This window comes from Borostomias antarcticus (genome assembly GCF_949987555.1).
Source record: "Borostomias antarcticus genome assembly, chromosome: 23".
NCBI classification, from domain to species: domain Eukaryota; kingdom Metazoa; phylum Chordata; class Actinopteri; order Stomiiformes; family Stomiidae; genus Borostomias; species Borostomias antarcticus.
The window spans coordinates 12540674-12612762 of NC_140256.1; the positions used below are offsets into that span (position 1 = coordinate 12540674).

The window sequence follows — 72089 nt, forward strand, 5'->3', positions numbered from 1 at the left end:
GCTACCTCGGGGCGACTGGTTGCCCCGTCACGGTCATGGCTCTTCTCTGTCCTGGCTCCACAGTGGTGCCACAGTGGTGGAATGAACTGCCCACAAGAGGTCATCTCTGACTTCCTGTTTCACTGGGGTATCAATATGATATATCCCTTAGTCTTACATCAACAAGGGGAAGATCAGAAAATTCACAAATTACATGAGACAAAAGTTTGTTGACCTTTATAAATCAGGCAATGGCTATAAAAATACATACATGCCTGAAAATACCCTCTCACTATTAGGGCAATGATGCTTATGAAGTTTAAAACAACTGGAGCTGTACTGAACCTGCCTGGGAGAGGACGCAAGTGTATTTTTACACCACACACAGTGAGGAGGATGGTTTCTCCAAGGATCAAAGTTGGAGAATTGCAGAAATTGCTTGCATCTTGGGGTCACCAAGTCTCCAAAACTACCACCTTCATGCCAACAGCATTTGGAATGCTTACCAGAAGGAAGCCTCAGTTATGCTGTTATCTTGGCAAAGGGAGGGTACTAAATTCAGGGGTGCCAATAATTGTGACATTATTTTCAAAATAAAGATTATTATATTTTTCTTTGCAAAGGTATGACAATAAAACTATAGTTTTCTCATATTTTTCAGCACAGAAAACAAGTTAATTTTATCCAGCATTTTTGTCATCTTTACCAAGGGTGCCAATAATTATGGATATGTCTGCAAATTATATTTGAACTTTGACATTCTAACAAAATGCATCTGATAATGGTATTATAAGTCTAGCCACAATTCTCTAAGATTTCAGAATGTTTATGTATTATCATTATCAAGTCTCACCAATGAGCGTAGCATACCTGTAGCATGTACTCCACTGTGATGTTGACACAGTTCAGAATGGTCACCGACTGGTTAGTAGGAATCGTAAATTCCACGTCGACTACAGCCCGTTGGGTCTGGCTGGGAATAGTATTTCCAACCCAATAGCAGACTGCATCACTTAGAACCTTAGTGGAGTCCTCATCTCTGAACTCCACCTTCTGTATCAGGCTGAATTTGGGCTTAAGATCTTTGGAGGAGGAGTTGTTGATTTTGGCAGAAATACTCACTGTCTCACCTGTAGCAGAATAATCTGTTGGTTATGTTCAGAATTGGGGACAGTGGGAGTAATAACAGTCCCTACTCATAGACAGTATTTTTGGTATCACATGTCCAGGCATACTTTACTTGCATAGGCCACTTTTATTGATCTACAGTACAGATTCTCAATTAACTCTGTTGTTATGTAACATATTACCTGGTGCATATCCCATCCTCTCAACAAGAACGTCCATGTTGATTTCTCCAAACTCGTAGATGAAGTCTTTGTCTATGGCACCGACCTGAGGAGACTGCAGGAGCATGTATGGAAGGAGCTGAGCTTGACACATTGTTAGGACAAAAATAAACTCATAAAAGGGTAGCAGTTTTGGTATGGACACTTGTTATAAGAGCACAAGCCAAAAAACATGTTTTGTTTTGAGCTACAGTACTGTTTTGAGCTATAGATCAGCTTATCTTGATGACTGTTTCTTTACCTGCTGAACTGATGGTGCATTTGGCCTACATGTGCACTTGCTGTATACAAACTGATAGCAAATTGGGTCCACAAAAGCTAAATTGCCTAATAAGGGTAATAGTAATAGTTTTTGCATAATAGTATGCAAAAATGATGGTACCACAGTTTTGAAGTCAGTTCATTTTCGGTACACTAAGGGGGGGAAATGCAAATATAGGCTATATTAAAATAAAATTGCTTCTAATTTATTATATAATATACAATTTTTAAAACATCAGTCGCTTCTCTTGTGCCTCTCCCCCTCTATGTCCCTCTTGTGTTACAAGCTGTCTACTCACTGTTCAGTAGACATATTTCTGACAACACATCAAATTTGATAACTCATTTTAAATGGCACCAAATGTGAATATCACTGCTGCAAGGGGGGAAAAAACATATGGAACAGTTTGCCCCCGAGACTGTCTCAGAGATTGACAGTGTTGTGTTCAGAACATATCCTACTAGCTTATCAGAGTTAACTAACTCAGTTTTGGACAAGTTTGTGTAGAAGTGTTCATGTACTCTGGATTGATTCTGCTGTCTTGGACAATCATTCATGTTTCTAGTACATGGAGGGCAGTTCACAGACAGGGCCGTGTGTGTGTGCGTGTGTGTGTGTGTGAACATTTCAAGAGGGAGGAAGAGAAGGAGAGAGAACCTAGCGAATCTGTGTAGCTAATTAAATATGATTTTACGCTAAAGTAAAATAGTGCGAGGCAGAGACTAAAAAAATGTGCGGCCTGGGCTAGTGTGACATCTCTCATTAGCTGCTACGACCTGTCACTCTTTCAATTTTGAACCGTCGATCCACCCTCAGAATACCAGCTTGGGCGGCGAAGTGGCACAGATTAGAGGTCTTCTCGGGTCCAAAAAGACGGACCCGAACCCGAATGGATCCGATAAATTCGTTCCGAGATCCGACTGGATCCGATCATTTGAAAAAAATATATATACCGACCCGAATTTGTCCCGAGACATTACAGACCCGATCCGATAAATGTCCGAGAGCAGGAGTAGGACAGAGACCCGAGTTCGGGTCGGGTCGGCGGATCCGACAGACTATTTAAAGTTGCTACTAAAATGCCACACTGCTAAAAACGTTTATCAGGTCGTAGTCTCCCTACAACATATGGTAGCCTCATACAATCAATCAAATAATCGATCAAAACAGAAAGACCTAACGTGAAGAACTAGTCTAGGCTATATGAAATCAATCGCTATTTATAACAGCGCCTACTTTCTTCTCCTCTTTGTTGACAATATGCATGAAGTTGGCCCAGACAGAAGAGGTGCCGGTGGGTTTGACCTCTTTATATTCATTATTCTGTAACTTTAGTTTAACATCAGACAAGCTGCTAACGGTGTCCATCTTTCTTTGTTTGCTATTTTCCCCGCTCTGTCTCAACTCGCAATGCGTTTCTCTCGTGAGATTCAGCGCTGCGCGCCAAAAGAAAATAATGATTGAAAAAAAGAAACGATTCAGCGCTGCGCTGATCACGGATCTTCTCAGATCCACTCGGGTATTACACATAATGATAAACAGACCCGGGACCGACAGTAATAGAATGGGATCCGACCCGGACCCGACTGACCATAATAAAACGAGGAAACGTGGACCCGAACCCGTACGGGTCTCGGGTCGGGTCTCGGGTCCCTCGGGTATACCCGACCCGTGAAGACCTCTAGCACAGATTCTATTATGTAGTATGCGGAGTGCAGCGATTCAATGTAATATTTGAGTCTGAAGAGAGACTAATAAGGGAGTCACTTTACATGAGCTTGAGTCAAGGGAGAGAGGAAGGAGTCAGGTTGTTGATTGGATAGCTTGTTGATTTTGATGAGGCTGTCAACAAGACCTTCTTTCATAGGTCAGGTTTTGTAGGAGCCTCCTGTTTCATGATGTTGTGAATTATAATATTACAACTACAGTTTTCATGCTGCAATTATTTTGGTGGGGACAATTTGTGTTTGCGTGGCTTTGGTTTGGACATGTCCCTAGCGTCCATATATAAATCTACCCCAATGAAAAAACTCATACTCAAACTCATGTTGTCAAAACTGTATATATGTGATGTATTAAGGTTATAAGAACTAAGGTTAAAAGTAGGTCTTGGCCTACAGCTTGCATACCATGAGTGGGCCAATGTAATTATCCTTAGACTTGGAGACAAAGTAAAATTTCTTTTCCGCTAAGAAATCCATTGTCCATCGTCCAAACCTGCACAGTTTGGCTCCTAGCATGTAGACTATCTTCCCATGTTCACCTTTGAAGGATGATGGCATGTTTCTGTAATATAGGAAAAAGAAATGATGACAGGCCACTGTAGCTTCTGATGTTTTATGTTAATAAGCTGGGGATGGATGGCAGACCAGATTTAAAATAAGTTACTGGGAATTGTAACTCCAGTTCTATGAGTGGACTCCTATTTACTCCTATTGGTTTATCCTGCTCTCGGGACAGGCACAGCCTGAGACAGGGAATTCACAGGGATGAGCACAGCTGCAGTGCACTAAGCCTCGCCCTGGTTGAACCTCCTTAGTGATCAAGATGTCTCCCCTGCCTGTGAGTAAGTTGTCACAGTTGTCTTACTGTGCCTCCTGCCTGAGAGAGAGCATCTGGGCGATGCTTGGAATCAGCCAGGGTGCCGACTGCCGAGACTAGCATCTATATAGCCCCCGAAAACCACTGTACTCTCGGGAAAATGGTAGCAATCAGAATTATTGATAGCACCTTTGACTGCACATACATATATTTCAAGAGTGGGGAATGCAAGACATTGGTGGGAAGGCATATGGCTAGCAAGGAGTCCACAAAAGCGTCCAAATCCATGGAGGTCCATCCTGCTCTCGAAGTGAAAACCAAAGGTGGGAAAGCACATCGGCTCACGGCCACCCCTCCCCCAAAAAAAAGCCTCAGGACATGAGGCCATGGGCCATGATGGAGGTACGGCCATGATGGAACGGATTTGTTACAATGTCTCTGCCAAGTAGTGGAGTGCAGGAGAACTAACTCTGCTGTGGTGACTGATGTAAGCCACTGCCGCCTGGTTGTCTGAACAAACCAACACATCTGGGAGAGAAGTAATTAGAGGACCCAAGGGGTCTTTAATCAACCACATGGTGGAACTTTTCCTCTGCATTTTCCCATCCAAGCTGTCTGGGGCAGCCACATCACCCTGCCCCTGAATCCTTCTGTCTCCTACCCTCTGATACGACTACTCATCTCTCTACTGTTTCCTCTTCTCTGGACAATCTCTGTCCCCTTACATCCAGGCCAACACGCCCAACTCCACCTGCCCCATGGCTGTCGGACTCAATGCGTACTGATAGACGGAGCCTGAGAATAGCTGAGTGTAAATGGAGAAAAGGCAGACTCCCAGAGGACCTTCTTAATGTCCAATCTCTTCTTTCCGCATTCTCCTTTTCCTTATCTGCTGCTAAAGCTGATTTCTTCTGCTCTAAAATTCTAACCTCTGCTTCCAATCCTAAAAAACTCTTTGAAAATGTATCTTCACTACTCCAGCCCCCACCTCCTACTCCTAACTCCTCCCTTCTCTGACGATTTCACCAACTTCTTTGACAAGAAAATTAACAATATCAGATCCTCTTTCCCCCACACCCCAGTCAACGCTCCGTGCACCAACCTCACCCCCCACCCTCTCTGCTACCCCCCTCCTCTCCACATCCCACCTTTATCCCACCTTTCTCCCCTCTCCCCCAATGAGGTTCTCAACCTTGTAACATGTAACCGCCCCACCACGTGCTCCCTAGACCCTGTTCCCTCGACTCTCCTTCAGTCTTTTGCACCTGAACTCCTTCCCTTCCAAACCCACCTCATCAACGCATCTCTTGTATCAGGATGCTTTCCCTCTGCCTTCAAGACTGCCAGAGTCACCCCTCTACAGAAGATCCATCTCTAGACCCCTCTGATGTCAAAAACTACAGACTGGTTTCCCTACTATCCTTTCTATTGAAAACACTTGAGCATGCTATCTTTAGCCAACTATTTTCATATCTTCACCAGAACAATCTCCCGGACCCCCACCAGTCCAGGTTCAAAGCTTGCAACTCAACAGAGACCTCCCTCCTTGCAGTGAAGGAGTGGGGATAACATGCGAACACAGGGAGAACATGCAAAACCCTGGGACATCGTCCCAAACAGGAATTGAACACAAGGACACGATCGGGAGCTGGGATCAAACCAGGGACCTTCCGTTTCCCAGCCGGCCGCCCTACCTCCCGAGCTACGTGCTGCCCTAGTAGGCTATCAGAGCCTAAGTAGGCTAATTGGAAAACAATAACACAGTTTACAGCACATTGATGTGGCAAGTTTTTGACTGATTGACATATGCTCCATCCAGCCTTCAGGGAAGTATCTGTAAGACCTGGAATGTGCAATGGCACCTTGCCCATCAGGGTTTCTCCAATGATCCAGGCTCACTTTGAAAAAGTGGGGGTTAACCAGCAGCCGGCAATGCACTGGATCTAGTCATAACTGGATGAACCATCGTTGTAACCTGTATAACAGTCAGCGGGACCACAGCATGTATAACAGTTGAAACACAGGTTGAGGGAGTCGGCCATCTTCAACATTACATTATAGTCATTTAGCAGACACTTTTATCCAAAATGACTTACAATAATTGCATTTAACGTCAGTAGTCAGTGTACTACTACTCGCCAGAACTCACAAGTGCATCTTCTTTCTATACATGTGACTAAGACAATAATTTAGTGCTGAAGCCAAAGTGTAAGAGTAGCAAAATATAAATACAGTAGGTGCTTTATGATGCTTTAGTACCTCTAGTTCTTCAAATAGCGTGCATTCAAGTGATTAAGCTCTGGTTACCTAGGCAGCAGGGTAAATCAATAGGAGTAAAACCCCCTATGGGAAAGAGCTCTAGGATGTAGAATTACTTCAGATGGCTGCGATGAGGTTTGGTGCATGTGATAAGAAAGGACACTATTTGAACGTGAAGCGAATAGTGACAAACAAATGCACTTCCTTCCTCTTTCCGGTACTCACTCCAGAGGTAGACGGAGGCTGAATGGGAAGACATGAGTTCCAGGCGGAAGCACGTTCTCTGTGAAGCAAATGGCTGTGGTTATTATGGAAATAGTTGGCAGTCTGATATTGAATGCATTTCTATTCCTTCAGGAACACTTTATTGCCACAAATGGAATACAGTTAAGTTTGGCGCTGATGGCTCCTTTACATTTAGAAATGTTTCCCTGGATTAGCCAAGCAGCATGCCAGAACAAGGAGCGAGCTACAGTACAACCCCCCCCCCCCCCCCCCCTCACACACACACACACACACACACACACACACACACACACACACACACCCACGCAGACACAGAGTGGGCCAAAGTAAGACACAGAAGAGTACAGTACAACACGGTATAGACAAGGTAGATAGATGAAAGCGACAGACAAGGGCATACAACAAAAGCAGGCAAAAGGACAACAAGGCACGGAAATCCTAACAAGACGAAGGCGAAACATGGAAAACAATCCTGCCGGATAAACCAGGAGTCTGATTCTGACTGACTCTGAACCAGAAGGGGGAGGCAGGGAGGCCTCGGAGGCGGAGGCAAGCAGCATTGATGTAGCAGAGAGCAGTGTACTAGGAAGTCATTTAAATAGACTGCCTAGTCTGCTAGGACCCCAGGCGGTAGGATGAGGATGAGGGAAGAGCTGAACATTTTGATATTTGAATGGTTGCTGTAGCTCAAAGTATGAAGAAGTTGAAGAGGTCCAAAAAACAAGACGATGTATAAAATAAAGAGCTGGAGACGTAATGTGAATGCTGAAAAAATAAAAGGGTTTATTAAATAACACAACAAAAACAGACACGAGACAAAACACTCTTGCATAGCCTATACACACACAAAGGGGAATAAATGGACACTGAGGGACAGAGAGACAGAACAGGACCACGCCCCGACTAGGGCCACTTCCCCCTGCAGCCAAGCAACCAAAACTGCAGAGTCACTACAGTAGTAGGCTATTGGCATAATATTTATACCCTCTTCTGCTGTATACTGAGACCTAACAGTATGCCTGTTCTGTTGAGAAAAGCCTGTGTTCATTTAGCAATTATGAACGTTTACCATTTATCTTGGCATTCACACAGAAGCATAATAGGCTAATAGTGAAGTGCTATTCAACCACTGTTTGCTTCTTCCCTTGTGTATTAGTGGAGATGGATCAGTGGTGTAGTGGAGGGTACAGGCCTACAGAGGTAGTCTATACAGAGTATACCCACTTCTTTATCGATGGACCAACAGTAGACCTACTTCTTTGAACACCACTAATGTAAAAACTAACATTTCTGCTATAGTATACCCAATTCTTTATTAGTCAAAGTATACCCACTTAGTCACCACTACACCCCTGAAATTGATTGAATTAAAATGTAGGCTCAGAGTGCACAGTCTATATAGAAGTGGGTATACTCTGTATAGCCTACCTAAAATGTATGAATAATAATAAAGTACTTTATTTTCTGCTAGAAACTTATTTTGTGGAGTGGAAGAGATAATACTGTACAACACAACACAGAACAGACACAGAATACATATCTATTACACAATAAGCATTAAAGGGGTAGTGTGCTATTTTGGACATTTAGCCCTATAGCCGTATGTCTAACATCAATCTCAAACGTAGAGACCATCATTCACTGATCGCTCAAGTATTGAGCTAGATCGAGATTTCCATCTGAATCAAATTTCTTTACGATGGAAGTGGCTGGGGCAAGTTAATACGCGTTGAAAAACTCAAAAAGAACTAGCAGGAAGCTCAGTGTGCCCCACACTCACACACCGCACAAGATACCAAGCCCCATCTGTGCATCGATGAGCAGAAGCGTCCAACGGCGTTCTGGAGGCGGTTAAGCCTCACCCACGCCGTTCTGGAGGCGGTTAAGCCTCACCCACGCCGTTCTGGAGGCGGTTAAGCCTCACCCACGCCGGTCTGGGTAAGTCCATCACGGGAGGGCACGGACCGGCGGCCGGGATGAAATCGTGGAGTCTGGAGGTGTTCGCCTCCCACTCCACACGCCAGGTGTTGTCTGCCCATCCTGCCTCGCTGATGTTAAGATCTCTGCACTGCTGCAGGAGATCCAGTGCGGCAGGCACAAAAAGGTGTCTCGCAGTTAGGCTCCACGGCCCAGCAATCAAGATGTGCTGTGGTTACTGTGCGGCGGAAGCCAGCAGGCATCCTGTCACAATGCGCAAGGATTCGTTGATAGGCGGGTCGATGAGGCGTGTGTGAGCGCTGCTCTTTTTAGCTTAAAAGCAAGATCCACCGGCTCCTTTCCCCGCCTGTGGCAGCCGAACACCAGCCCGGGTGGTGGCTCTCAGTTGGTAGACTTTGCTTCGCTTACGGTGTTTAATCGCAGCTACTGACGTTATCCTGCTAACAGACAAACACACCCACACACGCACGCACAAACACACCCACACACGCACGCACAAACACACACACAAACGCACGCACGCCACCGAAAACATTACCTCTCACCCTTCGCTGTCACTGGGGCGGAGGTAACAAACAAACATGGAATAAAACTTGTAAACAATACACCCTGCCATTAGCTACTGGATCAAATCACTAGTTCCAAATCACCTAATAAAATCGCTAATAAAATCGTTTTCTTCAAAATGCTCTCCACAAACCCGCAAGCCTGACGTACTGTACGGAATACTCGGGTTGGAGTGTTTGTCGATCCCCAGAACAAGGCAAAGTTTCAATCAGTCTGGGTCTGACAATGGAAGCCTATGAACAGAAATGTGTATTGATGTTGCATTAATTTTATTCCCACAACTGGGGACTGTACATTTGTGCACCATTGCTGTTATAAATTATCCACTTACAAATGGTTCTGCTGTAGGCTGCTTGTAAACTCCTTTGTCTTGTTCTCTGTACTACAGGCTAACTCTTGTCTCCTTACTTTCTCCGGCTCATCCATCTCTATGTTACAAGGCGTAAATTTACAGTGCAACACGTAGTGATGTAGTGCGGTTGGCGAAATAATTCTGGTTCAAATGTAGCTGTTGTTTCAACATTCGGTTAGCAAGTAGCCTACATTTATCAGGTCAGCATACTGAGACCAATTATCAGACTTTCTCAAAAGTGCTAGTTTTGTCAACGTTTTGATCTGAACCATTGTATATAATCATAAGTAACCTTAAAACAGGGTAAAACATGCATTTTCCCTTTACTACTCCTTTAAATCATGAACTTCCCGGCCACTTCCATTGTAAAGACATTTGAGTCAGACAAAAATCTCCATCTTTCTCAACCTACTCCCAGCTGCTCCTTCTTACATAGTCCCCAACACGCAATTAGGCTGAGCCATTAGCCCAGGTGAATCCTAACCTTCCTGACAGCAGGAATTATATTGTACTACGCTACTCCTTACCCTATTTCACATAGAAGAACATACAGAGAATAACATACACATACAAGAATACTCATACACAATATTCTGCAGTGGCAACAATCCTAATCCACAACAATCCACTTGGTTTCTCCCAAAGGCATCTCTATAAAGACAGGAAGTTAACATCACTGCCTCCTTTTGTCTCAGGGCACATGGTTGAAGTAAGCACCCAAACAGAATAGCTTTAACTGAGCTTTCAGATCTGAACCAAATAAAAGTAACTGAATATATCAAACCATGTCTGTGTTGTACTTTAACTGAAATGTTATGACATGAACTGCAATGGAATATAATGCAAACATAATCATATAATATCTAAAGACCACAAAGTATGATAAGAAGGACATGATAAGGAGGACATAAGGGACAAGTGAGGTGGTCACACCCACTTTGTCACACTATATTTCAGATCGATGTTAGACATATCAGAAATAGGGCTAAATGTCCAAAATAGCACATTACCTCTTTAAATTTCACAGATTTTATGAATCCAGATATCCATGGATTAATAAATACAGTGCATAGTGTGCAAAGTGTGTGTGTGTGAGAGAGAGAGAGAGAGAGAGAGAGAGAGAGAGAGAGAGAGAGAGAGAGAGAGAGAGAGAGATTGTGTGTATGTAGGCTATTTGTGTGTGCGTGCGTGCGTGCGTGCGTGCACGCATGTGACTGTTGGCCAGTGTAGGCGGAGGCATATTAGCCAGTATGTTTCCCTGTAGTCTCAACGCCAGACCCATGAGATTTATTTCGCTGATATACTACGTTTCTGCATGCTGCAGATCTCTCTATGGGTCTGGGACACTTCATGTTCCATCCTTCCTGGCCCCGCCCATCTAACCTGGGCTATTGTCTCTCATTTGCTGCTACGTACGTATCGTACGACCTGTCACTTTCAATTTTGGCCCGTCGATACGCCCTCAGAACAGCCTGGGCAGTGAAGTGGCACAGACTAATATATGTAGTATTCCAAGCGCAGCGATTTAAAGTAATATTTGAGTCTGGAGAGAGACTAGTTTCCTTGGAGTAGGGAGTGGTGGGTGGGTTTATATTAGGCTAGCCTATAATCAGAGTTTGGTTCCAACACGAGCTAACAGCACATTTTCACATTTGCATTTTATTATCAAATTGATTGGTAATAGCCCTCTGTGTGAACTATTTTCGTCATCTGTTTTTGAGATCATACAGGCTACGTTTGTCCACAAAATACTATAGCCTATATTAAACAGTAGGCTAATGTCAAATGGCCTAACCAACATTTTTCAAAATCTCGTTTTCCAACCACTCTCTATACAGTAGGCCTATATCTATACCTATAGACTATAGGCTACAACAATCACAAGAAAGCTATTGACCTATTAAATGTTAATGCTTCTTGTGGCAATTTTCCAATAGACAGCTCACCTACCTGTCGAATTGTTTTCAATCATAAACTCTTTCAGCTTGAAATATCTTGTTTTCGTATAACCAGAATGTTGCACTTCTACATCGCATTTGGCTTTAATAAAGAGACATTTGATCTCGGTTTCTTTTGATAGCTCCAGAGTGACTTTGCCATCAATACAATCGCCTTCGGAGAACGTCCTCTCCTCATCATAACTCAATGTGAAATCCTTCACCATATTCGATTGTAACAGCGATGATAGGCCTGACAACTAGTGATATCGAAGTAGTAACCATGAGACAGTAGCCTAGCCTATCGACCTTCCGAAGTCAAGTGCACCGACGGGTGTATTAAGAGAACGGCTCGCTTCAATATGAAAAAAAACCACGTGATCATCACCGAGGTAAAGTTGGTTTCATATTGGACATTGATTCAACGAACATTCATATTAGGCATTTTGAGCCTCAGGGACTGGGTTAAGTACAATCATAATCAGGAATTAATTCTGCTTATGTAGCATAATAGCCTACCCAGTATGTCTAGGTTCCCCTCATCAAAGAGGCACTGAGATAATATATTTCATACAAAAGTTTGTTCACAATAGATTAAAAGGTTATAGAGACATTCTCAGTAGCAGCAGGGTAGAGTAACCCTACTAACACAATCAGGTTGCAGCAATGTTGCAGAAACGTGCAATTTAGACTTTTGTATGGTCCACTCAACGTCAAGTTAAACGTGCATGCAACGCAAACGTGGTATCTGCACACAAGTTGCTGCAACGTGCAGGTCCAACGTGTCTGCAGCGTGCCTGCAATGTGTACACACTGTTGTGATTTCCGTGATTATTTCGATGTATATTGCTGCAACGTTGTATACACGTTTATATATTACTGTTGTTACGTTGCTGCAACGTGGTCTACACTTCCGTTGGCTACATTTATAATTTGCATTACAAAACAAATCAGCTCCTTGCACAAGCTCCACTACTTCCTGAAACTCTACAGGCATATTTCTTTACCGTCCTATACTATTGGATAGCAATAGCGATGAATCCGGTGTGCAGCACACCTGATCAATCACTTCCATCCACTAGTATAGGCCAGGAAAGAAATACGCCTGTAGAGTGTCAGGATGTAGTGTAGCTTGTGCAAAGAGCCTATTAATGTCATAGTCAATGCAGCAAGCAAAATTATGGTACAAAAGTTATGACACAACACCATTCAGTCAAGAACAATTTATTTTATTAAAAAAGTACACAATGTCTGGCCTGCAACATGATAAACAAGTTTAAAAACAAAAAGGATTTTAAAAAAACAACAACAAAAAAACAATTTACTAAAAAAGTTATTTACAAAAAAATGGCAGGCCGTGCTCAGATAGGCTGGGGGGGGGGGGCTGTGCTCAAATGGGCTGCGGGTGGGCGTCAGATGGGCTGGGGGGCAGCTAGGAAGGGAAGTCTTCCTCATCAGAATGCTGAGCAGTGCTCAGATGGACTGTTCTTGGATGGGCTGTGCTCAGGCGGACTTCTGCAGATACCTAAAGACACAATGAAATGGCCGTAAATACACAATGCACATACATGCACAAAAAAGTGGTACACAATCTTTGGAACCATGCAGTGTCACTGGGTAGGAGAAACCAAAAAAAAAGACATCACTTACCCTTCTGCATTTAGCAGGGGCATGTTTCAATGTCTCCTGCAGCTGGGCGGCCACCTCCGCCATCGTAGCCTTTGGCATGGAGACCATCACTGCACCTTTAAGTTATCAAGAAAGGTAATGGTTTCAATTCACATCGGTCATGGAACAAAGACGATGTATTAAAAAATATTCAAAATATGAACCATTTCTTACGTGTTAGAACATTGAAGAGTGTCATACTCTTCAGTGGCTTCTTCCCCTTCTTCCCGTGCACACTGTAGGCGCTCCACACGGCATGTGTGGCTACAGCTGACAGCACCCGCCGGACTGTGTCCGCCAAGTCTCTGCCACCAATGGCACCTAGGTATTGTGTCTGCAAAACAAAGACAGTCATTTACTGTACCCTTCCCTGCACTGCAAAAATAAGACAAAGTTCTGCCCTGCAGACACTCACCATCTTCCTCTGATGTTCCCGGTCCTTCAACCTGGCCTCAGACCTGCAGCTCCTCGTCCGTTTGGGCAGGGTTCAGTACATCCAGCACTTCTCCCTGGGCTCCAGACTCCCCAGGCCGCATGCTCTGGGGCCAGTTCCCTCACAGTCCGTGCAAGCTCACGGAGTTGCTCCCGCATCTGAGAACTGCTGATGTACAGACCTCTGGAAATCTAGATAAACACAGATGTGGCTATAAGTACATTGACATAAAACTAAATGAAACTCAAAATATATCCCTGCATGCAACATGAAGTAGTCCCATACCAGCATCTGCAGAGCAGCATCGATTAGGTAGAGGGGTACATGGAGTCAATGGTGCTGGAGCCGTTTTATTGGGCGACGGCATCACAGACCTAACTGAAAAACAAAAGGGATAAAGGAAAGGGATTAGCAGGAAACTGTATGGTGTTGGCAGCATGCTTTGGCTTCTGGCATTTGAAGGAAAATAAATTAAGACATTAACAGGTAGACATCACAACACCACAGCAGTACATGCCACTCTTACCTGGTCTGGCTGGGGTGCTGTATGATCTGGCTGGGGTGCTATACATGGGGCCTGGGCCCCGCTCGCCCACATGGGACAAGCTTGGAAAATCTGCAAGATGAGTAAAATGGTATTCAAAATAAATAAAAAATAGTCCAACTATCAGTGTGCAGTAGGCATAGACATTTCATTTCAACACAAACATGCATACCTGGATTGTACAGCACACGTGGATTGTACTGGACCGCTGGCAGAGGCCTTTCAACTCCGGCACCTGGCACCTGGTCTTTGGCCTGCATAGTGGGGACCAATGGCTGCCCGGGGCTTGGAATATCTAGTGGAATATCAGTAAATTAGCTCAGATTACTCGATTTCAAAAGTACTACTCTTTTGGGACTGTTGAATGCACTTTAGTATATTACCTTCGTCAAATTCAGCAGAGTCAAACAAACAAACAATTCACATTTCCCTCAGTCCAGCGGCCATTTTAGAGTAACGTTAACTAACAAACCACCAGCTCAGACCGTTCGCTTATGTTTCTGCAAAAGTCTTGTTTAATGATGGGGCAGAATGTCTTCTATTGTTTATTGCAGATGTTGACTAATCAGATTTGTGCACAACATTGTAAATAAAGCTTCAGTTGAGGATAGCCTGTAGTATTGTAGTCTTGTACCTGTTCACATAAAAAAATGATGGATTTCTGTGGTTGTACACGATTGATTAGATGCCCAATTGTAAATAAAGCTTGGGGTTAACCTTGTGTATTCTCATTGTAATCTCTTGTACCTGTGCACGGCATATCTGCAATAATTAGCTGTGACTATGAAAATGTAAAACTAAAGTCCAGTTGCTCATGAGGGTGTCATTTGGTTGAAGACAGGCATCCCTAAATAAATGCATTCTAAATGCATAAATGACTACAACAGACACGCGCATGCTCAGTGTTGCGAATGGTGTTGCGATATTGTTTCCATGTATAACTTCTGGCATTGCTGATGAAACGTTGCCATGTAACCCAGAGGTCATTCCAATTCCATTGCCATTCTCGTTCTCGAAACGTTGCCGTGTAACCCTGGCCTGAAATTTGAGTGACATTTTTGGTTGCCACTGGGTGTGCTGTGTCTTTGCTGCTTTTGCCTGTGCTGGTGAACTGGAAAAGCGGTGCCGGTAGGGGATAAAGGGGACGCATGCTGCCACGGGAGGTAGTCTGGGCTTCTGATGAATGAGAGGTAGCCTGGGCCTTCTGATGAATGAGAGGTAGCCTGGACCTTCTGATGAATGAGAGGTAGCCTGGACCTTCTGATGAATGAGAGGTAGCCTGGGCCTTCTGATGAATGAGAGGTAGCCTGGGCCTTCTGATGAATGAATGATACCGGTGTTGATCCCTACTGCTTCGAGATCACGGCTGGCCGACACCGCTCTCTATCCCTGCTAAGAAAGGGAAGTGATATCAGAGCTACACTGCAGTGAGTCTTGAAGATAAGTCTTCTAAACCTATAAATCCAGTTTTTAAGTGCACTGAGTGCACCGAGTTTCTCACCTTTTTCACCAATGATCAATACTTTAACTGGAGGACGTTCTGTGACATCCACATATTTCAGCAATCCATTCCACACACTGGATAGGCCAAGCACAAAGATCGACTGACAGGGCAGCCAAAGAGATGGCCCACACCAAGCTGAAGAAGCTATTTTATTTTGATTGATTCAAATTTGTATGACCCTCCCCTGGAATCATAAAATAGTAATTGGACTAAAAACGGAAAAAAAAAAAATTCAAGCATGATCCTCACGTTTTCCTCCAGGGACCCCCTCCCATAAATTTCAAAACCCCTAAAATCTTTCGTCCGACTGACATACAGTACATGCTTGTCCCAGCTCGTCCCGACAATCTAACTGCTACTGTTCACAACACAGCCATCCCAGATTCCATGGAATGTCAGGTCTTGATGTGGGAAATTGGCTTTTCAAATGTCCCAGGATATAAAACCCTGCTCTCGTTCACACATGCCCCCTAAACAGGCATGTTCCCTATAATTTACAGGGTTAGACTGCATGTGTAAAGGGGGTTTTGGCTCAAAATGCCGAATGCACATGTCTGTTGAATGTCCAATATGAAACCAAATTTACCCGAGTATGATCATCTTCGTCACACAGGCATCTGAGAGCATCGAACTAGAACTGGTACTGTTCGTCTGCCAGTTGGTTTAATAATCATGTCCCTACAATACTTTGCCTCTTCGTTAACAGTCACTTTTCTTATTTACACGCACATACTCTCTAGTTCCCATCTACAGGATCTATTTATCAATCTATCGATCTATTCTATATATCAAGTGTAGATAATGAGTTAATTGCATGTATTTATTATTGCTAATTAATGGCAATCTGAAAAACTTAAAATAGGCCAAACAAATTGAAGATCTTAACAGCCTATACAGTAAGCCTACCTTGGAGACAAACCAAGATTTATAACCGCATATTTTCGACACATTGCCTACACATCCACACATTTTACCATATAACCTTTTATATTTTGAATATGGAGTATATGGCAGTCGGGTATAAGAGTTGTGGGTATGAGAGTTTTAGGGGCCTGGTCCATTGTGTGATGTTTTCAGTCAGTGTAAGCTCACAAAGACTTAATACATCTACAATTGTGTTTTATCTTGTTTAATGAACGAACAAATTTGATCAAACATCAGATACTTTGCTTAGTGAAGGCCTTGAGAGGTTAACAGTTCAATATCAGCCACATAGACACACACATATTCAGATACACACACACACACACACACACACACACACACACACCCAGTTGCAGTATAGTGGCTCTAGCCTAGGTCCTTAGAGATACTTTGGTATCTCTACCAAACTGCTAGTTATTTTGGTACATGCTTCCTGAATTGGAAATGGTATTTAAGTTTCAGACGTTTTCACATTGTCAATCCTGCATGTCATTCAGTGATACCTATCACATACTGAAAACACTGACAGTGAGGCTTTTTGTTTATATGTTCTTTGTTCTCTGTCTGTCTGTCCTATACTGGTCTGTCTTTGATTGTAATTTGTTGTTGTTGTGTTTTATGCTGCCATTTTTGTCAGGCGTTGCTCAAAAAAGAGCTCTTTGAGCTCAAGCTTCTTTTACCTGGTTAAATAAAGGTTAAATAAAAATTAAAATTAAAAAATAAACATTAGCGTTAACATGATGACAGTGATCTACATCTGTATGAGTCTGTTTACCTTCAAGCTTAGAGCTTAATTTGGGTCAGCAGCCACAACACAGTTGCAGCTGCAACATCGTACACGATAATACATTTCACACAATATATTGAGTGTTTATTGTTTTAGGCTACTAATGCACAATGGTTAAATTTCCAGGCCACTAACGCTAGCGAGCTAAAGCTAGCATTAGTGCTAGAATTAGCATTAGCTAGCTAGCATTAGCGTTAGCTATCTAGCGTTAGCGTTCATAAGTGCCTTTTGTGATGTCACGGTGACCTTGACCTTTGATATTTGAATACCAAAATCAAATCCAATTAATCTAATTAAGTCCAACTGGACATTTGGCCAAGGATCGCAAGGATCTTGGAGAGGGCTTGGGAGTTTGCCCAACCTGTCTGCATGTGTTATGTGGGCTTGGAGAAGGCTTACGACCGGGTCCCTCAAGAGGTCTTGTGGAGGGTTATGTGGGAGTATGGGGTGAGGGGATCCCTACTTAGGGCCATCCAATCCCTGTACACCCAGAGCGAGAGCTGTGTCCGTGTCCTTGGCAGTAAGTCGTCTTCCTTTCCGGTGGGGGTTGGCCTCCGCCAGGGCTGCGCTTTGTCACCAATCCGGTTTGTGATTTTCATGGACAGGATATCGAGGCGTAGTCATGCGGAGGTGGGTTTGCAGTTCGGTGAGCTAGGGATCGCGTTGCTGCTATTTGCAGATGATGTGGTCCTGATGGCATCATCTGCCTGCGACCTCCAGCACTCTCTGGATAGGTTCGCAACTGAGTGTGAAGCGGCTGGGATGAGAATCAGCACTTCTAAGTCTGAGGCCATGGTTCTCAGCAGGAAACCGGTGGTCTGTCCGCTCCGAGTAGGAAATGAGTCCTTAGCCCAAGTGAAGGAGTTAAAGTATCTGGGGGTCTTGTTCACGAGTGAGGGAACCATGGAGAGGGAGTTTGGCCGGAGAATTGGAGCAGCTGGTGCGGTTCTGCAGTCGCTTTACCGCACTGTTGTGACGAAAAGAGAGCTGAGCCAAAAGGCAAAGCTCTCGATCTTCCGGTCTATCTTCGTTCCCACCCTCACCTATGGTCATGAAGGATGGGTCATGACCGAAAGAACGAGATCACGGATACAAGCGGCCGAAATGAGTTTTCTCCGGAGGGTGGCTGGGGTCTCTCTGAGAGACCGGGTGAGAAGTTCAGTCATCCGGGAGAGGCTTGGAGTAGAGCCGCTGCTCCTTTGCATCGAAAGGAGCCAGTTGAGGTGGTTCGGGCATCTAGTGAGGATGCCTCCTGGGCGCCTCCATAGGGAGGTGTTCGAGGTGTTCCAGGCGTGTCCGGCAGGGAGGAGGCCACGGGGTAGACCCAGGACTAGGTGGTGGGATGACATCTCCGCACTGGCCTGGGAGTGGCTAAAGATTCCCCAGGCAGAGCTGGTTGATGCTGCCAGGGAAAGGGATGTCTGGGGCCCCCTGCTGGGACTGCTGCCTCCGCAACTCGACCCCGGATAAGCGGATGACAATGGATAGATGGGCATTTGGCCAAATCAGTGACCCTTGACCTTTGACCCCCACAATGTAATCAGTTAATCCTTGAGTCCAACTGGACATTTTACCCAAATATGAACAAATTCTGTTAAGCCTTTGCGATATTGTGTTCATCAGGCCAAAAACACATTTTGTGAGGTCACAGTGACCTTGAACTTTGACCCCCACGATCTAAGCAGTTCATCCTTGAGTGCCACTGAACATTTGTACCAAAGGGGAAGAAATTCCATCAATGCGTTCCCGAGATATTGCATTAACAAACATCGGACGGACGGACAACCCGAAACCATAATGCCTCCGGCCAGGCTATCGCCTGGCGGAGTCATAAAAAGTAGTGCAGTCCGTGTATATAGTGTAATGTGCGCGTGTGTGTATATGCGAGTGCGGTGCGTCCTATATAGTAGCCTACATTCAGGTCATGTGCAAGTATGTGTAGCCTATACTATAGTATACAGCATGTGTGTGCGACGTTATGTGAGTGCAATGAGTCCTATACTGTAGGCCTACATTCAGGTCATGTGTATGTGTCTATCGACAGTGTCTCTCAACGGTGGTGGGGTCCGTGGTGGATCAGGGTCCTGGAGTTGTGCAAGAGGGTTGCAGCCAATCATCTTCTCGGCGGATCGGATGACGCGCTGCAATTTTGCCGTCCTTGGCTGTAGCGGAGTACCAGATGCTTATGGAGGTCCTGTTTTCGAATTAATGAATATTGTTTTGCTGTAAATGCTATAAGGATTTAATCAAATAAACTAGGCTACTGAAGTCATGTAGCCAACACTGCATCTTCGTCAACACAATCACTGGGAATCCCAGTTGCATAACACTTTTGACCCTGCTGATAAAATGTTGCCTAAAGATGGCCTACAAAATGTGGGCTACAAAACGGCTTTGCATTTGTTTATCGTTGCTTAATGCCAATTCCCCTATGCCAAATGTCATAAATTGAAGAGGTAAACAGTTACTTGACAAACCAGGCAAGATTTATAACCGCATATTTTTGACACATTACCTTTATTGAACAAAACATCAAAGGCGCCGGTGGGCTCATTTAGGCTATTATACTCCAATCGAGGACTTCGCAGTCACCACTCCATGAACTGACCAGATGTGGAGAGGATGTATCAAATGCTTCGAAAGACAACCTTTTATAGGAATAGGTTTCTAATATTTCACTGCGTCGGAAAGCTTCGTTCCACCCATCACTATCGACAACTTCGCACTTGATATTGAGGTGTCATGTGAGTCAGAGGACCTGAGATCGAACGCAGCGTGGGGAAGTGAGGGTAGAAGGAAGCACACCGACTAGGCCTACTTGAGTGCAGTGACGCCTGTTGCACATGCACACACTCACATTCATCATACATAGGCCTAAGGCACATTTGAAATTGAAATCACTGGCAAAGAGCCGAGACATGATTAAAGTGATTTTCATCTATGAGTAGGCTTCCGTACAAGCCTAATTCCGTGTCCTAACTACACGTGACGTGAGCGAGCGTCAGCGACAAAATGCGTTCCATTGCTTTTTCTATTATGTTATGTCCTAACTGGACGCGAGCGACGCAGCACGAAACGGCGCGACGTTTTAACTGCCCTTTTGACGCTCGCCCTGTTCCTATTTTCCTCCTGTCGCTCGCCTTGACAGGCGTTCGTTCTTTAACTGTCTTCAGTTGGGAATATAGACAAATGACGTAACAGAACAGGAAATTTAACGGTTGCAGTTAGGACAGCAAGCATGCGATGTCGCGTTCTGTTGCTCGCGTCGCAAGCAGTTAGGACACGGTGTAAGAGATGCATGTATTAGTTAATAGTTAGTGCATTTGTAAAAGCCCTGCAAAGGGGAGTATTTGTATGAAAGGTAGGCTACAAGACAGACATCTGTAATGACTGAGGGGAGGAAACAGGTGTCCTTTAACCTAACTACACTCCCCCTGCTGGAGCCCTCTGGTAACTACAACTACTCGTACTGTAGTACTGCTGGGGTTGGAGTGAAATTACAGTGCCCTGCATTTATCTCATCCAAGCCATCCTCCTCCATGGGGCAGCCAGGAGCAGTGGGCAGCCATCGTTCTTGGCGCCCGGGGACCAAGTCCAAGAGCATCTATTCTTCTGCATGGTTTTCATTTTGGATTCTTTGGGAGGAAACCCTTGCGAACACAGGGAGAACATGCAAACTCCACACAAAGGCCCAGAGACCTTCTTGCTGTGAGGCTACAGTACTGTCAGCATAAAAAACTAAGAAAACACAAACATTTTAGATAAACAATAAAATAACATCAAATGTTCAGGTGTCAGTATATTAACAAATAACACATTAGGCCATTAAATGTCGAACATTGCAATTATTGTTAGTGGCTTTGGATAAATAGTGTCTGCTAAATGACTAATGTAATGTAACTGCTTTACTACTAAATACAATCCTGGTGATGTACATTATTCCATCTCTATATTAAGGCACATTCAAAATGTAGGGTTGTTAGGGGGTTGTTTCAGGGGCAGAAGGCGGGAAGATGGAGAAATATGATGGTGGTGGTGCGTTTGGATCCGAGTCAATCACAGGCTCACCTGGGGTAGGGTTGTACATGGGGGCAGGTGGGTTTGGGTTGAACGATGGGGCAGTTGGGTTGTACATGGGGGCAGTTGGGCTTGGGTTGAACACTGGGGCATTTGGGGTTGGGTTGAACAGTGGGGCAGATGGGGGAGGGTTGTACATGGGTGCATTTGGGCTAGGGTTGTACATGGGCGCATTTGGGGTTAGGTTGTACATGGGGGGAGGTGGGGGTGGATGAATTACTTTGGACGATGATGGTGGGGAGTCAGATGTCGGGGCAGTAGGGTAGGAGTATGGCAGTTGTGGTGGGTAAGGTTGATAAATTGGGGGTCCATATGCCCCCGGGGCTGTGGCAATAGGGTGCGGACCAAACGGAGCAGGAGAGGGGAAGTCACTGCGGCTTGGTCCCCCACGTATCCCAGATGGGTTGAACCCTACGGCTCCACCTGGTGCAAAGTTAGACTGGTAGTTGGCAGGCATGATAACCAATGGAAACTTGACCTCTGGATCCATGTGAAAACTGATATCCAAATACACCTGGAAAATAGACAGATTGAAGGTAACAAAATACACTCATCCTGAACTTTTATAATGTAGCTTACTGATATTTATGAAACACCAGTGCATAAGTGAGCTACTGTTGTACAAATTATATTCAAGCAATAAACCATGGGAGGCAGTGGATTCCAGTGATTGCAGAACAGCTAGGGGGGTGTTCGACATGAAGCGGAGAGCCTAAAATCCCCCTAGCTGTTCTAAAATCACTGTAACCCAAGACCTCAAGTGGTTTATTGGTTAAATCGCACAGCAACATAAAAGGAGATTATTTGCATGCCTTATATAGACATATCTTTAATCTCGCTTTTATCATGTAGTTTTACTCAATTTTAATATTCTTTTATTCTAATTTTTTATTTTAAACTTTCTTATATTCTATTTCTCTTTTACCATATGTTCCATCCTCTTCTATTTTCTTATTTTACTTTTCTTAATACCAACTAATAAACTATGTTTTTATTTATTCTGTAAAGCACTGTGTGCTTCATTTGCTTGTATGAACATGTGCTATATAAATAAAATTTGACTTTTGACTTAAAGGAGTAGTAAAGGGTAAAATCATGTTTAGCCCCGTTTTAAGGTTACTTCTGATATATATACAATGGTTCAGATCAAAAAGTTGACAAAACTAGCACTTTTGAGAAAGTTGATAATTGCTCTACCACCGTTTAGGTCATACAATGGATGTGGGTGGGCAATGTGAAAAATCATTCAAAAACATGTTAAACACTCGATTCCAAAGACAAGAAGCTCACCGAGGGGGTAATTGGTGTCCGTTGGTGTTCTCACATCAAATTCGCCGCAAAGACCTACTTACGGTAGCTATTGTTATTGTTTAAGTAGCTAGGCTACCTAGTTTGCGGAAATTTACACGCGTATGTGCTGCGACTAAATTTAGTTCTATGCTAAATATTTTAAAAAGCCTTTCCAGATGAACTAGAATCTTACTTTATGGCGAATTATATGTCAGAATGCCAACTAACACCTCGTGAGTTTCTTGTCTTTGAAATTGAGAGTTTCACATGTTTTTTGAATGATTTTTCACGGTGCCCACCCACATCCATTGCATGACCAAAACGGTGGTAGAGCAATTCAGACTCTCAAAAGTGATAGTTGTCAACTTTTTGATCTGAACCACTGTATATGATCGTAAGTAACCTTAAAACAGGGCTAAACATGATTTTTACCTTTACTACTTCTTCAATAGAAAATTGAATTGAATCTGGGCTGCTTTCAAATTCAGCTAACAGAGGCGAACGTTCGTCGCAAACGTGTTTTCTCCAAACGGTCACATTTGAACGGCTTTTAATGAACGTTCCAAATAGTTCGCATAAACGCAGCGTCAGCGGCAAAATGCGTCAACGGAGTCCGTTGCATTTTGTCGCTGACGCTCGCTCCTGTCGCGTGTAGTTAGGACACGGTGTTAGCGCTTACAACGTGTCCTAACTACACGCGACGCGAGCAAGCTATTGTTATTTTCTATTGTTATGTCCTAACTGGACGTGAGCGACGCAGCGTGAAGCGGCGCGACGTTTTAACTGCCCTTTTGACGCTCGCCCTGTTCCTATTTTCAAATCATGTTTTTTTCACCAACTATTATCAAAATAAAGTACCAGAATTACCCTTTGTATAATTGGATTTTGACCATTTCTAACCAAATGGAATCGAAAAAAATATTATAGTCAAGTCTCAATTCTCTAAGACCTTGAAATGTTGATTTATGATCATTGATATCAAGCCCTACTGTGGGGTGTAGCATACCTTTAGCTTGAACTCCACTGTGATGATGTCAGAGTTCAGAATGGTCAAGGTCTGGTTAGTAGGAATCTTCAAATCTGCCTCGACAGTCCGTTGGGTCTTGCCGGGGATAGAATCTCCGGCAAATTTGAAGACTGTATCCCTCTCAATCTTACTGGAACCCTGAGCGCTTAAAACTGCCTTCCGCGTCAGGCTGAATTTGGGCGTCAGATCTTTGGAGGACGAGTTATTGATGTTGGCACGGACACGCACTGTCTCACCTGTGACAGAAGAATCCTTTGGACTGTGAAGTCACTGAATTATCTGGGACAGTTGAAGTAACAACAGTCCCCATTCATAGACAATATTTTTGATATTAAACTGTGTCAGCCTACAGATTGTCAACTAACCCTGCTGATATGCAACATGTTACCTGGGGCATAACCCATCCTGTCAAGATGGACTTCCATTTTGATTTTTCCAGAAGAGAAAGTGAAGTCCTTGTCTACGGCAGCAACCTGAGGAGTCTGCAGGAGTATGCATGGAAAGAGAATAGAACATTGTTAGGATAAAATTACACTCATGGAACTCAAAAACAAGGCCTGAACTGTTTGACAACGGAACTGTTAGATACAGGTATCGAACGGGCTGCCATAGAGAATGAATGGGTTTATCTATTTTGCTCCTGAGCCAACTGAGGGTTATTATCGATGCTTATAACGACACTAATTGGCTTTTCACACAGCATATTCTTAGCCTAGGGCTATCCTTAGCCCTGGGCTAAGAGTTAACCCTGGGTTAATTTAGCCCCTTTTCACACACATTGTTAACCCAGGGTTAACCTAAGCCCAGAGCCATATGATTCACACTGCAGTTCTACTAGCCCTGGGTTAAATGTCCGTTGGAACACACAACTAAACATTCGGATGACGTGTGACTCATTAAGAGCAAGCAGCAACGTTTGTTCTGAACTGACTTTTCCAACCACTCAGAAAAAATGCTGTTTCCACCTGAGACCAATTCAATCGTTTAAAATATTTCATGGACATATTATTTTCGTTTTAATTAGCTATGATGTTGCCGTTAGTAGTGTAATTACAACAGTGAAATATTTACCTAGCTAGTTCCTGGGTGTGCTCAACAAAGTAAATTGTAAGGTAGAAAAAATGCAAAAATATTAAAATCAAATGCTAAATATATACAATGATCTAAAATAACAGATGAATGTAGAGTTGAATCAAATAGATAAGTATACATATCAACCTAGAGGTATTATAGGTATGTATAAAATATTATAATATATTAACATGTGTATTTACAGACTGTGTATATTGTAATGAGTATAAATATTTTGATAAGGTGCTGCTGTGCTGAGTTGCGTCCAGAGATCAATGGAGGCCGGTAGTGAGATTAGAGTGTTGGGAGGGGAGTAGCATCCTGTTGAGAGCAATGACATAGGCAACATCCTCATTCAGGATCCGGATGGCCTGAGGGAAGCTCTTTCTGAGCCTCTGAGCTGGCCTTGTGGACACAGGACTTTCTCCCTGACCGCAGCAGAGAGAAGAGTCCATTATCCGGGTGGCTGGGGTCTTTCACAATTCTCCTGGTCTTGGGTCTTGCAGCGCCTGGTGTAGATTTTTGCTTCCCTCTGAAATATGTAGGGGTGGGACCTATGCCCACCTCCCTTGTTCTCTGTAAAGCGCATTGTGTTGCCTCTGTATATGAAATGCGCTATACAAATAAAGCTTTGATTGATTGAGATGTCCTGGAGGTGTGGGAGGGAGCGTAACCCCCTGTGCCCTATCGATTGCTAGATTGCCAAGAAAATGGCCAAATATTTGCAACCTACAAAATAGGCTATATGCACAACTCCAGTACTTCCTGAAATTAGACATGCTTCTCTATTTCCTGTCCTACTCTATTGGATGAAGTGATTATAATGAATAATCATTTCATCCAATAGTGTGCATACCACCGAGTCAAAATGGGTGCCACACAGCTGACTCATGTCTTTATGGACACCTTCAACACATCACTGTCACGGCAGGTCATCCCGACGTGCTTCAAGATGACTACAACAGTGCTAGTACCCAAGAAAAGCAAGGTAACCTGCCTGAATGACTACCAGCCAGTGGCACTCACTCCAATTGTGCATGGAGAAACTAGTGATGAAACATCGACACCATCAAACCAGACTCACTAGACCCACACCAGCTCTCTTACAGAGCCAGAGCACCTGAACAAGTAAAACATCTGTCAGGATGCGATTCTTTGACTACAGTTCTGCCTTCAACACCATATGCCCCATCAACCTGGTCATGAAGCTCAGAGGTGTAGGCCTGAGCAGCTCCTTATGCAACTGGACCCAGGACTTTCTTAAGGAGAGACCACAGGTGGTGAGAATAGGAAGCAACACCTCATCCACAGTGAACATCAGCACAGTTGTCCCGCAAGGCTGTGCCTGAGCCCCAGGCTGTACTCACTGTACACCCATGACTGCTCTGCCAGGCAGCAGCAATCTAATCATCAAGTTTGCGGACGACATCACTGTAATAGACCTGATCTCCCCCAATGACTCATCTGAATCGGCCTTCCTTCTGGTCCACAAGATCAAAAGCCAATAGCTGCAGTATACTGACATTGAAGACACCCTGGTAAGATCCCCCCACAACTCCATGACCCATTAACTCCCCTCACCACCCCTCGGCCTGGACAGTTACCCCCCCGTGACTGGTCTGTTCTGACGGACCAGTCTCTCAATCCCACTCCCCTGCCCTTGCTGACCCCGGATCCCACGCTCCCAAACCCAACTCAATAACCGAAACAATCGCTTAGCGCAGCTATTAGCTAGCCTTAGTGGAGGGTCATTACAGTATGCTTCTGTGTAAGCCTGTGTGTGTTTGTATAAGTGTGGCAACTCGACATTGGAAACTCAGACACACGGTTTGGACTGCCATAAAACTCTCTGCGTTACGTACGCAGCAATACCAAACATGTCCCGCTAAGTCCTCAGGGGGGGGGCACCACAGAGCCGCCCCAACACGGCCGCCCATTCACCTCCATTCATTTGGACTTGGGCTCAGGAGCCAAAATTTGGTTTTAGATCGATTGATAGATGGAACGTGCAGAATAACCATGATGGCGCCATGGGCACCGTGCCCTAGTTCATTATAAATAGGTCTTCCTACAGCATACATACCATGAGTGAGCCTATGTAGTTATTGTTAGACCTGCAGACAAAGTTGAACTCCTGTTTCGCTGTACAATCCATCTTCCAGCTTCTGGACAGGTTGGCTTCTAGCATGTAGACTATCTTCCCATGGAAACCCTTGAAGGATGACGGCATGCTTCTGTAATAAAGAAAACAAAAATGGTGACGGGCTGTTCAGATGTTTGCAGTGAGTTGGCCTAACCGTAGTAGGTGACAGCAGACCGAGTTAAACTTTGGTGGGCGTCAATGTGGTTAGTTTGGTGTAGGCCTATGCGATAATACAAATTGGACCAGAAATTACACTCTGAACGTAAAGCGGAAATGAACAGTGAACACTCCTTTCCCGTTACTTACTCCAGAGGTATGCGTAAGCTGAATGGGTAGACATGAGTTCCAGCGGGAAGCACATTAGCTGTGAAACAAACGTGATTACACAATAGTTGAAGTATGTTGTTGCATCCATGCACCAACATTATCTGTGGGTACACTGACTATAAAAAAGAGTGGAGTACGCTAAAATCTTCCAGGGATTATAAACAGAAATCCAACTGACATTTCCCTGGTGTGGGCAGCAACATTACGCCCTAAAGATAAGACTACAAGATGTGCCTGCATCGAAGGAACCCCACAAACAAACATGGCAGTGTGGTGTAACGTTAGCCTACCTTTCGAGGTCTTTTCAATCATTAACTCTTTTAACTTGAAATATCTTCTGTGCGCGCTGTAAGAGTAGGTTTTATCGCCTCGCTTTTCTGACCAACGCACATTTGCATCGCCTTTCGCTTTAATATAGAGACATTCGATCTTGGTTTCTCTTGATAATTCCAGATAGACTTTGCCAGTAATGGTATCTCCTTCGGAGAACGTCTGACCCTCGTTAATAACATCGTAAGTCAATCTTAAATCCTTTACTGACATATTTGACTAATTATACATTGGGCTACAGTAAATATGCGCTTGGAAGTTGCCTTTTTCGAGCTCCTTTCCGTTTTCGCTGTTTGTCTGCACAGTATGCTAGGACACGCCTACTACATGCACTGATTATTAGAACGCATGAGCCCCCCGTAGGCCTATATGTGCACGACATGTTGCGGTCTTGAAACATGTTCGTTTCTTTTATTAGAAAGGATTCTACAAGGCTGAAAATGGTCTTCCTGTACAGAAATCGTTCTATAGCTTTCCTATGTTAAGCAGGAAAATAATTGTTCAAGCTGTTTTTCTATCAGTATTGGTACTCTCTCTCTCTTGACACTCTCTATAGACATGCTTCCGTGACAACCTTGAAACCCTTGGACTCTACCACTCTCTACCACTTATTACGGGTGATAGATATGACACTCACCACTTAGCGGCTAAAGGACAGTCTAAAGTTTATCCTATCATAAGGTGGGCTGGCCATCTCTTTCTCTAAGGCGTAACATTGGCATTTGTTTATTTTCAAAGCCATTATTAGTAAACTTCCACCTTACATCTCGTCTCTGTTGGACTGGAGCCTTGGCACCTACTGTACCAGATCCGATCAAATGAGCGGCTTGTTTTCAGGGTTCCTCGAGTGCATTCTGAGCTTGGAAGGGCTTTTTTTTCCATGATGCTCCTTAAGGAATACTTGGAATGCCTTACAACAGACTCTATGCTCTGACTACTACTCTACTTGTGGAATTTATGTTCAGGGATAAAAGGTCATGATCATGATGCTGCATGAGCCCAGTTTCTTAAGTGAGAGGAGCACGCACGATTTCCTCAGTATTGCGACAGTATTAATACTCTTTTAAACTCCTTAATAAGCATTATTTAACCTTTCAATTCTCTTCACTTACGTAAACGGACAGTGAGTGTGTGGTCTCTGAAATAATAAAGAAAAATAATGACAACTAACAGAAATTCTTACACAAATAAACAAAATAGCCTAACTCAAACACTCATTGAATTGCTGAAACTGAACAAGGAACAGTCTATATAAGCCTGTTGCTGCCCTCCCGTGGCCGAAAACGGTAAATGTAGTCTATCACCGGTACAGGTTGCAGGCAAAGAATGTGGACTAAATCATACTTGGACAAGATTACGTATTTTTACATAGCTTCTTTAACATCCAGTGACAAAATATCTTCCACATCGGGGCTATCCATTAGACCACCGAGGATCTGGAAAATCTGCGGTGTCATAGTGTTTTTGTTTTGATGTTCTGGATCTGCAAAACAGACTGTACATTTCCTTAAAGATTAAAAAAAAAAAAGTTTTGTTCCCATGGGATCTCTCCCGTCCGTCTGAAAAAAAATAAACATTTACCTGGTAAATATATGCACAGTATAGCCTAATATATAATGGGTAATTACTATTATACTGTAGGTATAATTTCAAAACAGGAGTAGGCTATTTCAAATGTTCAATTACTGCACATACATTCAATAACTGACATAGCACCACCAGGTAACTGCATTTTTACATAGCTTCTATAACATCAAGTGACAAAATATTGTCTACACTGAGGCTTGAACCCACAACCTTTGACATTCCAACTTTAGACATTGGTGGCATACACCCTATCCACTAGACCACCAAGGATCTGGAAAATATGCGGTCATAGTGTTTTTGTTTTGATATTCTGGATCTGCAAAACAAACTGTACATTTCCTTAAAGATAAAAAAAAATCGTCCTCAATATATATATTGTTCCCATGGTATCTCTCCCGTCCGTCTGAAAAAAAAACACATTTACCTGGTAAATACACGTGTTCACGCTACACAAGTATAGCCTAATATATAATGGGTAATTACTGAGACACCTATACTGTAGGTATAATTTCAAAACAGGAGTATTTCAAATGTTCAATTACTGCATACATTCAATAACTGACATAGCACCACCAGGTTACCACATTTTACATAACTTCTATAACATCCAGTGACAAACAGAAATGACAAATCACAATGCTCATATTTATTAAAATGCTTTGAATTATATTAATTATAACTGGATCCACTCAGGAATCTGGGAGTGGGACCGAGAACAGGAGGAACAGAAAACAAAACATAGAGTTGCATACACAGAGAAACATAACAGTAAGCACAAGTCTAGTATATTGGTAATTGGTAATTGGTCACTTAATTGGTCATCCAGTTTCTGCAATCAGTTTGACACAGTTAATTCATCTGCAAAACAGACTGTACATTTCCTTAAAAAAAAAAAAAACTTTTTGTTCCCATGGGATCTCTCCCATCCATCTGAAAAAAGGGGGCAGAGAGGAGAGAGGAAAGGAAGAAAGGTTGTGGCTAAAGTTAGGAATCAAATAGGTTCGTCCTCAACCGGGGATCGAACCTGCATGGGAGTCGGACGCTTAATCTGCTACACTACACTGTCATAGTGTTTTTGTTCCTATGGAATCTCCCCCCTACTTCCAAAAAAGGGGAAAGGAGGGAGGGAGAGGGATGGAAAGGCCGAAAGTAAATGTAGGAATAAACCCACAGGCTAGCAGAGGGTGTGGGTATGGCTTCCCCAACTCGTCCCCAACAGAAATGCAGGTCAACATTCAACGGAGTAAGGGAGGGAGGGAGGGAGTGACAACTGGACAAACGCTATACTAGGTGTGCTGGCTTACAGCCTAGTGTTGGTTGGGGTTAGAATAAGGGTTGGGTTGGGACAGGATCTGAACCTATAAGGCAAATGGTAAAGGTTGGAGTGAAAGGATGAACATGTGGAGGTTTGAGGTATAGTCCCATAAAATCATCATTGCTTTCACCGCTACTCTACTTGTGCAGTGGAGATCGATGAATTGATTTTGGTGTCCTTTATTTTGGTGTGCTGGGACTACTGCCTCTTGTGGTGCCAACAGAGAAATGGAGGTCAACATTCAACGGAGGGAGGGAGGGAGGGAGTGATAACCGGACAAACACTATAGGTAGGCTGGCTTACAGCCTAGTGTTAGCTGGAGTTAGAATAAGGGTTGGGTTGGGACAGGATCTGACCTATAAGGCAAAGGGTAAAGGTTGGAGTGAAAGGATGAGCATGTGGAGGTTTGAGGTATAGTCCCATAAAATCGTCCCTACCGGGGCTTTGAACCTCGATCTCCCGCATGGGAGTCCATTGCTTTCACCGCTACCCTTCTTGTGCAGTGGAGATCAGTGGACTGATTTTGGTTTCCTTCTTTATTTTGGTGTGCTGGGACTACTGCCTCTTGTGGCACCAACAGAGAAATGGAGGTCAACATTCAACGGAGGGAGGAAAGGAAGGAGGGAGGGAGTGATAACCGGACAAAAGCTATACTAGGTGCGCTGGCTTACAGCCAAGCACAAAAATACCAAGAAGATAACTTTTCTATTACGTTTGTATCTCTGCTAACTCCAGTGTGATAAAGCCTATTTTAAAGAAGTAGTCTACTGTCCCATTATCGTCTGATCCTGACTTAAAGCCTTATATTCCCCCTATCTTTCAAAAACCTCCACTTAGGCCTATTGTATAGAAATGGAAGGGGGGGGGGGTCTTAGGGAGCAAGGTTCATGCAAATGTTGAGAGGAAAATGGCTGCTAGCTCCCCAGACACTCACCCCCATTCTATCAATGTCACAATACCACCAAAACATCATCATTTTGTCACCCACATATAGGTAAATCCTGCCATATTCGCAGTCATCACTTGTTCGTCCACATGTTGTTTATCTTCTTCAATGCCCATGTGGTCTACTGTAGCTCACTACTCCCGGCTGCGAGATTACTTTTCGCAACCCAGTTTAGCAAGAACACCATATAGTTTAGGGTTAAGGTTAGGGTTAAGGTTAGGGGTTAGGGTCTTCCTAGGGTTAGGGTCTTCCTAAACTCAATGGTGTTATCGCTAAACTGGGTTGCGAAACGCGTAGACGCCTCCCGGCTCACATTCTCTACGCTACGATCGGCTTGTTGGTGCCTGGAATATTGTGTGAAATATGGCTGAATATTTATCAGATTTTGAGGATATAGAAGATGACTTAGAATATGATGGAAGCTCATCGTAGCGTAGAGAATGTGAGCCGCGAGTGTAGCCTACAGACGGAGAATAGCCAGCGCTGCTCTGCGCATGCGTACTGGAGCAAGTGGGGAAGCTTTATTTCGTTTCTAAAGACGTTTCTAAAGATCATATTACAAAGGCATGTGAAAACCACAACAAGCCCTCACTCTATGTAAGCACAACTAGCGATTCATAAAAATAGATTAATGAAAACAACCGTTTCGCGGCAGAAAATACATTTTTTAGAAGCTGCATTCTCGGTGCCCCCTCCGCCGCCATTACATGGATATACTTGGCTCGCGCTGGATTTTAAATTTCTTCTACAGGCCTCCGAATTACACCAAAGTTATCTCGGTGAGTTAAACGTCTTATAATATGCCGTAAATAAGGTCCAGGTTGTCAAAAAAAGAGCCTTCTCCTTTAATGGTAGCGGTCCATAGAAGGAGGAAGAGCCAGAGAGAGAGGAGGAGGAGGAGCCAGAGAGAGAGAGGAGGAGGAGGAAGAGCTAGAGAGAGAGAGGAGGAGGAGGAGGATGAGCCAGAGAGAGAGAGGAGGAGGAGGAAGAGCCAGAGAGAGAGGAGGACAACTGACCACTGTAAACTCGATCCAACACCTGACAACACTTGAGCAATTGAACACCTTGTCTATACAATAGACAACTGACTCTGTACTACTGTATACATGTGCATTACATGCCTCTCTTCTTTACAAAGATGGTCACAACCACAACATGTCCTGAGAGCACATGCAAAATAACAACTTATGACTACTTTTAATGTGCATGTCTGTATGTTTAATAAAGCATTTAGGAAACATTTCAATCAAGACTTGAGTATTACCTATTCTGTTGAGTACTATGTTTACAATTGTAACTACCATTAATGTTATGGAAGCTGCTGCTAGTTGTTGTGAGCCCATGAGCTTAGTGGCTATACCGCTCTCATTGTGCTGGATTAGCATTGGAAGCATTGGAACTGATGTGTCCGGGTGACAAGACCCATCTTTATTTATCAGACATTACCGTCCTACCAGTCAGGCACAGAAACAAGCCAGCCAACACACATAAGCCAGGCTTGACCAGGCTATGATGAAGTTTTGATGTTCTGGGACCACTGCCTCTTGTGGTAGCAACATAGAACTGCAGGTCAACAACACGACAGAGGAAGCCAGGGAGGGAGGGAGGGAGGGAGTGACAACTGGACATTTGCTATCATTGGTGCGCTGGCTTACAGCCACGCAGAAAAAAAATAAAGTGCATTAAAAAAAAAACATAACATTTTTAATAATAAAACAGTTTCCTGAGGAGGGAGAGAGGCTGCCTAGCCTTTTTAGTCTGCACTGATCTGAAACGTGACGTGACGTGTTCCCAAGTATTTAAAGTGAGTGGCCTGTTCCGCTTCTTGCCCTTTTATTATAGGAGGCTTGAAGGCCGTATGCTGCTCCCATCCTATCTCCCAGACACAGCTCATTGCTACTACTGGAGATGGTTACTCTAGCCAATTTATAGCTTGTATGTAAATATGTGTATGAACAATGATGAAATAGAAGTGTAGCTGGGATGTAAATATGGTATAAACATTGATGAAATAGATGTGTATGTGTATGAACACAGATTTCAACATGAAACAAGAATTTCTGTGGAAATTAAACCTTGTGTCAAGTTTTACCTTTTGTATTGTATATTTCCGTGAAGATAAAATAACAAAAAGACTGAGATTATAATAGTAGGAATTCTTGATTATTTATTATTTAGTAGACTCAAGTGTCAAAATAAAAAATTCAGCGCACGACACTGACAGCTACGGAAGAGTATTAGGGCCAACAGCGGAGTTTTTTTTTTTTTAAGCTTCTGACTTTAAAGTCAGAATTTCTGAGAAAAAAGTCAGAAATAACTTCTGAGATTAAAGTCAGAATTTCTGAGATTAAAGTCAGAATTTCTGAGAAAAAAACTCGGAATTTCTGAGAAAAAAGTCAGAAATAACTTCTGAGAAAAAAGTCAGAATTTCTGAGAAAAAAGTCAGATTTAACTCCCCATAGCTCCATGGGTTAACTGAGTGCCACATTAACACACGTGTGTCAGCAGCAATCAAAACGATGGCATCAGCAGGTAATATTACAGCAATTAAGCACACAATGAGTTCTGTATAGGCCTAATGTAACGTCAGCCTAGCTACCTAGCTCGTTAGCTATGAGTTCAAAGAGTAGGCTAGGCTACACTAACAACTGAAATGCATTTAAGGGAGTTTACTTGAGAATTAACAATGACAATAAATGAATGAAATAGAGTGGCAGATGAGTCCTTCGGGTTATCTACCTGGCTTCCCGGCGTTCAACAGACGTAGGCCTGGTAGCATTGAGTTGATTAGTAGGGAGACGATCAAGTAGGATGACAGGTGGTCATGGTTAGTGGATTACAGTAACCCAGCAGGTGCATCTGTTATTGATCACAGTTGGCCGTGTCTGATCTCCTCCCGAACCTCAGTATAGACGGTCAGTACTCCATATGTACCAATCAACATTAGTGTTACCAAATTGATTATTGATGTTTAACTCCTCTTCACAGCATCACACATTATTAATGTGGCAGATTGTCTTCGGGAGCGTGGTGTCAATGAAGAAATCATCTCTCGCCTGGAGGAGGAAAAGGTATTGCTTATCTTAGCTAGGAATCTTAGCCATTTGGGGTTTAAACATACAGGCCATGGTGATTGACTTAATGAAACGTTAATCTACTGTTTGGTACATAGAGTTCATGTACAGTAATAACATGGGTTATTTAAGACAGCCTGTATTAGGAGATTACAGAAGATCATGACCACCAGTGTTAGAATCAACATTATATCGACACGGCTAGCGGGGTGTAACGGCACTCCGCTGCGCGTCATGCCTTATATCCGTGACATCCCACTGCTTCTCGTTCCATAATGCTTTATTCAACAATGTAGCCTACTGTGTAGACCTTTTCATTAGAATTTCGGTATGTATTATTGTGTGTAGCTCTAGTAGGCTATGCTGCTGTTGTGAAACTGACACCTAACCGAACAAATCTGTCTTGTGTAAAATAGATAATACAAAATGTAAAATCATGCAGCATTTATCAATTTATGATACTATCATTATTAGATTAACATTACCTTTAGGCTAGCAAGAAATTCACTAAACCTATGTTGTGGGGCGGCTGTAGCTCAGTTGGTAGAGCGGGTCGTTCAGTGATCGAAGGGGTCAGTAGTTCGAATCCCAGCTCCAACTGTCCACATGTCGAAGTGTCCTTGAGCGAGACACCTAACCCCAAATTGCTCCCAATGAGCAGGTTAGCACCTTGCATGGCAGCTACTGCCATTGGTGTGTGAGTGTGTGTATGAATGCGAGGCCATTGTAAAGCGCTTTGAGTGCCGCTAAGGTGGAAAAGCGCTATATAAGTGCAGTCCATTTACCATTTATGTTGCACTCTCCCCACAGATAGACAAAGATGTCATCTTGCTCATGGAAGATGGAGATCTTGCAAACTACATTCCCTCGTATGGTGACTGACTAGCACTGTTCAACTTCTACAGAAATCAGCAGCCTATATCTAAAAGGAAATTGGGACTTTTTGAGAGGTTGCGTCATAAGCTTAAGTTAAGAAAGGGAGCAGACCAGGATGAGGAGGCAAACCAGGATGAAAGTGGTCTCAATCCCTCCAAAAGTGCAACTCCTACCAGACACCAGAGATCAAGAGCAGCTCCTACCACAAGCCAGAGTTCGAGATCAAGAGCAAGTCCTACGAGAAGACAGAGAGCAAGTACTCGAACAATAGAAATCGGTTGGCTACACAGACAAAATAATGAAACCAAGCAAATTCGAACAAAGCAAGGTGGGGGCACAAGGAAGGTAGTAATGGATGTAAACAGTGGGATGGATGATATCCTACAAAAAGGAAAGAGTCTGTTCTTCCCACAAGTCAAATAGACTTTGACTTTGAACTTTGTGATCACAAACTAAATCCAATTGTTGAAGAATTCACCATTAGTGTTATCTATGAGACCCTCTGCATGACTAGATTACGGTTTTATCTTTCCAGTCATCCCAAGCAGGAGTTGCATGATGATAGTGAAAAGGAATCCTATGGCAACAACATATATGAATAAGATGGGGTCAGTTCTCTACTCTATTTAGATGGCCCATCTGCACCAGTCATTTCTGATGCTAATGTCAACTCAGATAGACGCATCATAACTGTAGCAGAATTACTTCCGAGCAGTTTTGTTGTTGATGATGCACCAGCGACTATCATGATTGATTTGTCTGATTCAGAGTTTACGTTTGGTCCACACCCTGAAGAGGAAACCAGTGACAATGACACACTGTTGTATAACCCCGCTGATGTGTCCCAAGAACAGCAACCTCAAATGATGCATCCCCCCAGTGACATATCCCAGGAGCAGACACCTCCAGCCACAGAGGACACAGGCACAAAGTGGATAACCATACACCATGGAAATTGCCTGAAAGACATGATCAATGCTTTCACAGATCCACACATCCTCACTCAGCCACTCATTATGAAGAGATTACTCCCAGATAATTCAGAGGAAAGAGGCTTTGGATCAGGAGTTGAGAGAGATGTGTATAGTTGTTTTTGGGAAGAGTTTTATGACCGATGTACTCTGGGAACGACCATAAAAGTCCCTTTTATCCGCCATGACTTCACCGTGGATGCTTGGAAGGCCATTGGCAGAATTCTCATCAAAGGTTATCAAGACTGTCAGTACTTCCCTATCAAGCTTGCTCGCCCTTTCATAGAGGAGATGCTGTATGGCGTAGTGCAAGCTGACCTGACAGAATCATTTCTTCAGTATGTGAGTGACCACGAAGGTGAGATCAGGGAAGTCAAGTTCACAAATGCTATGTTCACAGGGACATTATGAATGTTTGTGATTATTTTTGTTATTTTTTTTGCATGGTTGTAATATTAAACTAGAGCGGCACTGAGAGTGCAGACTTCTGCTACTGTCGCAACCCCCCCCCCCCCCTCTCTCCCCCCCCCCACCTCTCCTGTACTCAGAGAGGAGAAAAAAGCAAGAATACTAATAAGGACAGTTAGCAGGGAAGTTATAGACAATTAGCGGGGTTAAAAATTGTTTTAGCATGTGAAAATGTCACACACAGAGACTTAGTATTTACAGCTGTACATTACATTACATTATAGTAATTTAGCAGACACTTTTGTCCAAAGAGAACTGCTAGTCACCACATCATAAGTACATCACCTTGTGTTAAACAGGCATCCAAGAGCATAATCCATGCTGAAGTACCAGCGCAAGAATAAATCAATACAAATACAATACAGTCTCAGCTAAGAGGGAGGGTCCGGGTAGTTGTATAGTATGATGTGATCCTTTGATCTAACCACTTTTCTGTGCTATGTCTTTTTAACATGTTATAACCCCAGGTGAGATCATCCGACAAGCCCTTGCAGATTTCACCTCCATTGACTCAGAAGAGCTTGTGGAAGTCCTTGACAACTACGATTGTAGAAGGAGAGTCACTGCAGAGAATCTCCCAGAGATCCTGAGGGAAATTGCCCACAAAGAGCTTGCGCAAAAGCCCATGTATGTGATAGACTGTTGAAGAGGTGTTATTTGGAGCCAGTTTACCTTGAATCGTGAGGAGCTTTCGGAGATGTATGCAGACCTCAAACCATCACCTAAAAAAGTAATGGGACTACTGAATCTCCCATCAGATATGAGTACCAGACAACAGGAAGTAGGACATCATCTAAAACGTTACATCAGAGAGATGGACGAAGACAAACTGAGCAGGTTTCTTAGGTTCACCACAGGATCAAATTTTATCACGTGACATTATACTTGTGCAGTTTTCACAGATGTCTGAATTTACAAGACGGCCAATAGGACGCACATGTGGTAGGGTTTTAGAATTGGCTGACAGCTATGACAATTTCCCAGACTTCCGGGCTGAATTCAATGCAGTCCTTGACAGCAACATTTGGGTGATGGACATTGCGTAATTCTACAGTAGGTACTTTACAGGCTGTTTAATGTATAGAAAGCCTGATCACTTTCCTTAAGCAGGTGACATTGATAAATAATATAGACACATAGTTTGTTTGTGTAGTATGCCTAAATACATAGAAGAGAACCAAACCAAAGATAAATAAGATAGACACATAGTTTGTTTTTTTGTAGTAGGCCTAAATACTGTACATGGGAGAGAACCAAACCAAAGATAAATAAGATAGACAGACACATACAGTTGTTTTTTTGTAGTAGGCCTAAATACATGGGAGAGAACCAAACCAAAGTGATGTTAATAGTGTACATGTCAATAATACAGGGAGATATTAATATGAAGGCTTCCCATGTCAGTATGTTATAGAGCAGACAACCAAAGAGATGTTGATATAGCCAGGGTAGAGGGCTGGCCAATTTGAGGCGCTGATATTCAAGGTTCTAATATTTGTTTTTATTTTTTATTATCAGCATTTGTAAGGAAGTAATGTTTAGATCAGGGGTCTCAAACTCAAATTGGCTTGGGGCCACTGCTGGTATCGTCAACTCATAGGAGGGCCACTTCAATGTCAACTTCAACTACTACTAACTATAAGAAAGTGCAATATTTCAGAAAATTTCATTTTTCTTTTCCATAACTAGACTCACAACTCAGTCTTTAAATGTTGCAAGACTATTCCATAACTAACGTTTTCATCATACAAATTCAAACCGGTTTCCATTCATTTCTATGTTAACAGTTAGTGCTGCAAATCTTTTTTCCTTACTTTTATTTTATCTTGAATAGGCTTCATTTGTACTTGCAAGATGCATCACTACTGTAAGCCTGCCCTGTACCTGTACTTGCATTTATTAAAGTTCAAGTTTGTTTCCATTTCTTACCAGACACTTGAATTCATTTGTAGGCTACTACTCTATTTCTTGCTGGACATATCTTGAAAGACTGAGACCTTAGCCCTCTTAGCTGTGTGGCTCGTTTTTTCCTCTCGTCTCCCTATGACACTGTTCTCCATGTTTAGTAATGAATAGTGACTTTGTTCTTGCATATCAGGCAGGTAGAATTTACATTGAACTCCACAAAAAATACTGCAATGTCCATATTTCTTGAAACGTCTGTGTTCCTAACGTTAGTTAACCATGAAAACAGCCTCTCGGTGGCGAGCTGCATTCCGTTCATAGTTCATAGTCGCATGGGGATTGATTGCCCCTGTGACTGTATGCAACATTCACCTCGCATGCTGCGCACAATAACATAATTTCGCCCCATGTTTGAGCGACTTGAATTTCGCATTATATGCCTGCCTGCCGGCGCGGTTAACAAGAAATTATTTTGCGGCCCGGATTACATTATATTTCTGACATCATGTCACGGGCCGGATGGAGTGGTGTGGCGGGCCGCAAATGGCCCGCGGGCCGCGAGTTTGAGACCCCTGGTTTTAGATGTTTACATATTTTTATTATTAAGTCTGGTTGCAGGAGCAACCAGCATTTGGATGGCAGATTGATGCACACATTAACATTCCATCAGTCCATGTTTCTGTCGATGTGTTCCATAAGTCTACATTGCGTGTTGATGTGTTACCTGTATGCAGCATGTAGCTGAATGTTCATGTTATGGGATGTCATTTGAACCTTTCAGGATGTTAATGTATTCAAAATGATACATGCACTTACTACTACTACGACATCCACTTTTTGTAGTTGCCACAAATGTGCTCAGAAATAAATTTTCATATTTTTGTATGTACTTTCACATGCGTTTTATTTCAATTTCCTAATACATTGGACTGTCCTCTCCATGATTGGATAACCTATTTGACTGGTTTTACAGACAAAGCAAGTTAGTGGCCTATGTAAAAGTTGAATGTATAATTCTGAAGACCAACTCTAGAACAGACAGTTTAAGTGGATGCACCTTGTATAAACATGATGTTGCTGTGCATAAGGTCAATTGGCTATATACACACACATTAATGATCTAATGTTCTAATGGTCAAATGCCATACAAAAACAAAAAACTGAAGGAATCAAACAAACACTTTTTTGGAAACAGACTAGTGGGCCTCACCTGGGAGGTAAGTCAAAAAGCATCATAAACATCAGAGGAGGAAGTGTTTGGCATGACGTTGTCAGGAACTGGGTCTTTTCAGAAGGAGAAATCCTGTGTGTGTCGTGTGCTGTCTGTCGTACTGTCCCAGTCGAGGGTCTGGAAGAAGTTCTGGGGTGACTGCCTAGGTGGAGCCCACTGGTTTCTTGGGAGGACTGGGGCTTTCAGCGTTGTAGAAGGCTGAGGAGCCTGGCTGTCTCAGCAGCTCCGGCTTATCTGGGGGGGGGGGATCCACAATTAGCAGCTATTTTGTCGGCTATAAATCACCATACAGAGGCCAGCTGTGAATATTTGAATACCACAAAATATACAGGAGTAGCAGACGCAGTGGCTAGCTGGGACTGATACGAGACTACAGTACTCGTAAGCACCTACCAAACTTTGTGAGGATCTCCTGCTGATCTTGGGGTTGAGGCCCTTGGTGGGGAAGTTGTCCCAGGGTGGGGTGCGTGTGCTGGGACGGTCCCTGGGTTCCACCTTGATGTCCAGGTTCACCTGCAACAGGTCCGGGTAGTTCTCCGGGGGGGGGGGGACAGCGATAATGTGTGTATTCTCTCAACACTAAGAAAATAGGCACTGTGTCTGATCATGGCGGTGATGTGTGGGCTTGTCTTACTTGCCAAACTTGATGGTGGGGCGTTTCTGGGGACAAAGCCTGTGTGGAACTGGATTTGGAACATCTTCAAAGATGCCATCTGGATGACACACAGCAGGATGGACAGCATCCATACTCAATGCTACTCAAAAAACTGTTATACAGCTATGTTTTTAGAAAAACATTTATGTATGTCAGCCTGTGAGAGTGTGTGTGTACCTTGGCCTGCAGGTGTCTTACCAGGGTGGAGTGAGCATGGTAGATGACCACAAGAACATCTCCCTGCACCGTCACATTCAGAGGGCTCTCCGCCCACCCATCCTCCATCTTAAAGTCCCTGCGGAGAGAGAGAGAGAGGATCAGTTAGTGACAAACACTGGGTGTGAGTGTGTGTGTGTGTTTGTGTGGGACCTACTTCATCTTGTCGCATTCCTGCTAAGTGGTGGCAACCCACTTGTCTCCTATATAGACCTTGTAGAAGGGTCGGCAGCCTGCGCTGTTTGTTTGAGAGAGGCACCGGCATCATGATAATGTAGCGGATCATTATGGACTTGCTGTGGGGGGCGATGGGTTCCTCTGTCATCATGTCACACATTTACTCGATGTACCTGGGAGCCAATCAGAGAGCAGAATGTACACTCAGAATACAGCCGGGAGTTAAGCAAGAGTGGACTCGCCCTACCTCTTGTGGGAGGGTGACACAGTGCGAGGGTGACCTACCTCTTGGGAGGGTGAGATGCCGGGTGGGCAGCACTTCATGCTGAACATGTAGACGGAGGCCCAACGCTGCTCACCCGTCCTGCAGGGGGAGGGGTCAGAGGTCAGGGAATACACCACATCTGTGTGTGTACAAATCTGTGTATTTGTGTGTGTGTGTGTGTGTGTGTGTGTGTACACTCACCAGGCAATGTACTATGCAGATATTCCTCTGATCCTGTTTGAGCCACAGGTGCATATTCTTACACACACTGTAGACTGCGCAGGTTAGGGGCTCTCCTAGCCTGCCAACCACACAGACACCTACACACACACGTTAGAAAGACCACACTTTGCATAGCTATTAGCTGCTCAGCTCTAATGAAATGCTATTCACTGAAGCTGTAAAACTGTGACTCCTCCACCAGAAGGTGGTAGACTAGATGGGGTCAGGGGTCAGTAGACTGACCCTGTTGTGGCTGACTCCACCCCATCTGCCGGGAATGACAACTGGACACACACACAGGCGTGTGAATTACGTGACAGCTTTACAGCAATTTTAGGCCAATCTGATATCAATGCTGAAAATTTGTAAAGATGCTTGACTTGTGTGTAATATACAAAGTTAAAGGTGGCTTGCTGCTGTTCATACCTGCTATCCTGGATGTGATACTGTATAGGCGAGGTCCAGGTCTCCTTTGGCATAGCTGGGACAGAGACAGACAGACAGACGGACAGAGAGGTCACACATTAGTCAGTCAGTTTGATATATTATCCTCAACCTACACACCAATACTCCTCTTCCAACTTATTGTTAGAGATGAAGACGTAAATCAAAAAGAAATCGCAACACACTTTCTCATGGTCTATGGTATACTACAAGACTGTAAATGTTAGCTAAATCTTTGCTACTGTGTTACAGGAGGCAGGATAACAAGCAGGTTAGGAACAAGGGCCATGATGAAGGGTGGGAGTGATGGAGGGACAGATGGTGGTGGGAGGGGTGGAGGAACGGCGGTTTAGTAGGCGGTGGAGGGTTAGGGGATCGAACCCCAGGTCCTAGTTTCCAGCAGCTAGGACTGACACTGTACTGTTAGGGCCAGCAAGCTGTGGTTATGGACACAGCAGCGTGAAGCCTGAGCAGGGACACACACACACACACACACAAACACCATTATGCAGGCACACTGAGGGTAGTGCTGCCCCATATTTACCTGGGTGTGCTAGAGAGTGGAGTTTAGACAGAGGGTGAGGGGCAGAGAATACAATATTGTCAATACAAGGGAGGGATGTATCTGTGCACAGGTGTGTGTGTTATGTTTGACAGCAATATATAACTGACCTGGCCACTGATTGGATGACTTTAGAGGTGGTGTCTTTCATGTTGGTCAGGAAGTGTCCCTTCAGAATGTCCAGGAAGCCGCCCACCAACTGATCACACCATACACCCCTGAGGATCATGGGAAATTAACCAACATGGTGGTTTATAATGATTCTTCAGTTACTACACAATAGTATAGTATCTAGTATCTGCATAGTCTGTAGTGTTAGAACTAGTGGGTAGGGTAGTGCTTAGTCTAGCCTGTATGGTAGATTAGTGCTACTCCTATAAGCCAAGCCTGTATGGTACAGTAGGTTAAAGCTAGTTCTGTTAACCTAGCCGGTATGGTCAGCTAGAACCAGTCCCGTTAGTCTGTATAGGCGATGAAGTCTGTGGTGAATGGAATGTATACAGTACCTGCTTCTTATATTTTTCATTTAATACAAATAGCCTTCTTAAAATATTTTGTTTGCTCAAGAAGATTTGAATCCCAGTAATACAAATGATTGGATCTGATGCTTGACAAATTTGTAGAGGCCCATCCTGCCATATCATACCAGTCTTTTCTTGGGCTGGATCAGAGGTTGGTTCTGTCCATTCATCTTGTACTAAAGTCCACAGGCGTTACAAAGGTAGTGGCCAGTCCCATTGTGATGTCTTAGATGGTGGCCGTGGTTCCACAGTTGACACTCTCTGGCCTCTGTCACAAGTCACAAACAGTGAGTGAATAGCAAAGACATATGCATGATAAACACCTATAAATAGCAACAGAACAATTAAAAGAAATTCCATTGTACAAAACATCATGTATTTTGATGGATGGATTAAGACGGACAGGTCATGGTGGAGTTTAACCTATGATAGAATACACAATCACCTGGTGGGGGCAGCCTCATCTTATTGCACAGTTTAGGGGAGTAGGATGAGAGACTCATCCATGCCCCTAGAGTAGAGTAGCTGTGAGGTAGTCATGTGGGGAGGGCATGTAGGATCTGTAGGGTCCCAGCATGTGTGGATAGGAGTGGGGAGACAGTGTGTTTACACCTCCTGGAGCAGCGGTCAGATTTAGAAAACTGCCTCCACCTATGCCCCCCATAAGGCTCCAATATTCAGCCATGAGAGCCTCTTGAAGCCTCGGACTTGAAGAAAAAGTGGGGACAAGTGAACCCCATCTTTAAAGGTTTTGCAGTATCTCCATTCTTAGCAATGTGTATAGTTCAGCAGCATCAAATGCATCTTTTGGAGAGTCCCATCCATTTTCCTGCATCAGCAAAACAGATAGCTCAAACACAGTTTTATCACAAGGCAATTGACCCTTGGGTGTACATTCCTCCTTACACAGATCCACCTCTTCTTGGTCAATCAATTTCATTCTGTCCTTTGCACCAAACATCTGTGGGACTGTATACAACAAGACTGGACGCCCTCCAGACACATTCTGGGCTGGCCTTGGTCTGATCTTGTGTGAATTCCATGTCCTCACAACTTCATCAAGTTCTTCCTGCAGGATCATAAAGAAGTTGAACATTCCAAACATACATTCCACAACAGTAAACATAATCTGATTATAAATGTTGTATAGTTTGAGACCTTTGTTGAATAGATGTAGGCCTATTGTTTTGAAAAGCACATTCTAGGCTACACAATCTTACCTGCACAAGGTTGAGGAAGCAGAACTGGATGAGACTTTTGTCCAGGAAATCTCCTGAGAAATGACCATTATCTTGAAGGGTTTTGAAAAGATTCATCCAGAATTGTACACTTTGTTTTCTAAGTATTCCCCACCAGGACTCGATTCGTGGATTTGCAGTGCTGCGACCATATAAAAAACTTTTCTCTTTGGCAAAAACATCGTGGTGATTTCTTCAGAAAGATCTGCATATTCTCGACGTCTCCGTTTTCCGTGCCCCTATCAGCTCGCAGCCTCTCTGGACATCCCCCAACACGCTCAATGCTTTGAATATAATATCCCGCTATGACTTTTGGGTCGTTGTTTGTAGTGTATGCTTCCATCCATACCACATAACGACTATAGCCATCGATGCAACCATTGATCCCTATTCCGTACGGCTTCAGTTTATCATACGAATCCATATGCCAGAGCGCATTGGGACCTCGAGTCGAGTACTGCCGTCGCCGCAGACGATGTGCCCGTCGTAGTTCCACACCTTGAGGATTAATTAGGAGCAATTAATTTGATAATCTGTCGTATCACATCTTGTTGCACCACAAATCCCCTCTGGATAGCACGAAGATGCAGCCAACGATAGCCTTGCATTTGACCATTCCCCGATAGTTCCTCCCAGTGGCGATTTTAGCATGGCATTTCTGGAGGGGCAGTTTTATATTATGTCACCATCACAAGAACTAAAGCCAATTAGACTACGGTAGGTACATCCGAGCAGAGGCTACAACACACAAAGATAACGACACATTAACACACGAGTAGAGTAGGCTAATTAGAGAGCGCATGCCCGGTCCAGGGTTCTGAAAGTGACAAGTGTTCACCCATCAGACCTGGGCACTACGCATAACCTATTAGTACTCCACTTACTGTATATCACAGCCAAATAGTCTACTAGAGTGAAGGCGCACTGTCCACATTAGTCCCCCTCACACATCGTCTCAAAAATGCACCGAAAAATGCCTGGGTTCAGTGAGTTCGCTGACTCGTCGTGACCACGCAAACCCATTTCACACTTCCCACAGAGTTTAATAAAAGTGATCAGCCTCCCCAGAACATACCGATTCTCCTCGGTCTGTTTGTTGTGCTCCGCGATGGAACGGCGAAACGCATCATCTAGTTGTGCCTGGACGTTGAGCTGCCCCAGTAAACCCAGCTTCATGGCACAGTTCAGATGGGACGCAGAGCTTTCATGCTTCGCGGTTCTTTCTGACAGATGTTTAAAGGTACCCAACGAAACGTTAATCAAAACAATCCGTTCTTTGTTTATTTTCGAAATTCCTCGATTATATGGTTCCTTGTAGTCTAATAAACATGTCGAATCACTTGAATGTCTTTCCTACCTTGTAATTTCTTCGCAAAATGATATTTAGCTAATGTTTTGAAAACAACAAAGATGTGTGAAACGTCACTATTATGTGCTCCGCGTATTGACGCAATGACGTAGTACACGTTTTTCGGGGACCACCTTCTCAAATTTGCTCTAGAGCGCATACTAGTGGTCAAAAACTACATTGGGTACCTTTAATGTCTTTGAATCCAGACGATGCCCAAACAGAGTTTTCACCAAAAAGAATACAAGGGAAACAGAACAGCGCACTTTTCGAGGTGCTAGCAGTTAGCGACTTATTTTTCTCAAACCATTCCTGTTTGAAGGTACGGGTTACCTTATTTCCAGCCTGGAGCAGCACCTATTCTTCTGGTCGTATGGCCCTAAACGTTTTATTTCCAGTTTCTCTTCAAGTTTCAATGTACTAAACCGCACATTCAACAAATAATCTACACTATTCATTGTTGCACCTGAAAACACTTTTAATCTCTACAAAACTTTAGCTAGCAGCATTGGCTAACGTAGATCGACATCGACAATGACCCAGTAGTTCAACTTTGATCAACGTTGTTTTATTATTCCCTGGCTAAACCTGTTGCCAGGTAGATTTCGTAGGGGAAGAGACTTTTCTGCCCCTCCACCGAATAAAATCTGCGTGATATTTTTTCACATTACTCCCAACCACGCTCACATTGTCGCTATAGCAACAGTAGGGGAGAACGCTTCGGTGCCCCTCTGCCGAGTCAGAGCAGTCTGTGACACACTCATACAAAGGGAATTACTGCAAAACAGCACTATACATAGTGTCAGTCAGGTTTATTATATTTATACATGCTATTTTAACCACTGAATCACTATTTTGTATTAATTATAAATTTGATTTTTCCGAAACACAGTTGTAGGCTAAGATGCATCTTGCACAACAGCGCCACCTGGTGGGGCACTGCCCCACCTGCCCCTAATGTAAAATCGCCACTGGTTCCTCCTGCACAAAGGATATTACCTCGTTTAAATCCGTATGATTTCTCCTTCTGAAAAGACCCAGTTCCCGACAACGTCGCTTCAAAGTACGAATACTTGTTATAATATGGTGATTGTGTGCTAACAGACAAAGAATTTCCTTATTACTGAATAATAGCACGAAGATGCAGCCAACGATAGCCTTGCATTTGACCATTCCCCGATAGTTCCTCCTGCACAAAGGATATTACCTCGTTTAAATCCGTATGATTTCTCCTTCTGAAAAGACCCAGTTCCCGACAACGTCGCTTCAAAGTACGAATACTTGTTATAATATGGTGATTGTGTGCTAACAGACAAAGAATTTCCTTATTACTGAATCCAAGTCCAAAATATAACTTTATAAGACCATGTCATCCATTTTAACGAATACTATTCGGAATAAGCCCAATAAACAACACTGACTTAAATTCTGACTTTTTTCTCAGAAATTCAGACTTTTTTTCTCAGAAATTCAGACTTTAATCTCAGAAGTTATTTCTGACTTTTTTCTCAGAAATTCCGAGTTTTTTTCTCTGAAATTCTGACTTTAATCTCAGATATTCTGACTTTAATCTCAGAAGTTATTTCTGACTTTTTTCTCAGAATTTCTGACTTTAAACTCAGCCGTAGTAAGACAGCGTCGTTGGCGGTGAAGGCAAATGAATCTGTCCATGCAGAATTAAACTCTATTTTCTTCTGAGACTTTTCCTTTTTTGGATTTATTCATGCTTAGCCATGTGGTGAGTTTACAGAGGGGGTCGCACACTCAAGAAACCGCCTGCAGGTAAAAGTGAGGGCTACGGATGTGACGCATATTTTAGTTGACAAATTATAACATTTTTTTTTTAAATTCGATTTTAAGTAGGTATCACCTTGAACTCCAAGATAACTGTGCAACAAAATAAACAAAAATAAAATAATATATAAATAAAAATTAAATGAATAAATAACCGATATTCATTTTCATGCTTTTTTGTCAAGGCCAAAGGGAGCCACTAGGGGGCTGAAGAGCCGCATGCGGCTCCAGAGCCGCGGGTTGCCGAACCCCTGGTTTAGATTATGCAGAAAGGTGGGGATCGAGCCTGCTGGATGACCAAGTCCAAAGCCGGGCTAGCTCAATATTGTAAATTAACATGAACCGTATGCTAGCCGGAGCCCGTCACTTTCACTAGATGGTGTCGGGTATAGCTTACTACATTAATCTCGCATACTAAACATGTTTTCGTGGAGTAGTACCTACTAAATAGTAGTAGGCTATGTGAGTTGCAGTATGGGTTCTGTGTTTACAAAGGAGGATGCCCACGCAACCACTAGGCAAAAAGCTAACGTTCCACACATTGACATAACGTTATAGCTCCATTCAGCTTGTTGATACGGGACTATGAATACTGTACTGTGAATATGAAGTTCATTTGATTTTGTCGGATTTATGCTGCCATAGAAACAAATTTACATCAGTGTTGTTGTTGAGATCACTTTGGTGTAGTTCGGAGGCCTGTAGAAGAAATTTAAAATCCAGCGCGAGCCAGTATATCCATGTAATGACGGTGATCGGGGCACCGAGAATGCAGTTTCTCAAAATCTATTTTCGGCCGCTAAACGGTTGTTTTCATCAATCAGATTGGATGAATCGACAGTTGAGATTCCTCAACGCGAGGCATTGTTGTGGTTTTCAAATACTTAAATACTTAATACATTCTCTGCGCTACGATCGGATTGTTGCTGACGAATGACGACGACAATATTCTCGGCACCAACAACGATCGTAGCGCAGAGAATGTGAGCCGGAGAATAGCCAGTCTGCGCGCTGGCCTGTGCGCATGCGTGCTGGAGCAAGTGGGGAAAGGCGTGTAAAGATCATATTACAGAGGCTAAAGACCCCGTATTTGAAAACCACAACAATGCCTCGCGTTGAGGAATCTCAACTGTCGATTCATCCAATCTGATTGATGAAAACAACCGTTTAGCGGCCGAAAATAGATTTTGAGAAACTGCATTCTCGGTGCCCCGATCACCGTCATTACATGGATATACTGGCTCGCGCTGGATTTTAAATTTCTTCTACAGGCCTCCGAACTACACCAAAGTGTTCTCGGTGAGTCAAACTTCTTATAATATGTCGTAAATAAGGTCCAGGTTGTCAAAAACGAGCATTGCCCTTTAACTGGCTCCGATTACCAGGAATATATGAAAAATGTGGTGCTAGCTGATGGCAACAGCCTCCCGGAGCCCTACTCCATCCCGGACCATCTTGTGATAGACGATATGTCCAAATGGCCCTGCATTGAATGGCCTCAGATCATTAAGCCTCAGATCTAGCTATCTGATCGAGAAACCGAGTGTATACGCGCAAGAGTTTACAGGCACACAAGTCGCTGGATGCAGTGAACTATGTACTATGTGGTCTGGTCATGTAAATAAAATAAAATTTGACGATGCCGGTCAGTTTTGTGTCCTGAGAGCAGGTGTTCTACCCAGCCAACGGCAGGGTAAAAAAATGCAGCTGTACGACGCATGGATGTATGTACACAAATACATTGGCTGGATCCTGACAGCCAACTGCACAAGGCTGGGTAAGTGACAGAGTAGGCTAGTGTTGGTCCAAGATAATTAAGTTCAACAACGAAAAGCCACCTTACTAATGTATCCTGTAGGTCGGCTTCATGTTGTAGCCATGCTGCAGCCATCATGTGCCAGGTTGAGTTGTCCGTGCGACGGGGCCAAGCAGCAAGTGGGGAAAGGCGTGTAAAGATCATATTACAGAGGCTACCCAGCAAACATGCGGACGTTGAAACAACGTTAATATGACGTAATTTTTCGACGCCGAAAAACGGTCCCTGGACGGTGCAGAACGTAGGTTGAAATGACGTCATTTCCAGGACGTCATCTCGACGTCGGAACTTCGACGTCCAATTCTAGTCCAAATGTGGTCGTTCCTACGTCAAGGTGACGTCAAAATGACCTCTGCTTCTAGTCCAAATGTGGTCGTTTCTACGTCAAGGTGACGTCAAGATGACCTCTGCTTCTAGTCCAAATGTGGTCATTTGTACGTCTATTCTACATCCAGGTGACATCAACATGACCTCTGCTTCTAGTCCAAATGTGGTCGTTTCTACGTCTATTCTACGTCAAGGTGACGTCAACATGACCTCTGCTTGTAGTCCAAATATCGTCATTTGTACGTCTTTTCTACGTCCTTTAAAAAACTTAAGACGTCAATTAACATTGCAATGTAAAATGATCAGTAAAAGGAGCCACTGTCTGAAAACAAGTAGTTTTGCACAGAGCTCTGTGCAAAATTCTACTTGTTTTCAGACAGTGGCTCCTTTTACTGATTATTTAACATTGCAATGTTAATTAATTGTAAACACATTTGAATGCTACTAAGCAAAATGAACTAACATACACCTCTGAAGAACTGGGATTACAGTTATGCACATTAACAAATACAATTACATCCACACATTAAAGCACCAGTTTCTTAACTTATATTTATTTACCAAAAATATTAGCAACCAGAACTGTACAGAACATTTAGAATAGTAAAAAAAAATATTTTCCTTTCTAATATAAAGTGCACCACAAATAAACTTGCTCCTGCTCAATCATATAAATGAGAAAAGAGAAGCTTTTTCAAGAGAACACAGATGCTCCTAAATAAATAAAAAATGTAGGAGCACTGAAAATGTATCGATTCAACAAAAAAAGCCAGATTGAAAGGAAAACGGAGCGAGTGTGCATGTGAGAGTGTGAGTGCATGAGTGTGTGCATGCGAACACAGAGTGCGAACACAGAGAGAGAGTGCGAACACACACACACACACACACACACAGAGCGAACACAGAGAGAGAGTGCGAACACACACACGAGAGAGAGAGAGAGAGCGAACACACACACACGAGAGAGAGAGAGAGAACACAGAGAGAGAGTGCGAACACACACACGAGAGAGAGAGAGAGCGCGAACACACACACGAGAGAGAGAGAGAGAGAGAGAGAGAGCGAACACATAGAGTGCGAACACACACACACACAGAGAGAGAGCGAACACACACACACGAGAGAGAGAGAGAGAGAGCGAACACAGAGAGTGCGAACACACACACACACACAGAGTGCGAACACACACACACACGAGAGAGAGAGAGAGAGAGAGAGAGAATGTGATAGTATGAGTGTGCATGTGAACATGGAAAGATGATCAAGAGGGTGTCATGGTTCAGTCCTCAGTGCCTGGTCCTTGGCCCCCCTTCCTTTGTTTAGCGTGTTTGAGGTGTTCCCCAACATACTGCTTTATCTCCTCCTCTTTGGCTGTTGGCTGTGCCTGCAGGACTGCGTCTGCATATAGAATAAGAAATCAAATGTGAAAAGGCATGATGCATTGTACATCCACAGCTAGTACCTCCACAACTAGTAGTAATGTAATTTCTACACCTAACCAGCACAATATTTAAAATGTTATCTCCAACTACAGGTAGACAGTTGGCATTATTTTGTCGTCAACAGGGGAGTAAATGTTTTGCCAATGGAACAGGTTAGGGGTGCTAGTTCTCTTATTCTAATTTGCTCCTACTATACATGAAATATGAGCCGGCTTACCTTTTGTTGCTCGAAACAGTGCAGTGTCGATAAAGGGCCGCTTCTTCCCCCCCGACCCTCTTAAGTTGAATTTCGTCATCAGCCAGTTGCTCATGAGCCTGAAGAAAAACAAAATTACATACATTAAAGATTAGGATGTATGATTTTTTGTAAACATGGCATGGAATTATCAGTACACGCTTTCATCTCATCTAGGTTAGACTACTGTACTTCACTATTCCCCTGTCTCACTAAATCATCCATAGACCAACTTCAACGTGTCCAAAATGCTGCTGCAAGACTAATCACCAGGTCAAAAAAAATCACTCTTATCACTATATTGGCTCCCCATATCCGCCAGGATCCAGTTCAAGGTCCTGGTGGTCACATTTAGAGCCCTCCACCACCAAGCCCCGCCCTACATCACCGAACTGCTGCGCCCCTACACTCCCTCCAGATCTCTTAGGTCCTCTAACCAGGAGCTTCTGGGGGTCACCGGGACCAAGCTCAAGACAAAAGGGGACAGAGCTTTTGGGGCCTCGGCCCCCAAACTCTGGAACGCTCTCCCTCAACACGAGAGACCTGCAGTCCGAGGCCCAGTTTAAAAAACATCTAAAAACCCACCTGTTCACTCAGGTTTTCGGGCCCTAGTAAATCCATGTGATCATTGGTGTCTACGCTGCTATTTGTCAGACTGTCCCTGTTTTTTGCACTTGAATGTATTTATTCTTTGTGTTTGTAAGTTGAATGTTGCTCCCATACTGTATGTTTTTTGTCTTTTTCTACACTGTATTTTGCACTTTACTGCACTGTATTTTGCATGTGTTTTTTCTGCTCATGTACACTGTTACTATGTCTTTTTGTATTTGTAAGATTATTTTATCCGTTGCTCTGAAATACTGTACAGCACTCTGCATTCGCGCTGGGAGGGCGCTTTATAAATAAACTTTACTTACTTACTATCTTTTATACACGTCCTCCAGGCTAACACTTTAGCTCAAAACAAATATCAAACGTCACACACAGGCTATTTCTTATTATATGTTGAAACATTACCTGTTCAGAACTTTGTGGACGCATTCCTTCGTGTCCTTCCCCCCAATGCGAACGAGTCGCAGCACCTGTTGGAATAATTAAGTCCATGTAAACTTCAATATACTGCAGAAGACCATAAAAACCGTGTGCAGGTGCATATTATACTGCTTTATATGTGGTTAATTACTCTCTTGTAAAGGCTCTACCTACCAGGGTTTTGAAGGCTTCTTCATCACCAAGGCGTAGCTCCTCTCTCTCGAACTCCTCCAGGCTGTCCATCGTGTGAACATGATGGGTGGAAGTCTGATGGGTGGAAGTCTCAGGTTCTGCTCTCGCAATTCTGCGCACCTCCTGCCGGATTTCTGCCAATATCGCTAAGGACTTCTTCTGGTATACTGAAAAAAATGACAAACATGTATATTAACACAAATAAATATTCACATTAATAGATATAACCCTACAATGATACAAAGCACTGCTGTTTGAAGTGCAGTTTGTGTCCTGATAGGAGATGGGACAACAACTGAGGGAATATTTAAGGAGAGAAAAGGCAGGTGAGAGGCTTCCAAATTATAAGTGTCCCCCAGTGTTCTTGGCCAGTGACCTGTCCCCCTTGAAATAGCTCAGAACTTACCTCCTGTTGGCATAGGGAACCGGCCCCTCTGTGACTCCCCAGTCTCCACTGCTGGTATAAGAAGAAAGGTATTTTGTATTCAAACTACCCAAGACACAGATGACCATGCATTAGCTGAGAAATACAAAGTCTGGCATAACTGTAACCAATACTATTTGTCTAATTATAAAGGCATTGATTACTTGAACTCACCATGCCTGACTGTATCCCTGGATTTTTCACGTCTGGACGTCTGGCTGTGGGACGTTTGGCTGTGGGACGTCTGGCTGTGGGACGTCTGGCTGTGGGACGTCTGGCTGTGGGACGTCTGGCTGTGCGACGTCTGGCTGTGGGACGTCTGGCTGTGGGACCTGCTGGGAACTCTGGACCGAACACTAGAGTGCGTGGAGTCACTGGAGTCTTGGCTGGGACTGTAGCCAGCCCTTTGCGACTTACAATACTCCAATGCTGTTATAAGAAGAAAGGCATGCTTTATAAATTATAATTTATATTTTGTATTACAATTTCCACAAGAAACAGATGACCATGCGTTTGATGATAAATACCAGTGTGGCAAATTCTAACAAAATTGCACCAATTCTACTTTGTCTAATTATAAAGGCATTGATTACTTGAACTCACCACGGCTGGCTGTGTCCCTGCAGTCACTTCTGGACCTCAGACTGTGGGAGCTGTGATCGCGTCTGGACCGACTGTCGGACCCAGGATCCATGGTTCGGACAGAGTGTCTGGAGCTGGAGGATTGGCTGACACTGTGCCTGGACCTGTTGCTGGATCTAGACCTAGATGATTAGGGTTCAATATTTATTGGACATAATATATAACACAATGTCACACTGAGAAAAGAGCAACCCTTTTGGTTGGTTTTGGATGTTGACAATCACAACCAGTAACAAATATAGTTCAATGCCCCAGCTGTGGCTTAGGCCAAGCTCAAAGCTGTAGGAAATCACTATGCCAGTGTTGGCTGGAGAACAGCTAGAAGTCAGTACTGATGCTGTGCCCAACACTGTACCTGGAGCGATGAACGTCTTGCCTGGCCGATTTGGAAGGTTCTCTGCTGTAGCGTGGTCGGTGTGAGACTGGTGTGCCTCTGCAGTGCTTCCGAGGTGTGGGGGGTGTCGACATTGATCTATAATGTACTGCCTTCTTTGAGCCTGAGAAATACAAAAACACATTTTAGATTCAAAACATATGCCTTTGAAAACACAAGTGTGTTGCATATATACTCACCTGAACCTTCACTGCGCTGTGATCCTATTTCCAGGTCCGAGCGGGCAGACCTTGCAGCTCGATCAGACTCCATGTAATTGTCAACCATGCCATCCGGCTGGAATTCTTGTTCCTGGTAATCCGGCAGGACTGGGGAGTCTAAACAGAACATGAACACGATTAATACGTTTCAAAGTGTATAAATCTGTTGTGTGTGTGGGATGTCACCTCAGGGATAACCGTCTCTTAATGTACTGTGCCTGTATAATGCATTTTGTATTGTCTATATGACTGTGTTTTGAATTGTTATTTATTGGGGACTACGGATGGAATTTAGCAGCAAGCTAACTCCGGTATATTTACATGTTGAAGTACTTGTACACCTGTCCATGAATGTACACTGTCCCGTCACAATAAACTGAATTGAAACTGTTCCAAAATAATTCACAGGCATTATGACAGACACCATGATTTCAACTTTGTGCAACGGGAGATGTTTACTCACGTGGAGGACTGCTCTGAGAACTCTCTGCAGGCTCCACTGGGGGAGACGTGGCTGGTTTTTCTGAGTAAGAAACATAAGATCAGCTTGTTAATGTTTTCATGTTGCGTGTACCCAATACATTAATGTATCTTTTATAACAGCAATACTCACTAGCTGGAGGTTTTTGGCTGGACTGAATCTTCGATGGTGGGGCAGGGAATGGAGGCAGGTTCTTAACTATACAGATGCAACAAAGTAAAACATATCAAATACAAAGAAAATAGTTTGTAATTTCTTTTTCATATAGGACTTTAAATTGAATATATGAAGTTACCCTTCTTCCCCATGAAGTCCTCCTCATCAGATTCTGTTACAAAACAAGATATAAAACATGAATGGTCAACATGTGAGGCCCGTCTGTTAACACATTTCATCCTACTATAAATGCAGGTTCCCAACACAGGTCTCATTAACAAATTATGAGAAACATACCGAATGTCGCTACAAAATCATCCTGTTTTTTCTTTGTAGTTTTCCTCTTTCGTCTTCCTCCCTCTACCTCCTCATCCGGTTCTGCGTTGGTGGTGTAGTTGTACTCTCGACACTCAAGTATGTTATCTAAAAGTTATGGGTCAAAGGCAGATAAGAATGGTCCGTTACCCAGGAGGGACATTAAATTCAAATATGATCCAAGAATCCAAATAAGCTTAATATTTTAAGCTTAGAAATGTTACTATAATCCTTCCTGTGTAACGGACCATTCTTATCCGTCTTTGACCCTTATACAATTCAACTGTAAACATTGATTCTAAAATGCTGACTTGATTCTTGACAAAATTATAAAAAAAATAATGAATAAAACTTGCCTGAAGTTTTCTTTATCTTTTTCAACTTGTACTTCTGCCAGTCCTCCTCGGGTATCATTCGTGCCTTAATGGCCTTATCAAGGTGACCCTTCTTCATCTTCTTTGGCCATCTAACGACGTTGTTTGCTTCGTCTATCCAACAATGAGGAATTGTCTCCTCATACTCCTCTCCATTCTCCTCCACCCACACAGCCTTGCAATACATGACCTGAAAAGACGGCACACAAAAAATTATATTAACCATATATATCACCAAGCGTCCTGTTAGTAAAGGGCTAAGATAAGAATTACATATTTGTACGCCTCGGGTAGTGTGTTGGTTCAAATTACATGAGGCATTAAAGGGCCAGACCACCCTTAATACAAGTATATTTTTTTAAAATTCAAAATTTTCTGAGTTTGAAAAAACACAAAGTATGTCTCTAGCCCATTCCTGTGATTTATGATGATTTAAAAACACTCCCAAGAGACTTTTTTGCTTGGAAAATGCAGGTGATCGATGCTCTAGGAAGGTGCAGCTGAAAGAATAGATTCTAACCTTTAATATTCCAAACCATGTCGTTCAATACCATGGCGAAGTGGTAGGAGGACATAACCGTCTTCCTGCGGGAGGCAAGCCACCTTGCGGATCAGATCCTTTTCACGCAGTAGTTGTTTTTCCATCCTGCCCTGCCCATTCGTGCACACGATGTTTAGGAGATCTGAGCGACATGGTTTGTCAAATAATAGTGACGTGTGGCGCTGGTCCAAAATCTCACAGGCTAAAGTCCCATCTGCATTCTTCTGTCTAACAAAAGCAAATCTATTGTCCTTCAAAAGAAAACAACTGTCCTTCTCTTTAACAGAAACAATTGCTTTAGGATGCTTTTTGATAGTGTTCAATTGTGATTGTTCAATTTCGGCCAAACGCCTGGTGACTTGTTCGAGAGGACTTCTCCCACTCCTCACGTGTTTCTTGATTTGCTGCAGGTAGTTTTCAAAAGGAAAACTGGAGATGTCATTTAACGAACAGTGGAAGTGGCTGACATCTTCATGGAGATGTATTAGTCCATGCACATTGTATACAGAAAAGCTGTCGCCATAAAGGGCAGGACAGCACTCGACAAAGTGTTTAATTAGCTGTTGAGCATATTCTAGGAAACCATTCCTAGTCTCCTCCTCTGCCTCTAGCATTATCGACATGGCTATCGTCAAGGACAAGAAATGGTGGTATGTTTCCTTGGACAACACCTTTTTTAGTACCACTGGTCCTGTGTATAGCAAAAATTGCCGTAGTTCAGTGGCCTTCCACCTATCTAGCTCATGTAAACTGCGGGGTTGACGCGCAAACTCACTTGGCATCTTGCCTTTCAGTGCAATTAGTTGTTCAGATATTGAATTCCTTTCCCCGACCCTTAAACGACAAATAGATGGTGGGCCACGGGTCAAGTGATATAACATCCGTTTAACTACACCCAAGCAGACCATGTGCATGTAGTCCAGCACAAATGAGGTAACACAAGGAACTCCTGCATCAATTAGGGGGCTAGCACTAGTTTGATGGTTGCTGTACTCTACTCTAGCAAAGGCTTCGTCTGTTCGAGGAGCGCAGTTCTGGTCACTGAAAGTCATTCTGTTGTCATGATAAACACCTCTGACGAGACATCTTTCACAAGACTCATAAGAATTATGACCCTTGATACATTTTAGATAAGCCCTGGCTGGCGCATCACACACCAGAGCTTCTAGATGGACATTGTACCTTTGGTCTTGAAACACTATCCCATTCTCTTTGAGCCGTCTGTACTCAGTCAAAAAATCTTCGAGATACTCATCAAGAGGATTGGGCTTACTGGATCCACTATACATGGCTACAATAAATGGGTCAAAATGGCCAACCTTTGCCAGTATTGGCCAGAACTGTACTCCGCTACTTTTAAAAAGTGGGATGCCATCAATGTTAACAGTTAATTTTAACTGATTGCTCTCTGTTTGGCTTAGGAAAGGCGTAATCCCCTTTTCCAACCCGTAGTAACTGTACTGCCCCCCACATTTGTCTATAGTGGAATTTTGGTTTGGTGTTTTACGAAGTGTTCTAAAATCTTTAGGCAATAGGTGACCTTGCTTTCTCAATATGGACATTAATTCATTCCCTGCTCTATTTGTCACTTTGTTTTTTGAGGCCCACTTTCTCAAGTCATCTTCAAAGCTGATAGCTACTTCAACATCATCAACATCATCTACTTCCATTTCTGAGTCACTAGACAATTCCTTTTCCGAGTCACTATATTCTATGACTGTGTCAGAACTATCCAGGGTCCCAGGTTTACTGTTTGGAGTCACAGGGACATTGTCAATATGAGTCCCAGGCATATCGTCACTATCAGAATGATTTTCATGTAGAAACTCATCCAAGTCTCGCTGGCGTTTTCGCCAGACTCTCATGTATGCAGCCATCTGAAAACACAGACGGGAGTCTACATAAGTTTAGTTTAACAGTATATTTGAAAGGACAGGAAAATCTGATGTGCTAAGTCTTGTACCTTGTTTGGTTGGCTTCAGTCTTCACAGACGGCGGCGGCCCTTCAGCTGGCGCTGCGGCGGTCCTTCACAGACGGCGGCTATATATCTAAGCTGAGAGAGAGAGAGAGAGAGAGTTGCTGATATCCATGAGGTTGTGCTCCATTCTTTGAAATCTCTGGAAGAACCTCAACTGTCAGAATATTCTCCCAATAAACGAGTGACCACAGCACGGCATGCCTAAAATTTGACGACAGTCTGAACAACGGCGCTAAACACGCACTAGATATTTGAATACACCCTGAAATTAAGGAAAATCAAAGACAAAACTGAGCACAATCTAAAAGGACATGTCTCGTATAATATAACAATTGATGGCTTATCCATCAACCAAGATTAGCTAGCCATCACAAAAGCTGTATTAGCAGGATAGAAGCACAATATAGCTAGACAATCCAAGGTCAATCTTTGCCATCCTACATAAATATCAAACGCTCGTATGTTCGGTTTAGGCTGTCTGATAGCTCAATGCTAGCTTGCTAAGTCTCTAGCGCTAGCCCGCGCTAGCCCGCGCTAGCCCGCGCTAGCCCGCGCTAGCCCGCGCTAGCCCGCGCTAGCCCGCGCTAGCCCGCGCTAGCCCGCGCTAGCCCGCGCTAGCCCGCGCTAGCCCGCGCTAGCCCGCGCTAGCCCGCGCTAGCCCGCGCTAGCCCGCGCTAGCCCGCGCTAGCCCGCGCTAGCCCGCGCTAGCCCGCGCTAGCCCGCGCTAGCCCGCGCTAGCCCGCCCGCGCTAGCCCGCCCGCGCTAGCCCGCCCGCGCTAGCCCGCCCGCGCTAGCCCGCGCCCTAATCTAGCTAGAGCCTAACAGTGTATTGTGTCTCACCTCACTCAATATAAACTCAATATTTGCCATCCAACATACTGTTTCCACCCAGCTCGCTAGCGCTAGCTAAAGCTGGAGCTCGTGCTAGTTAGCTGTTGAACTAGCTAGCTAGTACAAACAGCTCGAGCGAGCCTCGTGCTCTCCTCAGACATCTCACAAAAGCTCAAGAAGTTTAGACAACGGAAATAAATCCAAGTAGCCAAGCCAACATTACAATTTACGACAAAACGCGAAAGTTAACCAACCATCATGGCGACAGAGTAATTTACAAAAGCACTCTTGAACAAACACTTACTGGAGGCTGTCCTGAGGGAAAACACAGATGCGTGGACTTTCCGTGGTTTTAGCTCAAATCAACCGGAAAAGGATGACGTTACTCCTTCTTCTTCTTCTTCTGCACAGCTTGAATGTGAATTCAATACCGCCACCTACTGTAGGTCGACCAATTCTAACCTGTCAGTAGCCTAAATACAGTGTAATCTTTGTTTTATGTTCATTACTCACAGGTTGGAAAATTAGGGCTTTATTTGTAGGCATATTTTAATCATTATTTTTATTAGGCTTAGACTGTAAATCTTAATACAGAGAAAGAATGTGCCTACATATAATTATCAATGAACAGCCCTCCATCTTCCGTTTCACAGTGTATCATCATTATGATTATTATTATGATTAGTAGTAGCCTAATAGTAGTAAGAAGTGTTTTTGTGTTATGTTTTTCATAACAAGAAATATATACGTCCATATAACGTCACCAGAAATGACCAAGCCAGACGTCAAAATATTGAACGGGATTTCAACGTCAATAGGACGTCGGTCTATGACGTCGTTTTTTTCGTCAGGTTGAAAACAGGTTGAATTCAGGTCACTGACGGACGGACGGGAAAACAACCCTATTTCAACCGGAAATCGACGTCGAATGTTTAGTGGGTAAAGACCCCGTATTTGAAAACCACAACAATGCCTCGCGTTGAGGAATCTCAACTGTCGATTCATCCAATCTGATTGATGAAAACAACCGTTTAGCGGCCGAAAATAGATTTTGAGAAACTGCATTCTCGGTGCCCCGATCACCGTCATTACATGGATATACTGGCTCGCGCTGGATTTTAAATTTCTTCTACAGGCCTCCGAACTACACCAAAGTGTTCTCGGTGAGTCAAACTTCTTATAATATGTCGTAAATAAGGTCCAGGTTGTCAAAAACGAGCATTGCCCTTTAACTGGCTCCGATTACCAGGAATATATGAAAAGCCACCTTACTAATGTATCCTGTAGGTCGGCTTCATGTTGTAGCCATGCTGCAGCCATCATGTGCCAGGTTGAGTTGTCCGTGCGACGGGGCCAAGCAGGGACAGAACCGGTTGCAAGCACCTCTAAGCGAAACGCTTGGAAGGACATGTCCCAAACAAAGGTGGACCCACAAAAGCTTGAGGGAATGAATTTCAGCAGACCCAAAACACACTTGACCGCGTTGCCCACTCCCCGCCCCAAGTCCCGTAGACGTGCCAGGTAAATAGCCTACTGTTCTGCGCATAAACTTCAATATATATATATATATATATATATTAAAAAGCCTAGATCTCCACCAATGGTATTGCATTTCAGAGGTCATGCGCCTTTTAAAGATGCTGCCCCTTTTCATTATGCAATTCATAATAGGCCCATCACCTTCATAAACGTTTTCAGCCTTATTAAAAATGCAACATCCTTACCAGATCAACCTCTTACAATGTCCAAAACCTGTCAAGTATAATTATGCTTTTATTAATAAAAGGTAACATGGTTTTAATAATCTATAGGTAGCATGCAATGTAATTGAAACACTTCTGCTGTGAACGACTGGCTCAGGGGGCCAAGGACCCGTGTGGCTAGACCCCCAGACAGACGGAAACCAGGGGAGAGTTTGGCCAGCAGGCCGTTTAATAATAAAATGGGGAAAACAGTTGCCACAAAATAATGGGGGAGGTGCAAACTAATGGGGGGAATGTATGGATGCGTGTGTGTAGTGTAAATGGGATGTGGAACAGAAGGGGGTGCGTGGATGCAACGTGGTGCCGTATGGGTATCAGCGGAGGTGTGTTGCAAATGTACTGCAAGGCCCTACCAGGCTCTGTGAAGCTCTGTGACCGCGGTGGCCGAGAGGAGGCGGAGCGGCGGTGAAGCCACGAAGCGGGGAAGGCGGCGAGGGAAATCCGGGGAGGAACACGGGGGAGCGGAGTCCGGGAGCGGAGAGTCGAGGGCGTGGGAGCCGCAGACGCGGCGCGGAGGCCGGGAGGACGCGGAGCCAGAGAGCGGAGAGGACGCTGGACCTTCCAGGGACGAAGGGAAACAGATCACGGATTAGCAAAACAACGACAGTCGCACAAGCACCTAGCTGGGCTATCGCCGGCTTGACTATAACATACCCCTAGGAGGGCTGGGAACGTCTAAGCGCCGAATGCAGGTGCCGGCGTCCTCTTGTAGCAGGGCGGACTGATGAGGGCAGGTGCGCTTGATTGTTGATTGCCGGCACCTGCAGTAGCGCGGGACCCGACTCTCCCGGGGCGAGCGCGACCCGTGCGCGGCTCGGCTCCACAAAAGGACCCCCCCCCTACGGGAGACACCGGGCGACCGTCCGATAGCACCCGGATGGGTCCGGTAGAACTCCTCAAGGAGGGCAGGGTCCGCCAGGTAGGAGCGGGGAACCCAGCTCCGGTCCTCGGGCCCGTACCCCACCCAGTCCACCAGGTACTGGAACCCCCGGCCCCGACGGCGAACCCCGAGGAGACGGTCCACGTCCCACACCATGTCGCCGCCGTCGAGGACCTGGGGCGGCGGAGGAACCTGGGCAGGCGGAGACAGGGCACTGGCGGCTACTGGCTTGAGCTGGGACACATGGAAGACGGGGTGGACCCTCAGAGAGGGGGGTAGGAGGAGACGAACAGCAGAGGGGTTGATCACTCGGTCCACCGTGTAGGGGCCCACGTAACGAGGTGCCAGCTTGCGTGGGGTGGCTGGCAACGGGAGATCCCGGGCCAGGAGCCAGACCCGCTGTCCCGGTTGGTAGGCAGGCGCGGGCACCCGCCATCGGTTGGCGTCGCGCCGGGCCCGCTCGGAGGCCTTCTGGAGAGCGGCCCTGGCAGTCTTCCACACGCGACGACACCGACGGAGGTGGGCCCGGGTGGAGGGGACAGCGATCTCGACTTCCTGGCTGGGAAACAGGGGGGGCTGGTAGCCGAGTGAACACTGGAAAGGGGACAAGCCAGTAGCCGCACTCACCGAGGTGTTGTTGGCGTACTCAACCCAGGGGAGGTGCTGACTCCAGGAGGCGGGGTTGCGGGTGGTCACGCAGCGTAGGGCTGCCTCCAGTGCCTGGTTCGCCCACTCTGCCTGCCCGTTGGACTGGGGGTGGTACCCGGACGTCAGGCTGACCGTGGCCCCAATTCCCTTGCAGAAGGCCTGCCACACCCTGGAGGTGAACTGGGGACCACGGTCAGAGACGATGTCCTGGGGTGTCCCATGGAGCCGAACCACATGCTGGACCAGGAGCTCCGCCGTTTCAGCTGCCGAGGGGAGTTTAGAGAGAGGGATAAAATGGGCCGCCTTAGAGAACCGGTCGACCACGGTCAAGATGGTGTTGTAGCCCTGGGAGACGGGGAGACCGGTGACAAAATCCAGGGCCACATGAGACCATGGTCGACCGGGAATGGGGAAGGGATGGAGGAGGCCTGCAGGAGGGCGGTGGGTGGCCTTGCTGCGGGCACAGACATCACAGGCGGCCACAAACTCCCTAGCGTCCGCCCAGATGGAGGGCCACCAAAACCGCCTCCGGACCATCTCCACAGTGCGTGTTACACCTGGGTGGCAGGCGAAAGCGCTGGCATGCCCCCACTGCAGGACCCGGGACCTCAGGGCGTCTGGGACATAAAGGCGGTTGCGGGGACCGCCGGCTGGGATGGGCTGGGCGTGCTGGGCTGCTCTGACCGCCGCCTCGATGGCCCATGTGACCACCCCTACAACCCGGGCGGGCGGCAGGATGGAGACCGGGGCGTCAGAGCTGCCGGCCGTGCCCTCCTCGGGGAACAGTCGAGAGAGGGCGTCAGCCCGGACATTGGCCGAACCCGGGCGGTAGGTGAGGGTGAAGTTGAAACGTCCGAAGAAGAGCGCCCAGCGCACCTGTCGGGGACCAAGCCGCTTGGCCGTCCGTATGTAGGTCAGGTTCTTGTGGTCCGACCATACAACGAACGGCTGCTTGGTCCCCTCCAGCCAGTGGAGTGCCCTCCACTCCTCCAAGGCAGCATGCACCGCCAGCAGCTCCCTGTTGCCGATGTCGTAGTTCCTCTCCGCCCGGGAGAAACGGTGAGAGAGGAAGGCACAGGGGTGCACGCGCTGGTCCTCCTCACACCGCTGGGAGAGCACGTCCCCGATGCCCTCATCCGAAGCGTCAACTTCGACTATGAACTGCCGAGAAGGGTCCGGAAGGGCGAGCACCGGAGCCGAGGTGAACTTCTCCTTCAGAACCGAGAAGGCAGCCTCCGCCTCCGGGGTCCAGGAGAAGGGGCGTAGGGTAGAGGTGAGTGCAGTGAGAGGAGCGGCCACCAGACTAAAGCCCCGGATGAAGCGGCGGTAAAAATTGGCGAACCCAAGGAACCGACGAAGCTGGGTGCGGTCCTTGGGTTGGGGCCACTCCACCACTGCACTGACCTTCTTCTGGTCTGCCCGGACATGCCCCTTCTCCAAGATGTGGCCCAGGAACTCCACGGAGGCAGCGTGGAACATGCACTTCTCGGCTTTAACAAAGAGGCGGTTCTCCAGCAGCCGTTGAAGGACCAGGCGCACATGCTGGCGGTGCTCCACCTCGGAACGGGAAAACACGAGAATGTCATCCAAATATACCACCACATCCAAATATACCACCACAAAGGTATTGAGCATGTCCCTCAGCACGTCGTTCAGCAGTGCCTGGAAGACACCCAGGGCATTGGTGAGCCCAAAGGGCATCACCAGGTACTCGAAATGCCCCAGGTGAGTGTTAAAACCCGTCTTCCATTCGTCCCCATCCCTAATACGCACCAGGTGATAAGCGTTGCGTAGGTCTAACTTAGAAAACACAGTGGCATGAGTGAGTGGCTCAAAGGTGGAGTTAAGGAGGGGAAGTGGGTACTTGTTCTTAACCGTGATCTCGTTGAGCTGGCGATAATCAATGCATGGCCTCAGGCTGCCATCCTTCTTTTTGACAAAAAAGAAGCCCGCAGCTACAGGGAAAGACGACGGTCTTACGATACCCGAGGCCAGTGACTCAGCGATATAATTGCGCATAGCCTCCTTCTCAGGAACAGATAGGTTGTAGAGCCGTCCCACAGGGAGGGCGGCTCCCGGCAGGAGGTCTATTGCGCAATCATATGGCCGGTGAGGGGGAAGTGAGAGTGCGCTCTCCTTGCTAAATACGGCTGCCAAATCGTGATAGCAGGAGGGCACAACCGTGAGGTCCGGGGGAGAGGACACGGGCCTGGGCTCACTGGGAGGCGAGGGGGCAGAGCGAAGGCAGTTGGCGTGACAGGCCACGCTCCACCCCAACACCTGGCCAGTGGACCAGGAGATGTGAGGATCGTGCCTCTCCAACCACGGACGACCCAACACCAAGGGAGCAGCGGGGGCGTGAATAACCATGAACTTAATCAACTCTACGTGATTGCCAGACAACGAGAGGGTGAGTGGTATGGTGGAGTGTGTAATACGCCCCAGGGAGTGACCATCTAAAGCTTGAGCCGTGAGAGCAGAATCTAGGGGGACGAGCGGAATACCAGCCTGGTGGACTAAAGCGGTATCAATAAGACACTCGTCGGCCCCCGAATCAACTAAAACCCCAATGGAAAGAGATTCCTTACCCCAAGTGAGAGTGGCAGGAAACAAGTGATTGGGTGCCCGTGGCTTAGGGAGTGTGGTGTGGCTCACTAGTACTCCCCTTTCTAGTGAGCCCCGTCTTTTGGCCGGGTGGGACAAGCTCGGATGTGATGACCCGGTTTCCCGCAGTAGAGGCACAGGCGGTCCCGCATTCTCTGCTCCCTCTCTTCCGGGGTCAGCCTGGACCGGCCCATTTGCATGGGCTCTTCCTCCGGGCGCGTCGTGGCAGCGTCGTGGCAGACATGGCCATGGGCAGGGGGGGCTCCCGGGTTAGCAATGCAGAGGGAGGGACGGGTGAGCGCGCGTTGGATGGCCTGGCGGGTCCGGCACGCAGGGCGCGCTCAGCGCGTCGCTCCTGCAGGCGCTCGTCCACCTGGAGGGCCAGGGCGATGAGCTCGGCGAAGGTCCTGGGCTGGTCCCGGATGATCAGGTCCTTGATGGCGTCGCTTAGCCCCCGCCGGTAGGCACTCCGGAGCGCCGCATCGTCCCAGCCGCTCTCCGCCGCCAGGACGCGGAACTCCAGGGTGAAGTCGGCGACCGACCGGGCCCCCTGGGAAAGGGTGTGGAGGCGACAAGCCCCCTCAGTTCCGTCTGGCGGGTGGTCAAACACCAGACGGAACTCCTCCAGGAAGGCGGTGTAGTCAGTAGAGAGTCGAGAGTTGGGGCCAGCCGCCGCAATGGCCCAATTGAGGGCCCGGCCGGTGAGGAGGGACATCACCAGGCGATGCGTGCCTCCCCTGCCCCATACCGAGATGGCTGGTGCTTGAAGAGGAGCTCGCACTGGCCGAGGAACCCCCGGCACAGGTCAAACTCCCCTCCGTAGGGACGGGGGCAGGGGAGATTGGGCTCAAACCGGGGGTCAGGGAGGGCTGGAGGAGGAGCCGAGACAGTGGAGGCGGGACTGGGAGCCGCAGGGGAGCTGGTGACGAGGGGAGGAGCGGGAGGAGAAAGAGCCGGCTGTAGGGCCTGTGTCAGGGCCTGTGTCAGGGCGGCCACCTGGGCAGACAGGGCTGCCAAGGAGTCCGCGGTGGAGCTGGACGTGGCCCTCAGCTGGACGACCTCCATTGACATCTGCGAGAACGCAGTCGTGAGGTCCGAGTTTAGCTTCGTCAGCTGGGTGGAGTGGGAGCGCACGACTGCCTCCAGGCCCGAGGTCGTGGGGGTGACTAGTCTGGGAGGGCCCGTCTGCCCGGGGGTCTTGCCTGGGTCCATACTGGCTTAGACGTTCTGTTGTGAACGATTGGCTCAGGGACCAAGGGCCCGTGTGGCTAGACCCCCAGACAGACGGAAACCAGGGGAGAGTTTGGCCAGCAGGCCGTTTAATAATAAAATGGCGAAAACAGTTGCCACAAAATAATGGGGGAGGTGCAAACTAATGGGGGGAATGTATGGATGCGTGTGTGTAGTGTAAATGGGATGTGGAACAGAAGGGGGTGCGTGGATGCAACGTGGTGCCGTATGGGTATCAGCGGAGGTGTGTTGTAAATGCACTGCAAGGCCCTACCAGGCGGGGGGAAGTTCTGTGACCGCGGTGGCCTCTGGTGGCCGAGAGGTGGCGGAGCAGCGGTGAAGCCACGGAGCGGGGAAGGCGGCGAGGGAAATCCAGGGAGGAACACGGGGGAGCGGAGTCCGGGAGCGGAGAGTCGAGGGCGTGGGAGCCGGAGACGCGGAGGCCGGGAGGACGCAGAGCCAGAGAGGGGAGAGGACGCTGGACCAGGCGGGGGGAAGCTCTGAGAACGCGGTTGCCTCTGGTGGCCGAGAGGAGGCGGAGCGGCGGTGAAGCCACGGAGCGGGGAAGGCGGCGAGGGAAATCCAGGGAGGAACACGGGGGAGCGGAGAGTCAAGGGCGTGGGAGCCGGAGACGCGGCGCGGAGGCCGGGAGGACGCGGAGCCAGAGAGGGGAGAGGACGCTGGACCTTCCAGGGACGAAGAGAAACAGATCAAAGATTAGCAAAAACGACAGTCGCACAAGTACTTAGCTGGGCTATCGCCAGCTTGACTATATCATACTAGGGGTATGGGGAGGGCTGGGAACGTCTAAGCGCCGAATGCAGGTGCCGCCGTCTTCTTGTAGCAGGGCGGACTGATGAGGGCAGGTGCGCTTGATTGTTGATCGCCGGCACCTGCAGTAGCGCGGGGCTAGTTGTGCTTACATAGAGCATAACTGTTGTGGTTTTCACATGCCATGATCTTTAGAAACGTCTTTCGAAACGAAATAGCTTCCTCACTTTCTCCAGCACTAATGCGCACAGCGCGCAATCGTTGCTCCAGCACGCTGTGCGCATGCGTGCTGGAGCAAGTGAGGAAGCTATTTCGTGTCTAACGAAGTTTCTAAAGATCATATTACAGAGGCATGGGAAATACCACAACAGGCCTATGCTCTCTATGTAAGCACAACTAGCGATTCATCCAGACAGATTGATGAAAACAACCGTTTCGCGGCAGAAAATAGATTTTTAGAAGCTGCATTCTCGTTGCCCCGATCACCGCCATTACATGGATATACTGGCTCGCGCTGGATTTTACATTTCTTCTACAGGCCTCCGAACTACACCAAAGTGATCTCCGTGAGTCAAACGTCTTATAATATGTCGTAAATAAGGTCCAGGTTGTCAAAAACGAGCATTGTCCTTCAACGGCAATAGAAAAATCCATTCAACACCAGCCGAATGCTAGCAAATTAGCATGTAGAGTAGGTGTGTGTGTGTGTGTGTGTGTGTGTGTGTGTGTGTGTGTGTGTGTGTGTGTGTGTGTGTGTGTGTCGCCATTATGGGTCTCTTCAGCACGACTTCCGGGCCTTGTGCCACACAGATCGCAATACCTCCCTACTGATGGGGACTCAGCCTATCACAAGAACGTCCCTCTTTGACATCATCGGTGACCTCGCTCCGTAGAGTGGCGGTGGAGGGCCTTACCGTGGGCGTCGCAGCGCAGAGTGGCGGTCTGGTCGGCCACCACCACAATCATGGGCTCGAGCACGGAGGCCATGGGCGCGACGGGCACCAGCTGGCTCCCCTCCATGATCACCTCCACCCTGGTCTCGGAGGTGCCCTCGCTGTTGCGCGCCGTGCACACGTAGGTGGCGCTGTCTTCCGCCCGGGACGCCAGGATCTGAGGGGGTCGAACCGATCAGTCTCCTGAACCCACTGTTTTGCTTTAGAATCCATTTTCATTGAGCTCAGTGTGTGCGTGTGTGTGTGAGGGAGTCAAACCGATCAATCTACCAAACCCACTGTTTTGCTTTAGACTCTATTTTCATTGAGCTCAGTGTGTGTATGTATGTGTGTGTGTGTGTATGTGTGTGTGTGTGTGTGTGTGTTCTAGATGCGGAAGTGCCCGTTGACTTCAATGTTAAAAGTTCGCTGTAAAAACACCACTTCAAGAACCAAAATAGTCAAAATAACAGGCTGAATACACAATTTCTATATTTAATACTATATATATACTTCCGCATTCGCACCCCTCATTACGTCGGACTGACCAATATGGCAGCTGAGGTGAATAAGGCGAATAGGAGCTGGGGGGTGAGGAGGGGAGATGAAGACGAGATGAGACAGGAGAGGAGAAAAGAGGAGAGAATACAGGAGGTGAGAAGATAAGACAGAAGGTGAGGAGAGGAGACAGGACTCTAGCTTGAGGTCTTTCCTTCAGTCACAGAGTTTAAAGTCGCACAGAAAAAAGCATTCTGTCCCATTTTGGTTCACATAATTGGTCATAGTGTTCACCTATTCAATGATGTATGCCAAAAAAATTACAAAATTCTACTTTTGTTGTAATCTTATATCAAAGTATATAATTTCTTACTTCCTGGAAAACGCTAAGTCATGTGCAATTACGACAACAGGTACCTTCGATTTTTGGCCAATAATCTCACGACATCCACCCGTCAATCAACGCTATCCTTCTATCGAATCTGTCTAAAGTTCTTAAAACCTGTCCACTTGTCAATGTTCCAATCAAATTCCTCTAAACATTATGTCCAAGGTCGTAGAGCAAGCAAAATCTTCTCTCAGGCACGGAGACATAGTAGAACAGGTGCAGCAGGGAATAGGTGGGTTTGGACTTGGGACACCTACAGGAGCTTTTATGACATCCCATTCTAAATTCAAAGCCATTAATATGGAGTTGGTCCCCCCTTTGCAGCTATAACAGCTTCCACTCTTCTGGGAAGGCTTTGTACAATATTTTGGAGTGTGTCTGTGGGAATTTGGGGTGTGTGGTCTCTACCATGGACTTTATTTATGGGCCCCTGGCATCACTCCCACCAAGTTTGGTGGCTATGGGACCTTTAGAACCAAAGATATTGAGCAAACACTGTGGAACAATCAGCATCAAGGGGGCGTGGCCTCGGATTAAAATTAGAGGGTGTTCCTCGCTCCATGGTACACCTCTCCATCAAATTTTGTGAAAATCTGTGCAATAGTATCTGCGTTATTGTGCATTTGTTTTTGTGGGTGGCTGTAAGCCAGTGCACCAATGATAGCAAATGTCCGGTTGTCACTCCCTCCCTCCCTGGCTTCCTCCGTCGTGTTGTTAACCTGCAGTTCTATGTTGCTACCACAAGAGGAGGTGGTCCCAGAACCTGCAGTTCTATGTTGCTACCACAAGAGCAGATAGGCAGATAGACTGCAATTACCGTTTTCGGCCACGGGAGGGCAGCAACACTCTTAGATAGACTGTTCCTTGTTCAGTTTCAGCAGTAGAGGCAAATAGACTGCATTTACCGTTTTCGGCCACGGGAGGGCAGCAAAAGGCTTCGATGGACTGTGTTCCTTGATTGTCACTGGATGTTATAAGCTATGTAAAATGTGGTTACCTGGTGGTGCTAATGTTATTGTAAGTTATTGAATTTAGGTGCAGTAATTGAACATTTGAAATACTCCTGTTTTGAAATTATACCTACAGTTAGGTGTCTCAGTAATTACCCATTATATATTAGGCTATACTTTGCATGTATTTATCAGGTAAATGTTTAGTAATTGGGGGACTATGAAAGGAAGGGTTACCAAAGAAATGTTCAGAGTAAGTTAGTTTAGCAATAGAAATCCATAAGCCTAGGGCCAATGGGCCTAGGATATAGACAATAAACTACCGGTGGAATGGTGGTGGAGCATCCATCGGGGACCCGCTGTAGGTCCGCTAGCCTTGTGTTATATACCATCGGAGGTCCGCCAACTCGTCCATCGGGGACCCGCTGTAAGTCCGCTAGCCTTGTGTTATCTGGGTTTATCCCTTACCTTTGTCCAGAAACAGAAGTTGAACCAATTGCAGCAAAATAGGTAACGTTATAGGAATCATCAGTGTAACTGCTTTAGCCACTGACCGCTACCATTAATGTTATGTAAGCTGCTGATAGTTGTTGTGAGCTCATGAGCTATCCTGCCTTCTGAATCCCATTTATGATTGCATGGTGGGCCACATATTTGTTGAAAACAACCTTTATTTGCAACTCATATTACAATGAAAATGAACCACAAACAATTTATTTTACTTTACTTTATTTGGTTTAAAATTTCAGGGACAGTGCACATTAATTGACATTTCTGTAAATGTGCCAGTGTTAGCCAACGTGGCTAGTTTTCAAATGCAGTCCCTGGGCAGATGTTCTTGCAAAGAATGGGGCATATTACAAAAAAAAAGATTGCAGCTACACTGAGAATGTAAGTAGGCTGGTTATGTTAGAGCAAAGAAAATAATAAGGAATAAGGCAATCAAAATGATGACATTACTCATAAGCTCTCAGACTTGGCGAGCAGGTGCACCTGGCAGTGCTGCAGGAAGGCATCCAGGAAGGTGGCAGGGCCCGCAGTGGTGCAGCCTCTGCCGCTTGGCCCCCGGGCCCCTTGGAGACAACCTCCATGTCTGGGCTGCAGACGCTGCACTGTCTCCTGTGCGTGGCTGGGTTGGTGGAGCTCGGCGTGAGCCCACAAGGCCGACTACGGCGGGAACACCTCCACGCACGACGGGCACAGGCACCTTCTTCTCCTGCCTCCTTTCTGGGCCTCCTGGGCCCCGGCCTCACCACCACCCAATCTCCATCCAACAACAGTTTCGCTTAAGATTTTTTAGGTTTCTTCTCCGCCAGCTTGGGGGCCTTCCCCGCCCCTGACGACACCACCCCCGCCGCCGCCTGGCACTGACTCTGGGCGTTGTCCAGCTTGGTGTGGGCCAGGAGGGACAGGTGGTGCAGGAAGACCTTGCTGCAGACCTGGTGGCAGACCAAAAGGCCTCTGGACACAATTGGATAGACCTACAAACAATCACGAGCAACAAAAGGTGGGTTAGTCGTCGTATCATCGTATCAAGTTGTTGTATCAACCGGACCCATATTAGATAAACAGTTGTGATTGGCGTGCCTGACCTGGCAGGGGTACATCTCGCCCTTTCACCGCTTGTTGATCAGCGGCCGGGTGCCATCGCCCCGACGGATGTCCTTCTCCTGGCTGTGCTTCTCCTTGCGGTGCAGGTAGAGCTTGGCCGTGCTCAGGAACTCCATGTCGCAGCACGCAAGGAGCTTCTGCTTGGCGTCGCCGTTGGTCACCAGAGGCGGCCTTCCTCCTCCTCCTCTTACTCCTCCTTGTCTGACTTTAGCGGGCCAAGTCCTCTTCCAGGAGCCACTCCTTGATGTGATAGGTCCTCTGGTGGCTGTTGAGGCCCGCAGGAGAGCGGAAGTTCTTACCGTAGTACAAGCATGGGTACGGTGCAGCGGAGGCGGGGCCGGGGCCGTCTTTGGTGGCGTCGGGGCTGTTGGAGGCATCCGAGGCAGGGGTCCACGCGGCCTCAAAGCCGGGACTGGGTGAGTCGAGCGCAGGAGGGCTGTCGTCATTGTCAGGGTTTTACAGATCGCTGCAGCTGGACTGCTGGTGGTGGAGCAGCGCCTGCTTCTGGCTGAATGTCTGTCGGCAGGGGGCGCAGGCGGCATCGGCGACTTGTCGCGGGGGCCCTCGGGGTCGGAGTTCACAGTTCCCGCACCGCCATGCTGCCGAGAGACAGATCAGCACAGTTCGCAAGGGTGGCGTTGTCATCCTCATCTTTGTCGTCACAGAGATCGTCGTGGAGATGGCAGTGCAGCTGCAGGGAGGAGAGCAGGGAGAAGGCATTGCAGCAGGCCACACACTAGTCGGGGGGCGAAGTGTCCAGAGCTGCTAAGTTTGTTTTCGAATTTCAAGGGGCGTTATCAATGGTGGCAGACCAATTGCCTCTGGACACAATTGGATAGACCTACAAACAATCACGAGCAACGAAAGGTGGGTTAGTCGTCGTATCATTGTATCAAGTAGGTACAGTTGTTGTATCAAACCCGACTCACAATTAACAGTTGTGATTGACCTGCGAGGTCGAACTCAGTCTGACTTGGAGCATGGCCAGACTGATCTGCAGAGAGAAATAGAATGTGAGTTCACATGATCAGGATGGCGAAGCCAGGCTAGTACACTTCCATTT

At 45.6% G+C, this 72089-nt stretch overlaps 2 protein-coding genes and 2 long non-coding RNA genes across 4 annotated transcripts; all 4 read right to left on the minus strand.

The window, feature by feature from the left end:
* Nucleotides 1-12862: 12862 nt before the first annotated feature.
* On the minus strand, nt 12863-13652 carry LOC311324388 (uncharacterized protein; the record flags this gene model as incomplete). Its single annotated transcript, XM_084456850.1, has 4 exons — nt 13514-13652; nt 13273-13432; nt 13081-13175; nt 12863-12955 (listed from the first exon to the last, which is right to left on the minus strand). The coding sequence occupies exons 1-4, from the start codon at nt 13514-13516 to the stop codon at nt 12863-12865; spliced, it is 351 nt and encodes a 116-aa protein (XP_084312976.1). The 5' UTR covers nt 13517-13652.
* A 6185-nt stretch (nt 13653-19837) lies between these two features.
* LOC311325083 (arrestin domain-containing protein 3) lies at nt 19838-27845 on the minus strand. The gene is made up of 6 exons (XM_084457733.1): nt 27516-27845; nt 27205-27262; nt 26839-26989; nt 24073-24166; nt 23664-23920; nt 19838-21881 (listed from the first exon to the last, which is right to left on the minus strand). The coding sequence occupies exons 1-6, from the start codon at nt 27766-27768 to the stop codon at nt 21270-21272; spliced, it is 1425 nt and encodes a 474-aa protein (XP_084313859.1). The 5' UTR covers nt 27769-27845; the 3' UTR covers nt 19838-21269.
* Nucleotides 27846-50731: 22886 nt separating this feature from the next.
* Nucleotides 50732-52433, minus strand: LOC311325006. Its single transcript, XR_014631001.1, has 4 exons — nt 52397-52433; nt 52208-52272; nt 51173-51270; nt 50732-50911 (listed from the first exon to the last, which is right to left on the minus strand). It is a non-coding gene; the product is annotated as an uncharacterized lncRNA (long non-coding RNA).
* A 4557-nt stretch (nt 52434-56990) lies between these two features.
* On the minus strand, nt 56991-59099 carry LOC311324520. The gene is made up of 3 exons (XR_014630989.1): nt 59056-59099; nt 57905-57995; nt 56991-57818 (listed from the first exon to the last, which is right to left on the minus strand). It is a non-coding gene; the product is annotated as an uncharacterized lncRNA (long non-coding RNA).
* Nucleotides 59100-72089: the final 12990 nt, after the last annotated feature.

Bases quoted from the DNA above. Each gene is read 5' to 3' on its own strand.
- LOC311325083 (XM_084457733.1), bottom strand. From the start codon at position 27,768: ATGTCAGTAAAGGATTTAAGATTGACTTACGATGTTATTAACGAGGGT. The intron at 27,263-27,515 runs GTAGGCTAACGT...TTTGTTTCACAG, and splicing joins GATTGAAAAGACCTCGAAAG to CTAATGTGCTTCCCGCTGGA. The intron at 23,921-24,072 runs GTAACATGTTGC...CTTCTGTCACAG, and splicing joins CAGGATGGGTTATGCCCCAG to GTGAGACAGTGCGTGTCCGT.